The sequence below is a fragment of the Bufo gargarizans genome, chromosome 5 (genome assembly GCF_014858855.1).
Source record: "Bufo gargarizans isolate SCDJY-AF-19 chromosome 5, ASM1485885v1, whole genome shotgun sequence".
NCBI lineage: Eukaryota > Metazoa > Chordata > Amphibia > Anura > Bufonidae > Bufo > Bufo gargarizans.
The window spans coordinates 165,173,293-165,245,381 of record NC_058084.1 but is presented as its reverse complement, the minus strand read 5'-3'; the positions used below and the strand labels follow the sequence as shown (position 1 = coordinate 165,245,381).

Below are 72,089 nucleotides of genomic sequence, written 5' to 3'. Positions count from 1 at the left end.
ACTGCACAAAGGTTTTTCAGATCTGGCAAGTCCCAAAAAAATATCGATTGCTCCATCTGTGAAAACCAAAAAAGGCAAAATTGTCAAAACAAGGTCACATACAGCATTTATTTTCTTGATATAGCACATTACAGTACTCCCTGCATACAGGGCCGGTGCAAGGATTTTTGCCAACACAAGCGAAGCTACATTTTGGCACCCCCCCCCCCCCCCCACGCTTCTCCTCTCTGTGGTCCAGGTATCTTCTCTTGGCTTCAGACAATGGCTGGTTTTTAAGTACCATATTTTCTGCCCTCTAAGACACACCTAGGTTTTAGAGGAGGATAATAAGAAAAATATATTTTCCATTACACCTCAGGTCAGATCAGCAATCAGACCCCCAATGTTAATCAGACCTCAGCTCACAGCCCTAATCAGACCCCCAATGTTAATCAGACCTCAGATCAGAACTCCATGTCAGACATCATCCCCCAGCCATCAGCCCCTAATGTCAGCCATCAGACCCCCATGTCACATTTCTCCCCCTCCATGTCACATTTTTCCGCCCTCCCCCAGGGTGCGCCCTAAGGCGACCGCTTGGTCTGCCTTATGGTAGCACCGGCCCTGCCTGCATAATACATTTTTATTTAGCAAACTTTTATTGCACAATTAAAGGGAACCTGTCACCGGGATTTTGTGTATAGAGCTGAGGACATGGGTTGCTAGATGGCCGCTAGCACATCCGAAATACCCAGTCCCCATAGCTCTGTGTGCTTTTATTGTGTAAAAAACAAACTATTTGATACATATGCAAATTAACCTGCGATGAGTCCTGTCCCTGACTCTTCTCACATACAGGACTCATCTCAGAGTAATTTGCATATGTATCAAATAGTTTGTTTTTTTTAGACAATAAAAGCACACAGAGCTATGGGGACTGGATATTGTAGATGTGCTAGTGGCCATCTAGCAACCCATGTCCTCAGCTCTATACACACAATCCTGGTGACAGGTTCCCTTTAAGCTACTTTCTTTGACTTACCATCTCAAGGTTACTAAACTCCTGAAAAGTGTCATATGTAGAACAGAGGTTCCTCCTCTCACTTTTCCCAGGTATCAGTTAAGAAAGTTGGCTCACAGCAGAAAGTGTAACTCCTGATCAGCTTGTGACACACTGTAGGGACCTTGTTAACACTGCTTTAGGGCAAATGGAGTTGCAAATATGTATTTAACCAGTTGCTCCTAACTCCTTTAACTCCTTAATGAACAAGCCTGAAAAGGCCTCAATGACGAAACACTTTCTTGTGATTTAGAACATATGGAGTTTTCCGACATTTTTATACTGATGACCTATGCATAGGTCATGAGTATCTCATCTGTGGGGTTCAGACACCAAGGACCCCCGCCAAACAGCTGTTAGCAAAGGCTGTGAGCCCATTTTCTCCTCAAACAGCTAATCGACTGGGGTCCTGGATGTCGGACCCCTCTAATTCAGAAACTGATGATCTATCCTGTTGTAATGTTTTTCTTTTTAGACTACCAAAATAATTTTTATGTGACATGTTGAGCTTATTAATGTCTTTTAGTAACTTTTTTTCAGTTTTATTTGGAAGCTGCTTTAACCTGGAATATCATAAGCTGTGTACTAGCTAGAGATTTGAGTCTGCTCTTTTTTGAAAGTTTTTAAGCTGTGCTAGCTGTCATAAATCCAGAGATACAGCCTTTAAAAACTATATCAGGAGTAAGAGCTATATGGCCCAAATTCACACTGCTCAATACAATGACTGTCCTAAAATGTAATAAATAAGCAAATTCGACCTTATCTGAGTATGGTGATTTGATTTCCATGATAGACTTTTTTTTTTATTCATTCTCATCCACAGTGCTGCTGCTTTCTGCCTCTTGCAGTTCCACAAGGCACAAGAGAACGCCCACGGAAAGCTCTCACTTCCCCCAAGCCGTCTCTTCAACTTACAGGAGCAACTGCAGATAGTGTAGTATGTCAGGATTCAGCAAGAAATCTCACTTTATTGCACTTATAAAATAAAAGATTAAAACAGACCTATTAAAAAAAGTTCCATGTACTGCATGCCAAGAACTCATCTGACCCAGGGTTTCTCACTGATAACAGGAGAGAGTGCATGGGGAAAGTAATAACTTTTAACAAGCGGTCTCCTGCAACTTGAGGAACTGCAAGAGACAACAAGCAACAGAAGTGTGAAGCGAGGACAAATAAAAAAAAGTCTATCACTGAAATCGAAGCATCACACTTGGATATGGTCGCATTCACTTATTCACAGAATTTTTCAACAGTCATCCAGGGTTGTGGAGTCAGTAAGCCAAATATCTGACTCCAACATTTTATCACACTCCAATGTCAGCACTGACTTCTTCATAAATGGACAATAATTTAGTAATAACAAATTTACTGTAGTAAAATGGTGACATTGGGCTTTTTCTTACTATTATTAAGTTATCTGACAGAAACGTATCTGTCTGGGTTCCAGCGCTGCAGTCTCTGGCTTCGGTGCAACCACGCTGGATGACGCCCCCAGTGACACAACAGCGTCCTTAGCAAGAAGAGTCATGACCGATCAGGTTCTCATTCAGGGACTCGGTGCTCTATTTAAACCCCTTCCTGGTTTTATACCAGTACCATTGATAGTCTGTGACTTCCTAGTGGTGCTCCTGTTCTGTCTTTATGTTTGGATTGCTTATATTATTGACCTTGGTTTGCTTTTGACCCCTCTCTGCCTCGTGTTTTTGGTACTGTGTCTCTCGTCTGGTTCTGATCTTGGCTTGGCTATTTTACTACCCTCTGTCTCTCAATTTGATACTGTATTGTCCTCCTGATTCTGACCCATTCTTGTACGACTCTGTTTTTGTGTGTTTTTTGACTGTGTTTTGCCTGTCTTTTACCTTAGGCTACTTTCACACTCGCGTTTTGGGCTCTCACAAGCAGTCCAAAACGGATCAGTTTTGCCCTAATGCATTCTGAATGGAAAAGGATCCGCTCAGAATGCATTCGTTTGTCTTCAATCAGTCTCCATTCCGCTCTAGAGGCGGACACCAAAAGCGTTTTGCTGTCTGATTGACAAAACTTAGCCAAACGGATCCGTCCTGGCACACAATATAAGTCAATGGGGACGGATCAGTTTTCTCAGACACAATCTGGCACAATAGAAAACGGATCCGTCTCCCATTGACTTTCAATGGCGTTCATGACGGATCCGTCTTGGCTATGTTACAGATAATACAAACGTATCCATTCATGACGGATGCATGCGGTTGTATTATTTTAATGGATCAGCCCCAAAATGAGAGTGTGAAAGTAGCCTTAGAAGGATTGGGAATGTCCACCAGTTGAGGACTTGCCACCTAGGGCTTGAACTGCAAGCAGGCAGGGAAAGCAGGCAAGGTTCCAGTAAGGGCTCACTGTCCATGTCTTCCCTACCGACTCCTGTAACATTATCAGGCTACCTAGATAGAACTTAAATAATATTTATTGAAATACAATTTCTGAAATTCCTGTAAGTAAATATGCAATGCACTGTGCATTTATTAACACTTATATACTTAATAATGTTAAGAAATCCATGAATTTGTCCTCAGAAAAGCTAAATCTATGTCCTGGAAATGCAGAGAATCGTGTGCAAGTCTAAATGGGAATAAAAGAAACATTTAAAAAGTGTAGTTGTTATATTCAGTGCTTGCAATAAAAGGGCTGTCTAGAAATAAATAACTTTTCACATGCGCACACGGCCTCCCTCCAGTATGGAAGAAGTCATACTTACTTGCCATCTGCAGCACCGGATCTGTGCACTGCCTTCCAAATGTCTATCTTCCTGACCGCGGCGTGTTTACTTCCTCTCTGCCATGGGCATGATCTCCTCCACTGCAGCCAATGACTGGATTCAGTGGTGACATGGAGATACATGACCGCTGAAGCCAGTTATAGGCTGCAGTGGAGCAGATGATCATGCCAGGGACTGATTAAACAAGCTGCGGACTAGAACACTGACATATGGGAAATGGCACAGAGGAGAGGTTGAAACTAGAACATCCTGCTTATCACTGATTATAGTAAAAGGGACAGGGAAGAAAAAAAGAGAGGTGAGAACTGATTATCATGACTAGAACACCCTCCTTATCACGGATTATAGTATAAGGGATGGAGGAGTACACAGGAGATATGAGAGCTGATTACATCACTAGAACACCCTGCTTATCACTGATTATAGTATTAGGGACGGGGAGAACAAAGGACAGATAATAACAGATTTTCTATTACCAATAGAAGTGACATCTAATTATCATTACTAGAACACCCTGCTTATTACTGATAATAGTATAAGGGACAGGAGAGGTGATAACTGATTATCTATCACCACTAGAACACCTTTTTTTTATCACTGTTTATAGTCTAAGGGACAGACAAGTACACAAGAGAGATGAGAACTGATTTTCTATCACCACTATAACATTTTGCTTATCATTTTATCAATGATTATAGTATGAGGACAGGGGAGAACGCAGGAAAGGTGATAACTGATTAGCTATCAAAACTAGAACACTCTGCTTATTACTGTTTATAGTATAAGGGACATGGGGAAAACAATGGAAAGATGAGAACTGATTTTCTATCACCACTAAAACACTCTGCTTATAACTGATTATAGTATAAGGGAGAGGTGAGAACTAATTTTCTATCACTGCTAGGATACCCTACTTAATAATGATTATATTATAAGGGGCAGGGGAGAACGAATGAAAGGCGAGAACTGATTTTCTATCACCACTACAACACCCTGCTTATCACGGATTATAGTATAAGGGACAGGAGAGAACACAGGAGAGGTAAGAACTGATTCTCTCACCAGTAGAACACCTTGCTTATCACTGATTATAGTATAAGGGATGGGGAGAACACAGAAAGATAACAAATGACTTCTATCACCACTAGAACACCTTGCTTATCACTAATTATAGTATTAGGGACAGGGGAGAACACAGGAGAGGTAAGAACTGATTATCATCACTAGAACACCCTGCGTATCACTGATTTTAGTATAAGAGACAGTGAAGAACACAGGAGAGGTGAGAACTGATTTTCTGCCACCACTAGAACACCCTGTCTATCATTGATTATAGTATAAGGCCTCTTGCACACAACCGTATTTTCATTCTGTTTCCGTTCTGGTTTTTTTGCAGACCGTATCTGTAACCATTCATTTCAATGGATTACGGACAAGGATAGTACTGTTCTATTAGGGACCAGCTGTTCCGTTCCACAAAATACGGAATGCACACGGATAACATCCTTACTTTTTGCGGATCAGATTTTTGCGGACCGTGTGCAAGAAGCCTAAGGGACAGAAAAGTACACAGGAGAGATGAGAACTGATTTTAGGAAAATATTTTCCATCAGACCTCAGAGCAGACCCCCCCCCAAATCAGATCTCCATTCTTCATCAGACCTCAGATCAGACTCTCAATCTCCATCAGCCTCCAATCAGACCCCCTTAGCCTCAGATCAGACCCCTGTCAGACTTAGATTTGACCCCCAGTCAGCCGCAGATCAAACCCCCATCGGATGGTACAAAAAAAAAAATAAACTTACCTTGCTTGCTCTGGACAGCGCTGCAGATCCAGGACTCACTGCTCCCTGTATTGCTTCTTCTAGGTCCTGCTGTGTACTGTGACCTGACGGAGCACAGTGTCAGGTCATAATGCGCACCTACATGCACTACGTCCTGACGCTGTGTGTGGGCAAGACACAGTGCATAGCGGGACCTGGAAGAAGACCATGGAGGGTGATTACAGCCAGCACAGTGCCTCCCTCACCTCCCTGTGCCTTCCGCATGCTCATTAGCATTCGGACTATTAGGCCTCGTTCACACGTCAGTGTTCGGTCAGTGATTTCCATCAGTGATTTGTGAGCCAAAACCAGGTGCAGCTCTAAACACAGAACAGGAGCAGATCTTTCCCTTCTACCTCATGTCTGTGGAGGCTCCACTTCTGGTTTTGGCTCACAAATCACTGATGGAAATCACTGACCAAACACTGAAGTGTGAACGAGGCCTAAGACGAACGGAAACATTTCCACACTTTTGGGGAAGAAATTGCGTCTTATAGTCTAAAAAATACGCTAAATATGTTTCAGATACATATACTGTATTTAGGGTTAACATTTCTAATATGAAAGTTAATAAACTACACAGCATTAATAACAGATGATGTTCTTTTTAAGCTGGAGTCTGAGTTGTTACATTTCTAGTGACTCCAACCCCAGTCATCATATTGAACAGTGTGAATGTGGACCATATTGCTTTAGACCAGGGGTGCACAACCTGCGGGCTGCATGTGGTCTCTAGAGACATGGTTTGCGGCCCCGGTTTCTGCCAGGAGCGCAGCACTACGGAGCATTACAACTCCTGCTTCTACAGTCTAGCAGGAGCAGGATGGGTACCGGATGGAAATTACAGCGAGGGACAGAGGAGAAGGTAGAAGCAGTTTATTAGTGATTCTGCCTTCTCCTCAGATAAGTGGCATAATGCTCAATCAGCGCTATGCAGTTTGGAGGGCCTCTTGGGGGCAGAGCTGCAGGGTTAGTAGACCCTGATCAGCTCTGCCTGGTACAAAGCCACCACAGCAATCTCCTTTGGATGCCCCAGTTACAGTGGAAATAGGGCAAAAAAATATATATCATTGTCTCACAAAGGTCTTTTAGTAACCTGTTGGGGACAAATTATGTGGAAAAAATATATAAAAAAAAATAAGTTAAAACATGATAAAGTACAAAACTATAAGAAATATAATAAAATACAAATAGAAGAAAAGAAAGCTATTGTGTCGCAAAAATATATATAAAAAAAATAAATAAAAATAAACAAAATAAAATACAAATAAAAGAAAAAAGTGCAAAATAAAAGTGTTCACTATCCCTCAACAGTCTTCTTTATTACCTCTTGGGGACATGCTATGTGGCAAAAAAATTTTTTAAAACAATAATAGAAAATTATTAAAAAAATTTAAAGAAAAGAATTAAAATACAAATAAAAGAAAAAATAAGGATGGATGACGGATCTAGTAAAAATGCTGGTGTGAAAGTAGCCTTACTCTTTAAAGAATAAGGGATCATGCACACGGCTTTATGTATTTTGCAGTCTGCAAAAATTGGATCCACAAAAAATACAGATGATGTTCGTGTGCATTCCGTATTTTACGGAACAGCTGGCCCCTAATAGAACAGTACTATCCTTGTCTGTAAAGCAGACAATAATAGGACATGTGGAACGGACATACGGAAACGGAATGCACACGGAGTAACTTCCGTTTTCTTGAGGACCCACTAAAATGAACGGTTCCAACTTCCGCATGCGGTCCGCTCAAAAAAACTGAACTGTCACAGAAAGAAAATAGCCCTAAAGCCTCATTCACACGTCTGTGTCCGTGCTCAAATCTGTGAGAAGGTGTTCAGTGATGCATCCGTGAAGGATCCGTGTTGGGTCTGTGTGTCTATTTTTTGCTGTCCGTGTTTCACTGACACTAAACAGCTGGAAAATAATTTTCAAAGCACCTCTTCCTAATGATCTGTGAAACACGGATGGCATCCGTGGTTTTCACGGACCAATAGACTATAATGGGCGTGATGGATCAGTGAAAAAATATGCCTGCATCCGTGCTAAAAAAATTGACCCACGGACCATGCTAAAACACTGATGTGTGAATACCGTACACACATTAAAATTAATGGGGACGTGGGTTGTCCGTGGAGAACACGTACAGCACACGTCTGTGGAACACTGACGTGTGAATGAGGCTTAAGGCTTAGGCCTCTTTCAGACAGACGTTGCGGGAAAATGTGCGGGTGCGTTGCGGGAACACGCGCGATTGCAAAACATTATTATGCGTTTTGCACTCGCGTGAGAAAAATCGCGCATGTTTGGTACCCAAGCCCGAACTTCTTCACAGAAGTTCGGGCTTTGGATCGGTGTTCTGTAGATTGTATTATTTTCCCTTATAACATGGTTATAAGGGAAAATAATAGCATTCTGAATACAGAATGCATAGTAAAATAGCGCTGGAGGGGTTAAAAAATAAAAATAAAAATTTAACTCACCTTAATCCACTTGATCGCGAAGCTGGCATCTCCTTCTGTCTTGATCTTAGCTGTGTGCAGCAACAGGACCTGTGTTGACGTCACTCCGGTCATTACATGATCCATCATATGATCTTTTACCATGGTGATGGATCATGTGATGACCGGCGTGACGTCACCACAGGTCCTGTTGCTGCACACAGCTAAGATCAAGACAGAAGGAGATGCCGGGCTTCGCGATCAAGTGGATTAAGGTGAGTTCATTTTTTATTTTATTTTTTAACCCCTCCAGCGCTATTATACTATGCATTCTGTATTCAGAATGCTATTATTTTCCCTTATAACCATGTTATAAGGGTAAAAAATAATAATGATTGGGTCTCCATCCCGATCGTCTCCTAGCAACCGTGCGTGAAAATCGCACCGCATCCGCACTTGCTTGCGGATGCTTGCGCTTTTCACGCAACCCTATTCACTTCTATGAGGCCTGCGTTACGTGAAAAACGCTGAATATAGAGCATGCTGCGATTTTCACGCAACGTACAAGTGATGCGTGAAAATCCCCGCTCATGTGAAAAGCCCCATAGAAATGAATGGGTCGGTATTCAGTGCGGGTGCAATGCGTTTAACTCGCGCATCGCATCCGCGTGGAATACTAGCCCGTGTGAAAGGGGCCTTAGGGTACTTTCACACTAGCGTTATTCTTTTCCGGCATAGAGTTCCGTCAAAAGGGCTCTATGCTGTAAAATAACTGATAACTGTTCAGTTTGCATCAGTATGCCTTCCGTTCAGTCACTGTCAGGCGTTTCGGCCGGACATAATATCGCAGCATGCTGCTGTATTATGTCCGTCCAAAATGCTTGCTCAGTCGCCGGAAAGCCGGATCTGGCATTAATTCCCATTGGCTTGCATTAGTGCCGGATCCGGCATTGCAAAACAACTGAAGGACGCATGCACAGACCGGGAAAACTGTGAAAAAGGCTGCAAGACGGATCCGTCCATCCACATGACAAGCGGAGAGGCGGATCCGTTCTTGCAATGCATTTGTAGACGGATCTGCACCCGGATCCGTCACACTGATCGGCGGATCCGGCAGGCAGCTCCGACGACGGAACTGCCTGCCGGATCACACTAACGCTAGTGTGAAAGTACAGTTAGTTCACACTTCAGTTATTGGGTCCGTTATTTCCATCAGTTATTGTGAGCCAAAACCAGTAGTGAAGCCTTCTCAGAGATCAGGTGTAAGGAAAAGATCTGCACCTGTTCTGTGTTTTTGACCGGCATCTGGTTTTGACTCACAATCACTGATAGAAATAACTGACCAAGGGTCCATTCACACATCCGTGTGTGTTTTGCGGATCCACAAAACACGGACAGCGCCAATATGCATTCTGCATTTTGCGTACCGCACATTTACGGCACTAAGAGGACATGTTCTATTTTTTTCAGGATCGGAATTGCGGACCCGGAAGTGTATGGGTCCGCAATTCCGTTCCGCAAAATGCGGAATGGAATTGCGGATGTGTGAATGGAGCCTAAATGTGTGAACTCAGCCTAAGGCCGAATGCACGCGGCCGTGTTCCGCGGCCCGTGGTATGCCGGGCTGGATTCCTGTTCAGAGCAGGAGCGTGCGGCGTCATTGGTTGCTATGACGCCGTGCGCCTTATGCCGCCGCTGCACTACAGTAATACACTCGTATAGTGTATTACTGTAGTGCAGCGGCGACATGAAGCGCACGGCGTCATAGCAACCAAAGACACCATGCACTCTTGCTCTGAACAGGAATCCAGCCCGGCATACCACGGACCGCTCTCGGCAGCGGAACACGGTCGTGTGAATTCGGCCTAAGAAGCTATAGTTTGAAAAAAAAAAATGACTTTTAAAAAATGTTTTGTACAGTTTCCCCTAAATAAAATTAAAACATAAATTATAAAACCTCATGTGTCACGTAAAAAAAAGTTACAGCTGTAACCACCATGTTCGCTAAATCCCAGAAAAGTATCAGGTTTCAGGCCTGGTCAGTAAAGTGTTAACCAATAGGCGCTCTCCCCACTAATAAGGGAAAGTGCTTACTGGTTATTACATGACACCTGTAACTGGGGAGGCGGTAATATCCAGTGCGCGGCAGTGAAGGAACGTGCTATTTTAGGCCTCATGCACACGACCGTTGTGTGCATCCGTGGCCGTTGTGCCGTTTTCCGTATTTTTTCACGGACCCATTGTCTTTCAATGGGTCCGTGGAAAAATCGGAAAATGCACCGTTTGGCAGCCGCATCCGTGATCCGTGTTTCCTGGCCGTGAAAAAAATATGACCTGTCCTATTTTTTTCACGGCCAATGGTTCACGGACCCATTCAAGTCAATGGGTCCGTGAAAAATCACGGATGCACACAAGAATTGTCATCCGTGTCCGTTTTTTCCTATCATTTCAATGGCAAACTTGACTTAGATTTTTTTTCCATTTTTCATGTCCGTGGATCCTCCAAAAAACAAGGAAGACCCACGGACGAAAAAACGGTCACGGATCACGGACCTACGGACCCCGTTTTTGCGGACCTTAAAAAAAAACGGTCGTGTGCATGAGGCCTAATGAATAGGAGTCAGGATGGAAGGCAATGTTGTCACTTTTCTAGGTTCTTCCGGTAAAAATTATTTTCTAACAATTTCCTGCGCGGCATGGTCCCTGAAATACAATACTTAGGCCTCATGCACACGACCGCTGTGTGCATCCGTGGCCGTTGTGCCGTTTTCCGTTTTTTTTCACGGACCCATTGACTTTCAATGGGTCCGTGGAAAAATCGGAAAATGCACCGTTTGGCAGCCGCATCCGTGATCCGTGTTTCCTGGCCGTGAAAAAAATATGACCTGTCCTATTTTTTTCACGGCCAACGGTTCACGGACCCATTCAAGTCAATGGGTCCGTGAAAAATCACGGATGCACACAAGAATTGTCATCCGTGTCCGTGATCCGTGTCCGTTTTTTCCTATCATTTCAATGGCAAACTTGACTTAGATTTTTTTTTCATTTTTCATGTCCGTGGATCCTCCAAAAAACAAGGAAGACCCACGGACGAAAAAACGGTCACGGATCACGGACCTACGGACCCCGTTTTTGCGGACCTTAAAAAAAACGGTCGTGTGCTTGAGGCCTTAGGCTACTTTCACACTAGCATTCGGGGCTCCGCTTGTGAGTTCCATTTGAAGGCTCTCACAAGCGGCCCCGAATGCATCCGTACTGCCCTAATGCATTCTGAGTGGATGCGGATCCGCTCAGAATGCATCAGTCTGGCAGCGTTTGGCCTCCGTTCCGCTCAGCAGGCGGACACCTGAACGCTGCTTGCAGCGTTCGGGTGTCCGCCTGGCGGTGCGGAGGCAAACGGATCCGTCCAGACTTACAATGTAAGTCAATGGGGACGGATCCGTTTGAAGTTGACACAATATGGCTCAATTTTCAAACGGATGCGTCCCCCATTGACTTTCAAATGGGGGAGTCTGGACGGATCCGTCTGAGGCTACTTTCACACTTAGAATTTTTTCTAAAATATAATGCAGACGGATCCGTTCTGAACGGATCCCATCGTCTGCATTATATGAGCGGATCCGTCTGTGCAGACCCCAGACGGATCCACTCTGAACGCAAGTGTGAAAGTAGCCTTACCTGCTCCACGCCCACTAGTCTTTTACACAGCCCCCACTGTCTCCATCTTCCGATCCCTGTGATGTTTAAACCTGGCAATGCATGGGCCTAGTCACATTCACCGCTCCATGACTGGCTTCAGTGGTGATATGCTGCTTGAGGCCACATCACCACTGAAGTCAGTCAGGGCCCGGAAGATGGAGACAGGGGGGGGGGGGGCAGCGCAGAGGACCAAAGTGGCGGGGAGCAGGTAAGTGTAAGTTTTCTGTGTTTAAGGGCTCTGCTCATACTGCAGAAACACGTTAAAAATCATTTTTACCAGGAAATCCCTTCAAGCCCCTATAAGAGTCCATTCACACGTCCGTTGTTTCTTTCCTGATCTGTTCCGTTTTTTGCGGAACAGATTTGGACCAGTTCTGTACCCATTCATTTTCAATGGGTCCTGAAAAAAAATCAGACATTGTGCTGTCCGATTTTTTTTTTTTCAGGACCCATTGAAAATGAATGGCTACAGAACTGGTCCAGATCTGTTCCGCAAAAAACGGAACAGATCAGGAAAGAAACAACGGACGTGTGAATGGACCCTTACACTGCACGATATTCAGGACAATTACCAGGAACAAGTCTTAGGGACGCTCATGCATACGGCCGTTCCGTGCATTGGGGACCGCAATTTGCAGTCCCCAATGCACGGGCAACGTCCGTGCGGCGGCTGGGACGGATCAAAACCCATTCAACTTAAATAAGTCTGCGATCCGTCCGCAAGGCAAAAAAATAGAACATGTTCTATTTTTTTTGCGGTGCGGAGGCACGGAAACACCGTGGAAGCACTCCGTAGTGCTTCCGTGCCTCCGTTTCGCACATCAGCTCCGGATTGCGGACCCATTCAAGTGAATGGGACTGCATCCGTGATGCAGGGAGCACACGGCCATTGCCCGCATATTGCGGACCTGCTGTGTGCAGGCCAGGCAATGGCCGCGTGCATGAGGCCTAACTGTGTCGCCGATCAGCCTATAAGCCGGCCATCACTCGTTTGTCGGCTGATTTGCATATTTTATTACAATTATCAGCAGCACATCTCTCTGTGTAATCACGGATGGACTACCAATAATCAATAGAACTAAATGAGGGAGCAGTGACTGTGGTAGTGATCATTCCTCCCCAATCACTTTGCATTGGCTTGTGTAATAGGCTGATGCAAATAAACGCCAATTAACTTTTATTTATTTTTTTCCGGCCCCTTGAAATAAAGCGATGTGACAATGTGGCCCCCAGACCAAAAAAGGTTGGGGGCTGGTGCAAGAGTTCAGTTTGGGCCCCCCTTCCCTCAGTGCTTTGTGGCCGGGGCAGGGAAGTACATAGCCTTCATGCTGCCTGAGGCAAATATTGAAACGGCACACCTCCCATGCCAAATTCTTGACCTAACCCCTTCCCTCTGGCTAGAGGTATAACTTGACCAGAATGCACTTTCTAATTTCTATAAGCCTACATGCACACGAACGTATGTGTTTTGTGGTCCGCAAATTGCGGATCCGCCCAAAAAAAACGGATGACGTCCGTATGGCATCCTTTTTTTGGCGGATCTATGTTAACAATGCCTATCCTTGTCCGCAAAACGGACAAGAATAGGACATGTTCTAGTTTTTTTGCAGGGCTACAGAACGGAGCAACGGATGCGGACATCACACGGAGTGCTGTCCGCATCTTTTGCAGCCCCATTTAAGTGAATTGGTCCGCACCTGAGCCGCAAAAAATGCAGCTCAGATGCGGAACCAAACTACATTCGTGTGCATGTAGCCTAATATAGGTATCTTCTTATGTGGCACAAGGGTCTTTGAGTCCCCTCAGTCTCCTAAGGCTACTTTCACACTTGCGTTCGGAGCGGATCCGTCTGGTGTCTGCACAGACGGATCCGCTCCTATAATGCAAACAATGGTATCCGTTCAGAACGGATCCGTCTGCATTATATTTCAGAAAAAAATCTAAGTCTAAGAGTTAGTTACACGGATCCGTCCTGACTTTGCATTGAAAGTCAATAGGGGACGGATCCGTTTGAAAATTGCACCATATTGTGTCAATGTCAAACGGATCCGTCCCCATTGACTTACATTGTAAGTCTGGACGGATCCGTTTGGCTCCGCATGGCCAGGCGGACACCCGAACGCTGCAAGCTGCGTTCGGCTGTCTGCCTGCTGAGCGGTGTCAGACTGATGCATTCTGAGCGGATCCGCATCCACTCAATGCATTGGGGCTGTACGGATCTGTTTGGGGCCGCTTGTGAGAGCCTTCAAACGGAACCCCGAATGCATGTGTGAAAGTAGCCTTAGCCTGGTAGCGACTGTTACCTATGCAAACACTATAGCTATGCTCCTGGCTGGCTCCCATTGACTGATACAGTGTTCAATGGATTTTGATGTGATTTCAGGAGGAAGAGGTGCATATATATGTAGTAATTACTAGGACCTGTTTCTAGGGCTGCACCTAGCCTTTCTGCTGCCTGAGGCGAAAACAAAAATGCCCCCCCCCCTCCCTTCCATTTCTTAACATAACCACTTTGCTACTATGAAAGTGCTCATTGCCCATGGCCCCCCTCTTGCCCCTTCCTGAGGCGATGCCCTCACCTGGCCTCATTGGTGGGGCACCCCTGCCTGTTTCTAATGGCTGTAACTTGAAATTTATAGTGACTAGCACTACAAAACTAGAATTGACATGCCCCTAAAAAGATTGCTATTAGAGATGAGTGAATTTCATATTTTGAAATTCGTTCACACTTCATTTGTTGGTTTACCCTGGGTTCACACCTGAGCGTTTTACAGCGCGTTCAAACGCGCTGTAAAACGCTCAAGACATGAAATCCAATGCTTCCCTATGGGAATGGTTCACACCTGGGCGTTTTACAGCGCGTACGAACGCGCTGTAAAACGCCCGACGCTCAAACAAGTACTTGAGCTTCTTTGGGGCGTTTTGACGCGCGTTTGTGGCCATAGGACACTGCAGTCAATGACACAAACGCGCGTTTACTATTACAAAAAACGCGCATAAGAACGCGCGACAAAAACACGCGTAAAACGCGCGTTTGAGAGACGCTCAGGTGTGAACCCAGGGTAAAGGTGAATAGCGTTATTGATTCCGTTATCACGGACTATAACGCAATTCTATGACGGAACGCCTTTAGAGACATTCCGTTATTCATTCCGTCATAATAGAAGTCTATGGGCTGCAAAACGTCTGTTTCCGTTATGCAGGGGAGTCCTCTACTGCATAACAGAAACTGGAGGGAAATCCACTCATCTCTAATTACTATCTTTACAGGCTCTATGAATGCACTGCTAGCTAAATACTGGTTATCTCTGGTCACACAAATGTATGACAACTCAAGTATACCATTCACAGCGGCTTTGGTGTGTGTGACCATTAGCCCCCGACTGACCCTTACTCCCAATTCTATCACTACACTGCGACAATGAACTTCAGTCTGAACTCGGACGCCCCAAAAGGGAGGCGAGACCGGCTGACAGGAGGCAAAGCTGCCAGCAGTCACGTCACACGATATCGCCTCACCCCCTCACTCACACTGACTGAAACTTTCCCGCCCCAACGGCAACCAATTAGCAGTCCCGACACATTCTCCTCGTCCAATGGAGAGCTAGGAGCTTCGCCTGTCCTGATTGGGTGTTGTGGGACCTTGCTTGGACCAATGAGAGGACGCCTCAGGCTACGGGGGCAAGTAGCGGAGGTGCAGCCAGCAGTGAGGAGCAGTCAGGCTGTGTTCGCGGAGTGCGCTGCTGTGTCCTGTGGCATAATGGCCGACAAGAAAGACGTGAAGTACTACACCTTAGAGGAGATCCAGAAGCACAACAACAGCAAGAGCACCTGGATCATCCTCCATCATAAGGTGTATGATGTCACCAAGTTCCTGGAGGAGGTGAGTGGGCCGCGGGTGGAGAAGAGCTCTGGCTGACTAGGGAGCGTATCGCTTCCGTATTCCGGGGCTCCCTTCATATGGCCGTGGAGGGGCAGCTTTTTTTAGGGTCATAAATGATAGTTAATGTGCCGGCGCTGCTGCTGTTTGGACGGATCTCAATACCGGAAAATATTAACCCTAGTGTGAAAGTAGCCTTAGAAAGTGTCAAGATCAGTGTAGGAACGCCGTGCATAAATTTTTTGCCAGTTTCTGGTGTGTGGGTCGTAATGAATGTATTTAAAGCACCTGTTTCCTTCCATTTTAAAGGGAACCTGTCACCTCCCAAAACCACCCCAAGCCGCCAGCAGTGTGTTTCTGATGATGGCTTTCTTCCTGAAGGCAGATGCAGCAAAAGTACTGAAAATGTTCTTTAATCCCCTGCCCCCGGCGCACTTCTCCCCACATGCTTGAAGTGAAACGGGCAGCGGCCTCCTGGCTTCACGTCACCGTAACCACGCCCCCTTCCCTGCCCCTTCCCCGTGACTGACAGCCGATGGTTTGGCTGGCTTTGCCGAACTCTCTGCATAAGCGCCGTCAGTCACGGCGAAGGGGGCGTGGTTACCGTGACTTGAAGCAAGAAGGCCGCTGCCTCTGACTTCAAGCATGTGGGGAGAAGCGCGTCGGCAGGAGATAAAACAAAGTTTTCAGTACTTTTGCTGCATCTGCCTTCAAGAAGAAAGGCATCATCAGAAACACGCTGCTGGCTACACGCAGTGTTTTCTTTTAAGGTGACAGGTTCCCTTTAAGGAATCTGCCTCCCCGTTGGATAGGTCCACACAGTGTATGAACCTGCAGCGACTGTATGGCCATCCATAGGCCCCTGCCTATGGTTTATATTCCGAGGCTGGACTAGCCATGCTTTCACACCGCTGCAGAGTCATCACAAGGCTTAGGGGACGTTTACAAGACACGGACAGCCGCGCCAAAATTTTGCTTAAAACTGTCTGGTAGCCCTGTCCTTTCTGCCTCCTATAAATGTCTTTGCGGAGCCTCTGCTTAATGCCGCAGTAAAAGGGCATTGAGATGTATGGGAGGCAGAGAGGATGTGGTCACCGGGTGGTTTTGGTGAAATTTTGGTGTCGAAATTTCCCTTTAGGCTTAGAAACGTTAATTAACCAATGCATTAAAATGTAATGTTTATTAAAGACTTTATTATTTTAATTTTTTTTATATCCTCAGGACAGGCAATCAATGTCAGACCTGTGGTGGTCTGACACTTGCAACCCCACCAATCAGCCGTCCAGCAATAGCTTTTGTGCTGGAACTGCATAGTGGCCAGACTTGGTTACTGCAGCGCTGATCCAAGTGAATGGCAGCAGGACTGCAGTAACCAGCTCTGGCCACTAGGCACTGGATGGCGCTGTGTAGTTGCAGTGCCTGTTTTCGGAATCGGAGCTATTGGTGATAAACTAACTAATCGGAGGGAGTTTCGGGAGTGGGACCCCACGATCTAATATTGATGGCTCATCCATTGGAACCCAATGATCCGAAAATGACAGAATATCTTCTTAGGTTGCCATCACCTTATAAAAAGCTCTTATGCACTGCTCTTCCCGACCTCATGCATCCTCTAACCTGTAGCAGGCTTTTCATGGTTCCAAGAACACATTCACTTTGGGTGCACTAGTGTGTTGTTTTTTTTGTTTTTTTTTAAACATACATCTTGAGTACATTTAATCGTCTGTCAGCCACATTAAGTGGATCTGCGGTTTGTATCGTCTACTTTTTTTAGCTTGATAGACCGAGGAACGTGACTTTCTTCACCCGTTGCAACAAAACATGCAGCGTGCCACGCAAAGAGTGCCCCAGAATGTGGCCTATCCAGATCCTCTCCTTAAGAGATGGGTCCCCCCTATAAACCATTTACAACCCTCCGAGCCAGAAGGCACCTGCAAGGGTCGAGAACCAGTGCCCAGCCGAAGTCAAGAATGCACCCATCGTGTAGGTCTGGCTCTCCCCTGAAGGAGGAATCCAAGGGGTTTGAATGGAGGGTGAGGAACCTAATAGGCTTGAGTTTCTGTAGTCCGCGGTCCAGCTCACTGCTTGGCTCCAATGTCCTTTCTTGGCATGGTCCCAGCTTTAAACCGCTGGCCTACGAACTTCAGGGCTACCCCCCTTTAAAAACAATGGGAGGCAGACACCATGTGTGTGTGCCACAGAATTTTGGCTTGGTGTGTATGCCAAATTCCGATAGCAAAAAACACCATATGAACTGGCCGTAACTGACTCTCCCTCCCTGTTTTTAACTCATTGTTGGCCAGTGTGGCGTTCCCCCCCCCCCCCCTCCCCAATTAAAATGACTGACACCCCCCCCCCCCCCCCCCATCATTGGTGGCAGCGGAGAGTTCCGATCGGAGTCCCAGTTTAATCGCTGGGACTCCGATCGGTAACCATGGCAACCAGGACGCTACTGCAGTCCTGGTTGCCATGGTTAATTAGCAATATTAGAAGCATCATACTTACCTGCTGCACTGTCTGTGACCGGATGGGAGCTCCTCCTACTGGTAAGTGACAGGTCTGTGCGGCGCATTGCTTAATGATCTGTCACTTACCAGTAGTGCTGATAGACATTGGTGAGGCAAGGGACAGGATACATAACTGTCACCACTTTTAGGCTACTTTCACACTTGCGGCAGAGAGATCCGGCAAGCAGTTCCGTCGCCGGAACTGCCTACCGGATCAGGCAAAATGTATGCTAACTGATGGCATTAGTAAGACTGATCAGTCTTAAAAATGCATTGAAATGCCGGATCCGTCGTTCCGGTGTCATCCGGCAAAACGGATCCGGCATTTATTTTTTTCACCTTTTTTTTTCAGTCTGCGCATAACGGAACGACGGATCCGGCATTCCGATCCGGCGCTAATACATCCCTATGGGAAAAAATGCTGGATCCGGCGTTCAGGCACGTCTTCAGTTTTTTTCACCGGAGAGAAAACCGTAGCATGCTGCGGTTTTCTATTTTGCCTGATCAGTCAAAACGACTGAACTGAAGACATCCTGATGCATCCTGAACGGATTACTCTCCATTCAGAATGCATGGGGATAAAACTGATCAGTTCTTTTCCGGTATAGAGCCCCTGTGACGGAACTCTATGCCGGAAAAGAAAAATGCAAGTGTGAAAGTACCCTTAATCACGTTATTGCTGCAAAAATGAAGTTTGACTCCTGCGCCACCCGCCTTGTCAACTGCATTGGAAGTGTATCCGTGGTGGGCCCGCTAGCTGCAGTGCCATTCCGCTCTGCTGGGAGGGATGGCTGTAGCCAACCTGGAGACCGCGGCAGCCGTCACTCACAGCAGAGGGCAGGGGGCTGAGGAGAATTGAGCCCGAGGCACTGCAGCATGCCAGCCCAGAGGTATGTATTTATGTGCCCCATACCATTGACACAACTGCTGACAGAATCCCTTTAAATGTCCTTTATCCTAATTGCCAGAGAACATGATGGGCTCTGTTCACATCATGTTGGAGCACTCCATTTTCTGTATATAAATCTTGATCTATACCTCTAACTGGCTTTTATGTGACTTTACAAGGTGCTAGAAGTGTCATATCCATGCCCCCATAAGCAGACTTGTGTAGGTGGCGTGCCGATTAGATAACATGCTTTTGTACTTTGCTTTATTTCTATTCATAAAAGTAATGATGCCTGGTTTTATTCCTCTTGAAGACACACATTAAATTCTGGTTTAACATGACAACAATGTTCCTCTCCTGTGTATTGGACCAGGGTTCAATGTACTTCATGTTTTGAATTCATTGGACTATAACTTCAAAGTTTAATCTGATTTGACCGTGACTTGCACCAGTTCATGGTGTGCAAACATTGAATCCTGTACAAAGGTGATCTAGGCTTGTTCATCGTGACTCCACACCTAGGTGAGGCCAGGTTCTTGTGATAGGATTAGAGCGAGTTTCTCCTGTTCATAAACGGATACGCATGACTATTGTGTAATGTCCTTGGGACAGCAGATGTCAGGAGGCTCACTGTGTGTCAAGTCTCTTGTGGGAGAAACTGAAGGCTGGAACGTCCTGTAACCATTATTTCATGTCCCTAGGAGCTCTGGCTGCAGAGGTCTCAACATCTAGATCCTGGTCCTTACCTATTAACTTCTTAATGACTGTCCACAATCTTGGCGTCGCTGCAGTTGAGGGGGTAAACGGCTCATGGTGCGCTCTAACGCTTAGAAGCTTCTGTTAGTAACAGGATGGGTCCTTAGCCCCTTTACATAGCTGAGTTTGGAGGACAGCTCCTCTGCATGATCAAATGGGACTCCCCATGCGTTTGCATCACTGGGTTTCATGGTGACCTCATCGGAGACAGGAGGAGCGATCTGCAGTCATTCCTGAGTTCTTGTGACGGACCCCAGGGCTATCTGCTTAGTTAGCCAGCTGTTAGGGCACGCTAGTGCTGTTCTAACAGCCTGTGTCATACCGACAAGGAGCGTAATGTATTAGCATACGGTAGTGGTAATGACATTTAAAAAATAAAATATGTTAGTGATTAAAAAAAATGACACCACCCCAAAAATAGTAGTGAAATACGCTTAGTTATGCACACATTATATAAAATAAAAAATACACATGTAATTTAATTATCTGGTTATATCACATGAAACTTGAATTTTCCTGTATTTCCACAACAAACGAAAATTATATAAACTACAACAAAAAAAATTCTCCAGCATAAAACAAGGCCTCAAACAGCCACATCAGTGATAAAAAAATAAGTTGTGGCTTCTGAAATGCAGAGAAGAAAAAACAATGCTGTCAGTAAGGCCTTTTCAGGGGTTAATATTAGAGAGACTTTGTAAAAGGGGAATTGCGTTATGGATTCCGTTATCACGGACCATAACGCAATTCTTTGACTGAATGCCTTTAGAGGCATTCCGTTATTCATTCCGTCATAATAGAAGTCTATGGGCTGCAAAACGGATCTGTCCCGTTTCCGTTATGCAGAAGAGGACTAAAGGCATGCCGTCATAGAATTGCGTTATAGTCCATGGTAACTGAATCCATAACGCAATTAACCTTTTTACCAACAAATGAAGTGTGAACGAATTTCATAGCTAATATACTAAAATAGGTTCCCCGTTATTTGTTTTAAAAAGGCTGGATTCACACATCCATGTTTTGGACGTGTTATCTGTCCTTATTGCTTGTGTGTGTCACGTCCCAACTGAGGGTTTAACTGACCCGGACTCGCACCATCGTAGGAATACATATTGCTGTGAGCTCAGGTCCGTTAAAGCCACGGCTGGGTGATGATGCACACGAGTAATACGGACAGATAACATGTCTGGAACACAGATATGTGAATATGGCCTTAGAGTAAGGGTTTGGTCAGATTCTGTTAAAAATACCAGACACAATAGTGCAGCGTGCTGTACTACTATTTCCCATAAAGTGCTGAAACCCAACAAAAAAAACCCATTATTATCAGTTGGATGGGGGAGCAGGAGTTGCCTGATAATATAAGGCTACTTTCACACTAGCTTTAATATTTTCCGGTATTGAGAGCTGGTTTTGTCCCCATTCATTGTCAATGGGGACAAAACGTAACTAAACAGAACGGAATGCTCCAAAATGATTCCGTTGCGTTCTCGTACCACAGCATGCTGCAGTGTTTGTTTTATTTTTTTCCCCGTCATGAGATGCGGAGCAAGACAAATCCGTCATGACCCACAATGCAAGTCAATGGGGACTGGTCCGTTTTCTCTGACGCAATGGAAAACTGATCCGTCTCCCATTGACTTTCGATGGCGTTCGTGACAGATCCGTCTTGGCAATGTTAAAGATAATACAACTGGATTCATTCATAACGGATGCAGATGGTTGTATTATCAGTAACGGAAGCGTTTTTGCTGAACCCTGCCGGATCCAGGAAAATCGCTAGTGTGAAAGTATACTTGGGTCTGTTTAGATGGGAAGAGGACATCAGAGAAATCTGCTTCCTACGGCTAAATCAGTGGGGTCCATTGTGCGATGGATCTATCCCTGCCACACAGCTTTCATTTATAAAGGAAGCTATGACCCAGAAGCTGAGTGCCCATGTTCTGTCTATTAATCGGCCAGCTTGGCTAATCGGTGTAATAGGGTACCTGTCACCTCATTGAGGGCAGAGTAGTGACAGACCCTCAGATTTTAGCGCTGGACGAACCCCACAGTGCACGCCAGGGCTCCGAGGGAGATGAGCCTGATGAGGATCGCTGTGCCCGGCCTTCCCCTCCTGTGGATGGGTTCAGCCTGTCAATACTCGAAGGCTACCTGCACAATGCACACGGCTTCCCATGCAGAAAAACCGCAACACGGTACAGTACCAGCAAAGTGCAGTAGCGGGAGGGCTAAGGGTGGCTGCACACCGTGCGGATTTGTGTGCAGAAAATCCATATGAAATCTGCACCAAAACCGTGCACAAATCCGCACTATTGATGGTGTGCCGATTTTTAGATTTTTCGCAGATCGTGCCCTTCCATTGAAAAGGGTGAAATCTGTGCAAGAAAATTGCAAGAACAATTGACTTGCTACAAATTGCAAAATCCGAGCAGCAGGTCAGTTTCGGCTCCTAAGAATAAAGGAAAGTGTCTATGACACTGGTCTTATCTCGCACAGTTTGCTGACACTGTATTATGCAGCGGTTTTTCTACATGGAAAAGCGCACGTAAACCACATCGTGTGCAGCCACCCTAAAAGTCCTGCCTGCCAGCTCAGAAGTGACAGACCTCTGAAATCAGAGGATCAGTCACTACACACGGGATCAGCAACCCCATCTATGGTGGAACTACGACTTCCAGCATGCACACTTGCTTAGCTCAGAACTCCCAAAGATGTGGATGAAGCATAGTGGGAGTTGTAGTTTCTAGTGCTGAAGGATGCTGACGGTGAGACGACAGATTCCCTTTAATATATACGTGTTAAAATACGTAACATTTCAGAAGCCCTTGAAAACCTTTTGCTCTTTGACTCCTTTATCTGCAGTTCAAGGGTGTAGCGGGGACAGGGACGGGGCTGAAGGTTGCCTAATCTGCCTGTGTATTCTGAATTCTTTATTTTCTCTCTTGGCTTCAGCTTTGCTGAGTCACGCAGCTTGGCCACGCCGCACATATAATCCGTAGTGCCGTCTACAGAGCAGATATTTTCTAAGCTGCTCTTTACAAATGGAGAGGTTTTAAGATATTGGTTTCTGGAGTGTATTGATAAGAACAGGTTCTAGACTGAAGTGTTTCCATGTGATCCCCGCTGGTATTTGTGGTTATACATTCCATGCAGCACAGATTTTATTACAGGATTACCTCTTGTATTGTTGGGTAATAATTATACATCTTTATGCCAATTTATAGTATGTCCTTGGCACGATTACTCAAATACTGTTTATATCTAGAGGTTTTTGCATATTCTACCCCAAATAATCCTAGCTGATTGAGCAGCTGCCCCTTTAGCAGGGTACTCTGATAATCTAAAGGTGTCCATGCGCCTTCAGTAGCTGTCGGCTGAATGCTCCTGACTCCGAGTGTGTGTATGTATTTTCAGAGGGAGAGGAGAACGCTGTGGCCAGACACCTCCTGGCAGTGGAACAAAAGGATCGGGCAAAAATGTATTTCACCCAACCCTTTTCTCCTCTGACATCTGTCAGGGGGTAGCTCCCCATACACATTAGGGTCCATTCACACGACTGTATTTCTGGGTCCACATTAGGGGTGGGCGATATGCGATATAAATTTGTGCCACGATATGGATTTTGTGCATATCGCCGTACCGCGATATCACGGAGCGGCAGTTCCGATCGGAGTCCCAGCAGTGTAATGCTGGGGCTCCGACCGGTTACCATGGCAGCCAGGAGTGACGCTACTGAAGTCCTGGCTGCCATGATATGTCAGTGAGCAGCATTATACTCGCGTGCGCCGTGGCCGCCGGGTGCTCCGTCTCATAGGTCTGTGCGGCGCATTGCTAATGCTATAGGCATTAGCAATGCGCCGCACAGACAGAAGGAGCTCCCGGCGGCCACAGCACACGCGAGTATAATGCTGCTCACTGACATATCATGGCTGCCATGGTAACCGATCGGAGCCCCAGAATTACACTGCTGGGACTCCGATCGGAACTGCTGCTGCCACCAATGATGTGGAGGGGGGGTAGGGGGCCCCCTGCCACCAATGATGTCAATACTTGGGGGGGCGCACTTCCGCTGCCACCAATGATGTGGGGGGGAAGGGGGCCCCTGCCACCAATGAATAATACTGGGGAGGGAGGGGGGGGTTTGAGTTATCAGATGGGGGCTGATAAGAGGGAGAGGCTGGGGCACATGAGGCTGGCTGCCATGGTCAGCTCCCTGCTGCTGTGTGCACAACGCACAGGGCAGCAGGGAGAGTGTAAAGTCCTATTCACCCTAATAGAAATCTATTAGGGTGAATATGACAAGGGTTCTAGCCCTTAAGGGGGCTAATAGTTATTAAATAAAAAGTTGAACCCCCTCCCCCAAATATAGAAAACAATATATCGCACATGCTTAAAATTATATTGCAATATAGATTTTAGGCCATATCGCCCACCCCTAGTCTGCATCCATTCCGCAATTTTACAGACTGGGTGTACACCCATTGATTTCAATGGGCCACAAGAGAGAGAGCACATGTCCTATTCTTGTCTGCAATCGCAGGCAGGAATAGGCATTTCTGTCATAGGGCTGTCCATGAGCTTTCCGCAAAACGCAGAATGCACACGGCCAGTACCAGTGTTTTGCCAAAGATAGATTGGACTAATGTGTCTAGAGAAACATTCTACATTTTTCAAACCAGCACCCGGATCTGAATACTTTTGTAATTGCATGCAATAAAAAATGTATTGTAGCCACTGAGCTATTCAATAAAACAAATCTGTATCGTGCCACCTACTGTTTATTTTCCTGCGCCCCCTCATTGGTGACAGCGGCACAGGGGGGAGAGAGAGTGCTTCCTTCTCCCCTGTGCTGCTGAGAGCAACGCGCTCCATGTTCTGTGATACTAGACTACGCAATAACGAAGCCTAGTATCGAAAAAAGGCAAATCCCGGTATTGAGGTCAATACCAGACAAAGGTATCAATTAGGACGTGTGAATGGACCCTTATATACAGGGATTGCTGTTGTTCACTGATAACACCTTCCCCGTGCACGCTGTTCACAGGGGTGGCCTTAAACTAGAAAAAGCAGATATATAAATGACTTACTGAATCTCTTCCCATATACTGTATATCAACCTACTCGGCTTCCCTTCTCTGTAACATGACAGGTTCCGTTTAGAGAAGGCCTGTCGCCCCTCCTGACATGTCTGTCTTAACCGCTCCAGGACCGCCGTACGCAGGATTGCGTCCTGCCGGCGGCCCTGCTCTTCTGGGTGGACGCATATACGCGTCCTCCCGCGATACCCGAGATTTCCTGTGAACGCGCGCGCTCACAGGAACGGAAGGTAAGAGAGTGGATCTCCAGCCTGCCAGCGGCGATCGTTGCTGGCAGGCTGGAGATCATTTTTTTTTTTTTTTTTTTTTAACCCCTAACAGGTATATTAGACGCTGTTTTGATAACAGCGCTTAATATACCTGCTACCTGGTCCTCTGGTGGTCCCTTTTGTTAGGATCGACCACCAGAGGACACGGGTAGCTCCGTAAAGTCGCACCAAACACCACACTACACTACACTACACCCCCCCCCCCCCCACCCATGATCACCCCATATAAACTCCCTGATCACCCCCCTGTCAGGCTCCGTTCAGACGTCCGTATGATTTTTACGGATCCACGGATACATGGATCGGATCCGCAAAACACATACGGACGTCTGAATGGAGCCTTACAGGAGGGTGATCAATGACAAGCGGGTGATCACCCATATAGATTCCCTGATCACCCCCTGTCATTGATCACCCCCCTGTAAGGCTCCATTCAGACGTCCGTATGATTTTTACGGATACATGGATCGGATCCGCAAAACACATGCGGACGTCTGAATGGAGCCTTACAGGGGGGTGATCACCCATATACACTCCCTGATCACCCCCCTGTCATTGATCACCCCCCTGTAAGGCTCCATTCAGACGTCCGCATGTGTTTTGCGGATCCGATCCATGGATCCGTAAAAATCATTCGGACGTCTGAATGGAGCCTTACAAGGGGGTGATTAATGACAGGGGGGTGATCACCCATATACACTCCCTGATCACCCCCTGTCATTGATCGCCCCCCTGTAAGGCTCCATTCAGACGTCCGCATGTGTTTTGCGGATCCGATCCATGTATCCATGGATCCGTAAAAATCATACGGACGTCTGAATGGAGCCTTACCAGGGGGGTGATCAATGACAGGGGGTGATCAGGGAGTGTATATGGGTGATCCACCCCCCTGTCATTGATCACCCCCCTGTCATTGATCACCCCCCCTGTAAGGCTCCATTCAGACATTTTCTTGGCCCAAGTTAGCGGAAATATATTATTTTTTTTGTTTGTAAGAAAAAACAAAGTCTCATATTCCACTAACTTGTGTCAAAAAATAAAATCTCACATGAACTCACCATACCCCTCACGGAATCCAAATGCGTAACATTTTTAAACATTTATATTCCAGACTTCTTCTCACGCTTTAGGGACCCTAAAAAGCCAGGGCAGTATAAATACCCCACATGTGACCCCATTTCGGAAAGAAGACACCCCAAGGTATTCCGTGAGGGGCATATTGAGTCCATGAAAGATTGAAATTTTTGTCCTAAGTTAGCGGAAAGTGAGACTTTGTGAGAAAAAAATAAAATAAAATCAATTTCCGCTAACTTATGCGAAAAAAAAATAAAAAATTCTATGAACTCGCCAGGCCCCTCATTGAATACCTCGGGGTGTCTTCTTTCCAAAGTGGGGTCACATGTGGGGTATTTATACTGCCCTGGCTTTTTAGGGGCCCGAAAGTGTGAGAAGAAGTCTGGGATCCAAATGTCTAAAAATGCCCTCCTAAAAGGAATTTGGGCACCTTTGCGCATCTAGGCTGCAAAAAAGTGTCACACATCTGGTATCGCCGTACTCAGGAGAAGTTGGGGAATGTGTTTTGGGGTGTCATTTTACATATACCCATGCTGGGTGAGAAAAATATTTTGGTCAAATGCCAACTTTGTATAAAAAAAATTGGAAAAGTTGTCTTTTGCCAAGATTATTTCTCTCACCCAGCATGGGTATATGTAAAATGACACCCCAAAACACATTCCCCAACTTCTCCCGAGTACGGCGATACCAGATGTGTGACACTTTTTTGCAGCCAAGGTGGGCAAAGGGGCACATATTCCAAAGTGCACCTTTCGGATTTCGCAGGCCATTTTTTACACATTTTGATTGCAAGGTACTTCTCACACATTTGGGCCCCTAAATTGCCAGGGCAGTATAACTATGCCACAAGTGACCCCATTTTGGAAAGAAGACACCCCAAGGTATTCCGTGAGGGGCATGGCGAGTTCCTAGAATTTTTTTATTTTTTGTCGCAAGTTAGTGGAATATGAGACTTTGTAAGAAAAAAATAAAATTAAAATAAAAATCATCATTTTCCGCTAACTTGTGACAAAAAATAAAAAGTTCTATGAACTCACTATGCCCATCAGCGAATACCTTAGGGTGTCTACTTTCCGAAATGGGGTCATTTGTGGGATTTTTCTACTGTTTGGGCATTGTAGAACCTCAGGAAACATGACAGGTGCTCAGAAAGTCAGAGCTGCTTCAAAAAGCGGAAATTCACATTTTTGTACCTTAGTTTGTAAACGCTATAACTTTTACCCAAACAATTTTTTTTTTTGTCCAAACATTTTTTTTTTTTATCAAAGACATTTAGAACAATAAATTTGGCGAAACATTTATATATAGATGTCGTTGCAAAATTTTACAGCTGAAAGTGAAAAATGTCATTTTTTTTGCAAATTTTTTTTTAAATTTCGATTAATAACAAAAAAAGTAAAAATGTCAGCAGCAATAAAATACCACCAAATGAAAGCTCTATTAGTGAGAAGAAAAGGAGGTAAAATTCATTTGGGTGGTAAGTTGCATGACCGAGCGATAAACGGTGAAAGTAGTGTAGTGCCAAAGTGTAAAGTGGCCTGGTCATGAAGGGGGTTTTAGCTAGCGGGGTTGAAGTGGTTAATATGTGCTTGCATTCCCCATGTAATAACACGTCTGGAGCATCTAATTCTTATGACTCTAGATTCTTCTAATCCTATATTATTCCTGCTAAAAGTTAAAAGGAACCTGTCACCAACTTCTTTATACTAATCTCACGGAGGACAGCTTAAAATAGTGACAGAAATGCTGATGTCAGCGGTGTGTCAATCATGAGCTAAAAGTAAGTGGTTGCAGAGAATCGGCTTCATAATCATTACAGACTGGGCCTAGAAAAGAGTCATGGTTATTCCTAATCTCCTGCTCTCTCCCCCATCTGCTGATGATTGGCAGTTCTCTCCCAGAGAGAGAGGGAGAAAACTCGGTAGAAGAATGCAAATCATCAGCAGGAGAGCAGGAATTCATGACTCTTCTCAGGTGGCCGGGACTCTTTTCCAGGCCCAGTCTGCAATGATTGTGATGTTGGTTCTCGGCAACCACTTACTTTTAAATGACAGACCGCTGAAATCCTCTCGCCTAACTGTACTTTATTCCACCGTTAGTATGGGCAGTATAAAGTTGATGACAGGTTCCCTTTAAAAGCTGTAACTGCCATAACTTCTAACAGAAGATAGGGCTGGTGACCGTTATGGATTTAAACTGAGCACATGCGACCACCTCAGTGAGGTGGACAAGAAATAAGGAAAATAACAAACAGTGAATGGCACAAAACAGATTTGTTTTATTGAATAGCTCAGTGGCTACCATACATTTTTTTTTATTTATTTTTTTTGTATTGCATGCAATTACAAAAGTATTCAGATCCGGGTGCTGGTTTGAAAAATGTAGAATGGTTTTTCATTGCACAACCCCTTTAAAGGGCATCTTGTCTGCAGATTTGTACCTATGAGACTGGCTGACCTGTTGCAAGTACGCTCTGCAGGTGAAGGCATCTGTGTTGGTCCCCTGTTCCTGTGTGTACATTGCTGACAAATATGATGTTTTAATATATGCAAATGAGCCTCTAGGAGCAACGGGGGCGTTGCCATTATTCTTACAGACTCTCTGGTCTGTCTGCAACTGCCATGCCTTCTGCACTTTGACAGGGCTGGGCTGTAAAAAACATCATCGCGCTTGGCCTCGTCAATCAGTGTAGGGGGAGTTGGAGAGCCTCTCTGTCAGGGATGGCCAACCACAGGCTCTCCAACTGCCTATAGCTATCAGCCTACTGCAGGGCATGGTGGGAGTTGTAGTTTTACAACTGGAGAGCCACAGGTTGGCCATGCCTGCTCTAGGTGTAACGGCAACTCCCCCGTTGCTCCTAAAGGCTCATTTGCATACATTAAAATATCATTTTTCTCAGCAATGTTGGCACATATGAACAACACAGATGTCGTCAGCTATCAAGTGCATATGCACAGGTCAGGCAGTTTCATAGGTGCAAATCAGATTTAGATAGCCGTCAGCCAAAATGACTATTTGTCCTGACCCCTCCTGAACAGGTCGTAGTGTGCATGAGTTCTGGTAGAGGGGTGTTAGGCTCCATTCACACGTCCGTGGTGTGTTGCGGATCCGCAACACACCCGCCCGGCACCCCTATAGAAATGCCTATTCTTGTCCGCAGCTGCGGACAAGAATAGGACATGTTCTATCTTTTGCGGACCTGAAGATCGGGGCCACGCTATATGGATGCGGACAGCACACTGTGCTGTCCGCATCCATTCCGTCCCCATAAAAAATGAATGGGTCCGCACCTGTTCCGCAAAATTGCAGAACGGATGCGGATCCATTTGCTGACGTGTGAATGGAACCTTAGGCCTCTGACAGACACCTGAGGATCTTGTAGAAAGTGTGATCACGTGATGGCCTCTTATGCTTCTGGGATGATGAGTGACAATATTAATAGGTGACCTGCATAACCTCATTTTATGTGCAGATGCGAATAAGCCGCCAACCCCTTCTGTCCCGGACATAATTACTGAGAGCGGAGAAGAATAGCTGCACTGCATGTTGTCAAGCTGGTCAGGAACAAAGCACTTTATAATAGTAGGAAACGCATACTGTGCGCTGAATGGAGGCATTTGAGCAGAACAATATGAACGTTACATTTTCTTGGGGGGTCCCACCTTTTATATTTGAGGTCCGAGTCAGGCACTGCAGATGGCCGCAGGCTGAAGGCTGATGACTGTTTTCCTGGCTACAACGCCCCATTTCTTCAATATGACATGAAAAGAAAGTTAATTGTGATGTGTTGCTTTGCAGCATCCTGGCGGTGAAGAGGTTCTCCGAGAACAGGCCGGAGGGGATGCCACAGAGACATTCGAAGACATTGGACACTCTACAGATGCCAGAAACATGTCTAAAGAATTTGTAATAGGAGAACTTCATCCAGTGAGTGACCTTTATTATTATGAGGGCATTGTTTATGTGCAGCTTTAGGCTACTTTCACACTAGCGTTCGGGCGGATCCGTTCTGAACGGATCCGCTCATAATAATGCAGACGGAGGCTCCGTTCAGAACGGATCCATCTGCATTATTTTTAGCATAGAACAGCTAAGTGTGAAAATAGCCTAGTACGGATCCGTCCAGACTTTCAATGTAAAGTCAATGGGGGACGGATCCGCTTGAAGATTGAGCCACATTGTGGCATCTTCAAACGGATCCGTCCCCATTGACTTAGATTGAAAGTCTGGACGGATCCGCACGGCCAGGCGGACACCCGAACGCTGCAAGCAGCGTTCAGCTGTCCGCCTGTCCGTGCGGAGGCGAGCGGAGCGGAGGCTGAACGCCGCCAGACTGATGCAGTCTGAGCGGATCCGCCTCCATTCAGACTGCATCAGGGCTGGACGGCTGCGTTCGGGTCCGCTCGTGAGCTCCTTCAAACGGAGCTCACGAGCGGAAACCCGAACGCTAGTGTGAAAGTAGCCTTAGAAGATAATGGCCGAAGGACGATGAGATTCCCTCAACTAGTTAAAAAGCGATGTTCTTATTGGTGAGAGAGGAATTGTTGTAATCAAATATACATGGGCCTAAAGAGACAATGGACTACTGCTTGCTCTGAAATAACACATCTTGTATTGAGCACGTTGAATGAACATCCAAAGTACAGGGAGAAAAAGTGAGCCTTTAAATCATAATAAACCTGTAAATCACCAACACCAAACCTTTTCTGTAGGTGCAAATGAGATTTACTCAATGTTGAGGATGAATGTTGTACCATTCCTCCCTGCAAATGAGTTTGTCGGGCTACATGCACACGAACGTTATTTGTTTCCTTGTCACTTTTTTTGCGGATAGGATGCTGTCCGCATCAGTATGTCCGTTCCGTAGCCCCTGCAAAAAAATAAAATAAAATAGAACATGTCCTATTCTTGTTCGTTTTAGGCATTGTTACAATGGTCAGCAAAACACAGTCGTGTGCATGTAGCCTTAATCGGTATTTCTTGGATGCCTAGCTCCCTTCAGGTCATGTCACAACATCTTGATAGGTCAGGACTCTGAATTGGCCATTTTTTTTTCAACCATGCTTCAGTTGGTTTAGTTGTGTGCTTTGGCTCATTATGTTGTATTACTCAATGTCTCCTCAGGTTGAGGTTATGGACTGCTGTCCTGTTCTTACATTCACCTGTAAAAAGGTGCCCTGGCACTGAGGCATCAAAGTAGCTTCAAACCGTGATGCTCCCTCTACCATAACTCGCAATAGAGATGAGGCTTTGGTGTTGATGTACTGTATGAGAGAAATATCTCTCTAAAAGACAACTTTCCCCCCTTTTTTTTTTTTTTTTACAAAGTTGTCATTTGACAGATATATTTCTCTCACCCAGCATGGGTATATGTAAAAAGACACCCCAAAACACATTGCCCTACTTCTTCTGAGTACGGCGATGCCACATGTGACTTTTTTTGCAGCCAAGATGCGCAAAGGGGCCCAATTTCCAATGAGTACTTTCAGGATTTCGCAGGGCATTTTTACGCATTTGGATTCCAAATTACTTCTCGCGCTTTAGGGCCCCTATAAATACCCCACATGTGACCCCATTTTGGAAATAAGACACCCCAAGGTATTCTGTGAGGGGTATGGTTAGTTCATGTAAAATTAAAAATTTTTGTCACAAGTTGGTGGAATATGAGACTGTAATGAAAAGAATATAAAAAAATAAAAAAAATCATTTTCCGCTAACTTGTGCCAAAAAGTTCAATCTTTCATGGACTCAATATGCCCCTCAGCGAATACCTTGGTGTCTTCTTTCCAAAATGGAGTCATTTGTGGGGTGTTTGTACTGCCCTGGCAAACCCAATTTCTCCATTCACATCAATCGATGTGGATAAATAACTCATTGCCGGAATTTTTTATTTTTTTATATGCAAAGTGTTTGGCAAAGCATATGAACACCGCCCCTGAGCTCCTAAGCCTCGGCAAACGTACCTTTTTTACTGCAGAGGAGAAAAAAAAAAACTGTCTAACGCAATACATTTTTTTTTTTTTTTTTTTTTTTTTTTTTTACCTTTTTATAGGACAAACCTCTCCTTCCTCATGGGACAATGTGCAAATCGCCCAGAAATGTGGCGAAGTACATTATGCACTTTGTCCCAGGTGAAAGGAGAGGTTTGCAGCAGCTGTGAGTGAATGGGCCCTAAGAGCCCTGTGTGCCTGTCCTGTGTGACGCAATCCCTATACTAATAGTGTAACTTTAAAACGCTTTGACTTACCCAGGTCGTTCTGACATTGTTTTTTCGTCACATATTGTACTTCATAACACTGCTAAAATTGATTTTTTGGCATAAAAAAAATGCCTAATTTACCAAAAATTAGCACATTTCAAAGTTTCAGTTTCTCTACTTCACAAAAATTGTGATGACTTTACATTCCCCATATGTCTACTTCATGTTTGAATTATTTTGGGAATTTATATTTTATTTTTGGGGGATGTTACAAGGCTTAGAAGTTTAGAAGCAAATCTTGAAATTTTTCAGAAATTTACAAAAATCCAATTTTTAGGGACCACTACAGGTTTGAAGTCATAATAGAAACCACCCAAAAATGACCCCATTCTATAAACTATACCCCTCAAGGTATTCAAAACTGATTTTACAAACTTCGTTAACCCTTTAGGTGTTGCACAAGAGTTATTGGCAAATGGGGATGAAATTTGAGAATTTCATTTTTTTTTTTTTTTGCCAAATTTTCCATTTTAACCCATTTTTTCCACTAACTAAGCAAGGGTTAACAGCCAAACAAGACTGTATCTTTATTGCCCTGACTCTGCCGTTTACAGAAACACCCCATATGTGGCCGTAAACTACTGTACGGCCACACAGCGGGCCGTAGAGTGAAAGGTGCGCCGTTTGGTTTTTGGAAGGCAGATTTTGCTGGAGTGTTTGTTTGTTTTTTGACACCATGTCCCATTTGAAGCCCCCCTGATGCACCCCTAGAGTAGAAACTCCATAAAAGTGACCCACGTAAGAAACTACACCCCTCAAGGTATTCAAACCTGATTTTACAAACTTTGTTAACCCTTTAGGTGTTATTGGCAAATGGAGAAAAATTTGAGTTTAAATTTTTTGGCAAATTTTCCATTTTAATAAATTTTTTCCAGTAACAAGTCAAGGGTTTACAGCCAAACAACTCAATATTTATGGCTCTGATTCTTTAGTGTACAGAAACACCCCATATGTGGTCGTAAACCGCTGTACGGGCATACAGCAGGGTGCAGAAGGAAAGGAATGCGATATGGTTTTGGAAGGCAGATTTTGCTGGACCGTTTATATATTTATTTATTTTTTTTACACAATGTCCCATTTGAAGCCCCCCCCCTGATGCACCCCTAGAGTAGAAACTCCAAAAAATGTACCCCATTTTAGAAACTATGGGATAGGGTGGCAGTATTGTTGGTACTAGTTTAGGGTAGTGGTGATTTTTGGTTGCCCTATATTACACTTTTTGTGAGGCAAGGTAACAAGAAATCGCTGTTTTGGCACAGTTTTTTTATTTTTTGCTATTTTCAACATTCATCTGGTTAGATCATGTAATATTTTTATGGAGCAGATTGTCACGGTCGCGGCGATACCTAATATGTATGCAATTTTTTTATTCATTTAAGTTTTACACAATGATTTCATTTTTGAAACAAAAAAAATCAAGTTTTAGTGTCTCCATATTCTGAGAGCCATAATTTTTTCAGTTTTTGGTCGATTATCTTGGGTAGGGTATGATTTTTGTGGCACTATTTTGGGGTGCGTATGACTTTTTGATCGCTTGCTATTGCACGTTTTGTGAAGTAAGGTGACCCAAAAATTCTTTTTTTTTTTTTTTAACGGTATTCACCTGAGGGGTTAGGTCATGTGATATTTTTATAGAGCAGGTTATTACGGATGAGACTATACCGAATATATATACTTTTTTTTTTATTATGTAAGCTTTACACAATTATTTCATGTTTGAAACAAAAAAATCAAGTTTTAATGTTTCCATATTCTGAGACACATAGTTTTTTCAGTTTTTGGGCGATTATCTTGAGTAGGGTCTCATTTTTTTTGCGGAATGAGGGGACGGTTTGATTGGTACTATTTTGGCATACATACAACTTTTTTGATCACTTTTATTACCTTTTTTGGGAAGTAAGGTGGGCAAAATTTCAATTTCATCATAGTTTTTTTTTATTTTTATGGCGTTCACCGTTCGGGTAAAGTAACATAACCGTTTTATAGATCAGTTCGTTACGGACGCGGTGATATATAACATGTGTAGGGAATTTTATTTTTTTCATTTTTTAATCTATGCCTTTAGCACAGATCTGTTCAGCACCATGGACAGCAGGATGCCTGAGAAGGCGTCCTGTTGCCATGGGAACCTTCCCCGTCTGCCACAACTTCGCAGACGGAAGGGTAAGGACGGGGCTGTCTGGGGGCTCTCTCCATCGGGGGGCTGCAAAGGCACAGCAGCCCCCCGATGGGAGAGGGAGGGTGCCCCCTCTTACCGTTAACCTTTTCCATACGGCGGTCCGTACGGACCACAGTATGGAAAGGGTTAAACGGCTGACATCGCATCACCGATGTCAGCCATTTATACCAGGGTGTCAGCAATGTGCTGACACCCTGGTATACCCACTTGCCACCAACGATTATTCAAAGGGAGGCGGGCGGGGGATCGCAATCCCGCCTCCCGCACAGCCCGCAACCCTCCCCCTGCACCTCCCACCCGGATAAAATCACTCAGGGGTGCTGGGGGGGGGGGGGATATAAATTTATATTTTAGGAATACAAAAGTTTCTGATCCCCCACGGTCAGGGACCGCGGGGATCAGAAAGCGCAGTAAACCGCAGGTCTGAATTGACCTGTTTTCTGCGATCGCCAACATGGGGGGGGGGGGGGGGGGTCACGGGACCTCCCTGTGCATTTGCCCCAGGTGCCTGCTCAATGATTTAAGCAGGCACCAGGGGGTCGCGATCACAGCCAGCCGCACGGCAGTGTACCAGGACATAAGGGCATACCTGTACGCCCTATGTCCTGAAGTGGTTAAATATACAGACACCTTTGTTATACCAGCGTCTGGTCCTGCGGGAAATTAAATAAGGAGCCAACATCCGGTCATTGAAGTCCACCCCTCCCATGAGCGAATTATAGTCGTGGACACAGAGGGGCTTTTCAATGACTCCAGTTGCTCGTTCAGTTTGGGTTGTAGTCTCTGCGTGAATGGAGGAGAGCATGTAAACGTCACGCTTGTCTCTCCATTTCACCGTGAGCAGTTCTTCGTTACATAAGGCAGCTCTCTCTCCCCTTGCAAGACGGGTGGTAACGAGCCGTTGGGGGAAGCCCCGGGGACTAGGTCGCGCGGTGCCACAGCAGCCAATCTGTTCTAAAAACAAATGCCTGAAGAGGGGCACACTTTTGTAAAAATTGTCAACATAAAGATGGTACCCCTTGCCAAATAAGGGTGACACCAAGTCCCAGACTGTCTTCCCACTGCTCCCCAGTTAGTCAGGGCAACCGACCGGCTCCAGGGTCTGATCTTTGCCCTCATAGACTCTAAATTTGAGCGTATAGCCTGTGGCCCTTTCACAGAGCTTATACAATTTGACCCCATACCGGGTGCGCTTGCTTGGGATGTATTGTTTGAAGCCAAGGCGCCCGGTAAAATGTATAAGGGACTCGTCTACGTAGATGTTTTGCTCAGGGGTATACAAATCTGCAAATTTGGTGTTAAGGTGGTCTATGAGGGGCCGAATTTTGTGGAGCCGGTCAAAAGCTGGGTGGCCTCTGGGATGAGAGGTGCTGTTGTCACTAAAGTGCAGGAAACACAGGATGGTCTCAAATGGTGTCCTGGACATGGCAGCAGAGAACATGGGCATGTGATGAATTGGGTTTGTGGACCAATATGACCGCAATTCATGCTTTTTTGTCAGGCCCATGTTGAGGAGAAGGCCCAGAAAAGTTTTAAATTTGGAAACTTGGACGGGTTTCCACCGGAAAGACTGGGCATAAAAGCTTCCCGGTTTGGCGGCTATAAATTGAGTGGCATACCGGTTTGTTTCTGCCACGACTAAGTCTAAGAGCTCCGCAGTCAAGAACAGTTAAAAAAAAAACAGTGCCGATCCGATCTGAGCTGTCTCAAACCGAACTCCAGACTGGGCGGTGAAAGGGGGAACTACTGGTGCGGCTGAAGTTGGGGGGCTGCCAATCAGGGTTTGCCAGCACCTCAGGGACTCTAGGAGCTCTACGGGCCTGTCTGTGTGGTGGCTGCGACGGGGGAACTAATGCACGTGCCACCGTACCAGCTTCAACTGCCCTTCTTGTGCTCACCACTTCACCATGTTCTACGGCAGTGCTGGTACTAGGTCCAGGATGGGCTGCGCTGCTGGTGTATGCGGGCGTGGGTGCCTGATCGGGCAAACTCTGCGTTTTGGGTGGAGGGCGAACTAAGGTGACACTAATACTATTTATAGATCTGACTGATCAGTTCTGATCACTTACAGATACTATAAAAGTACCAATGCTGATTAGCGATACACTAATCAGCGAATCATTGACTGCGGTAGGCTTGGCACTAACCGACGCTAACTACCTAACAAAGGGGCCTAAACTAACCTAAAACCTAACCGTCAATGCTAGTGGAAAAAAAAGTGACAGTTTACACTGATCACTTTTTTTCCCTTTTCACTAGTGATTGACAGGGGTTATCATAGGGTTAATTGGGGTGATTGGGGGGGGGGGGGAGATCTGGGGCCAAGTGTAGTGTTTGGTGTACTCACGGTGATGTGTGCTCCTCTGCTGGGACAACCGACGAAACGGATCAGCAGAGGAGCACAAAAGCCATTTAACACCTTATAAATATAATGTGTTAACTGGCTTGTGATTCGATATTTTTTTATTTTTATTTTTTTATTTTATTTTTTTTTTGGTGGTCACCAACCTGCCAGCGCTGATCATTGGCTGGCAGGCTGGTGACGAACTTCTGATGTAACGATGACGTGCCGGCTTGTCCAGGAGGAACAACAGGGCCGCCGCCAGGATGCAATCCTGCGTGCGGCGGTCCTGAGGAGGTTAAAGAGAACCTGTCATCAACTTTATACTGCCCATACTAATGGCGGAATAAAGTACAGACAGGCGAGTGGATTTCAGCGGTCTGTCATTTAAAAGTAAGTGGTTGCTGACCACCAACATCACAATCATTGCAGTCTAAGCATGGAAAAGAGTCACAGCCACCTGAGAAGAGTCCTGGTTATTCATAAATTCCTGCTCTCCCTGCCCACCTGCTGATTGACAGTCTTCTACCTAGTTTCCCACCTTTCTCTCTAAGAGAACTGCCAATCATCAGCAGATGGGCGAGAGTGCAGGAGATTATGAAGAACTATGACTCTTCTCAGGTAGATGTGACTTTTTCAGGCCTGGGCTGCAATGATTATGATTCTGGTAGTCTGAGATACACCTCCTCTCTAACCACTGCTTCAGGCTGCAGGTGTCTTGCTTCCTCAGATTGCCTGCAGTGTATAAACATGTTTTACGCAGAAGTCGGTGCATGACAGGCATAAACACTAGTGGTTTAGTAGGAGAATTATAATTTTTAGATGATGCCACAAGTATACGAATAAGACTGAATTATTAGAGAGCCTTTAACCTGTTGCGGACATGGCATCATCAGAACCAGCACCCCCTTCACCTTCACCAAGGTATTTAGGGACAGGTTAGGTTAGGCAAGGATATTCAGGGAAAGGGTTTTTGATTGCATCACCCTAAATTGGGTGTCTGGGGTCCACAGCCCAGCTGTGTGACCTTAGACTCCTCCCCACAGGGGTGCTGCAGCTTGCCCAACTGCCCCCCACAACATTTTTTTGGGCACAAACATATATATATTTTTTTTTTGCGTACGCTGACTGAGGCCGGCACTCTTGTCGTCCGGCCACTGTTAGCGCATCGCACACCCCACTGCTGATCAACTCGGTTGATCAGCGAGTTTGAATTATTATTTATGCCTTTAAAAAAAATAAAAGAAAATAATGTATTTATTTTGTCTGTTATGTTTAGGGTAAGTCCGCGAACACCCGTGCCCCCACACACACGAACACCAAATAGTCCTTAGTCCGAGAGCCCCAGTGAGGACGAGTATGACCCCGCTTTCCTTTTGTCATCCGCGTCATCATCTAACGATGATGAGCCCCCAAGACGGTGGAGACAGCGCCATGCTAGGGACCCTGTGTCCCACACAAGTACAAGCAGCTCTGGGGCTTGTACTAGTTTTCCGACCCAGCCCCCTACCGGTGAACTTGCATGGTGTACCCCCAGAGCATCTTGAGCCCGCGATTCCTGACTTTGTAGGCCAACCAGGAATCTAGATTTCCACAGGGGGCTTCACTGAATACGACTACTTTAGTCTTTTTTTCAGTGACCACTTTGTAAATCTGATGGTGGAGCAAAAAAAATCTGTACGCCCAACAGTTCGTTGCTCAACACCCGGGCTCCTTTTTGGCTAGGCCCAGTGGCTGGACTCCGGTCAGTGCAGCCGAGATGGGGAAGTTTTGGGGCCTCGTGCTGCACATGGGCCTAGTCAAGAAACTTGGTGTCAGGCATTACTGGAGTGGGGACGTCCTCTACCAGACCCCACTTTACAGTACGGCCATGACACGCTCCCGGTTTGAGGCCATCCGGAAATGCCTACAAATTCAGGCCGGTCATTGATCACTTTGGGGCCAAATTTGTGCAGGCCTAGGTACCTGGAAGGTAGGTCGCGGTTGGAGTCTCTCATTGCTTTCAAGGGGAGACTCATTTTCCACCAGTATGTTCCCTCTAAGCGGGCGAGGTATGGCGTGAAGCTGTACAAACTTTGTGAGAGTACCTCAGGGTACACTTGCAAGTTTCGTGTGTACGAGGGGCGTGATTCCCGTATTCAACCCCCAGAATGTCCCCCCACTCTGGGTGTTAACGGGAAAACTTGTGTGGTACCTTATGCACCCACTGCTAGATAAGGGTTACCACCTGTACGTAGATAATTTTATACTAGTATCCCCTTGTTCCAGTCCCTCGCCGCCAGATCCACGGCCACTTGTGGGACAGTGCGGAAAAATAAACACGGCCTCCTTACCCACCCCCTCCTGGTACCTATCCCCAGGGGTGAGACCCGTGCCCTTACCAGTGGAAACCTGTTGCTGGTCAGGTATAAGGACAAGAGGGATGTCTTTGTACTGTCCACAATCCACGGTAATGGCATCACCCCTGTCCCTGTGCGAGGTACCGCGGCAACGGTCCTCAAGCCCAATTGTATCGTCGACTAGAATCGGTATATGGGAGGAGTTGATCTCTCTGATCAAGTCCTCAAGCCATATAATGCCATGCGCAAAACCCGGGCATGGTATTATATGGTCTACTTGGTGCAGTTTGCCATGTACAACTCTTTTGTGATGTCCCGGAGCGCTGGCAACACAGGGAAATTCCTTCAGTTCTATGAGGCAGTCCTCCAGGACCTGATCTTTTCTGACCGGGAAAGAGCAGGCCGGAGTACCTCAGGAACTGGAGGCGCCCGGATCGTCCTTGGCCAACACTTTCCAGGTGTGGTCCCCCATACTGGAAAGAAGGGACGGACCCAAAAAAAGGTGCAGAGTGTGTCACAGGAGGGGGATACGGAAGGACACCACTACTCGGTGTGACACGTGCCCCGATCATCCGGGCCTCTTATTGGTTGCTTCAGAGAGTATTACACTTCCATGGAGTACTAAATTTATATTCCCCTTCCCCAATTTAGTCACTGACCATCGGATAAACTATAGTTCTCAGACATGAGACACTAAAACAATATATTTTTTTTTTTATATTTAGTAAAACTAAAATAAAGTACACATATTGGGTATGGCCACGTCCGTAAGAATCTGCTCTATAAAAATACCCCATGACCTAACCCCTCAGATGAACACGATAATTTTTTTTTAAAATAAAAACTGTGCCAAAACAGCAATTTTTTGGCAAATTTTCCATTTTAAACAGTTTTATTTCCAGTAACAAAGCAATTACCCTGATTCTGCAGTTTATAGAAACACCCCATATGTGGTCGTAGACTGCTGTACGACCAAACGGCAGGGTGCAGAAGGAAAGGAACACCGATTTTTATGGCCTTTTTTTGACACCATGTCCCATTTGAAGAACCTTTGATGCACCCCTAGAGTAGACACTCCATAATAGTGACCCCATCTAAGAAACTACACCCTCAATGTATTCAAAACTGATTTTACTAACTTTATTAACCCTTTAGGTCAGGCATGGCCAACCTGTGTCTCTCCAGCTGTTGTAAAACTACAATTCCCACCATGCCCTGCTGTAGGCTGATAGCTGTTGGCAGTCCGGGCATGCTGGGAGTTGTGGTTTTGACAACATCTGGAGAGCCTCAGGTTGGCCATCCCTGCTTTAGGTGTTCCTGTGATTTATGGCAAATGGAGATTAAATTTCAGAATTTCTATTTTTGGTAACCTTGCCTCACAAAAATGTAATATAGAGCACCCAAAAATCATATGTACCCTAAAAATGGTCCCAACAAAACTGCCACCTTATCCCGTAGTTTCGAAAATGGGGTCACTTTTTTATGGAGTTTCTACTCTAGGGGTGCATCAGGGTGGCTTCAAATGGGACATGGTGTAAATAAACCAGCCCAGCAAAATCTACCTTCCAAAAACCACACGGCGCACCTTTTGCCTCTACGCCCTACTGTGTGCCCGTACAGTAGTTTACAGCCACATATGGGGTGTTTCTGCAAACTACAGAATCGGGGCAATAAATATTGTTTTGTTTGGCTGTTAACCCTTGCTTTGTTACTGGAAAAAATGGATTAAAGTGGAAAATTAGCCCAAAAATTTAAATTCTTAAATTTCATCTCCATTTGCCAATAACTCTTGTGGAACACCTAAAGGGTTAACAGCATTTGTAAAATCAGTTTTGAATACCTTGAGGGGTGTAGTCTCTAGAATGGGGTCCTTTTTGGGTGGTTTCTATTATGTAAGCCTCACAAAGTGACTTCAGACCTGAACTGGTCCTTTAAAAATTGGGTTTTTGAAAATCTTCAACAATCTACCAGGCGTCGCTTTGTCACCCACCTCCAGGGTATCTCCCAGCCTTGTGGCCCCTCAGCCTTGCCCAGCTGAGACCACACAGACAGAGCCTCCAGGCCTCTTGTCCACAGGTAACACACTCCCCCCTTGCTGACACCCTGGGAGGTGCTTTATGCCAGCCTGATTACTTCCAGCTTGTCTCACCTGTGGTGGAATAGGGGTGTGGACCGCACTATCTACCCCTTCCTTGCCTCTACCCTGTGTGAGACCTGTCACTGTCTCGCACAAGATACAAATTTGTATGTTGCAGGGCCATAGTCAGACGGACTATTGAGCCCCAATCCCCCACAAGAGACACTGGATTGGAGACAGTGGGAGTACTGAAAAAAGCCTTGTAGCGTCCCCAAAAAATAAAATGTAATTCCCAAAATGATCCAAACATGAAGTAGACATATGGGGAATGTAAAATAATAACTATTTTTGGAGGTATTACTATCTATTATAAAAGTAGAGAAATTGAAACTTGGAAATTTCCAAATTTTGGGTAAATTTTGTATTTTTTTTTATAAATAAAAATTTTATTTTTTGGACTCCATTTTACCAGTGTCATAAAGTACAATATGTGACGAAAAAACAATCTCCGAATGGCCTGGATAAGTCAAAGCGTTTTAAAGTTATCACTACATAAAGTGACACTGGTCAAAAAATGGCCTGGTCCTTAAGGTGAAACTGAGCCCGGTCCTTAAAGGGAACCTGTCACCAGTTTTATGGTGTCCTAACTAAGGGCAACATAAATAAGTGACTGACTGATTCGCTTAGCAAAATGCTGGGTCACTTTCTTTAATTGACCCAGTCAATCTGCCAACATCTTGTATTGAAAAGCTCCAGCTGATAATGATGAGTCCTGAATATTCATGAGCTCCTGACTCCCCGCCCACCGGCTGCAGAATGACAGTTATTTTCCATAGGAATCAGCAGCAGGTGGGCAGGGGAGTGGCTATAGCTCTGAATTAAATATACGCTGGACTCGATGACATCACGCTGGACTCAAATCGGCTCATTAGCATGCGGCATCTTTGTGTGTATATTATAAGGTAACCATCTGTCACACCAGTAAGTGAATACATCTAAGGTACTTTTTAGTAGTTAATGATTATACTCTAATTATATACAATCAAATATCCACATGACAGGTTCCCTTTAAGGAGGTAAAGCAGGGATGCTCAACCTGCAGCCCTCCAGTTGTTGTAAAACTACAACTCCCACCATGCTGTAGGCTATTTGGGCATGCTGCAAGTTGTAGTTTTGCAACAGTTGGGCATTTCTGCTTTAAAGGGGACCTTTCATGGGTCCAGACATTATAAACTAAGTATCAGGATATGTAGGGCATAGTGCAGGGATCTAACTACACTTACAATTTTTTTTTTTTTTCTGGGCGCCGCTCCGTTCGCCCGCTGTGGCCCCCGTTGTATTCTCACGCATGGTATGCTAATTTTAGGGAGGAGGAGGCGACTGCCCTCTTTCTCAATGGGCCTCTCCTTCTCCCTGGCTGTAGCGCTGTCCAATCGCAGCAGAGAGTGTCACAGCCAGGGAGAAGGAAATGCCCATTGAGAAACAGGGCAGTCTCCTACTCCCTGTACCGATGCTAAAATTAGCATAACAGGCGGGAGAATACAATGGGGGCCATAGCGGGTGAGCGGAGCGGCGCGCCCAGAAAAAATAGTAAGTGCAGTTAGACCCCTGCACTATGCCCTACATATCCTGATGCTAGGGTTGTTTCGGGTTTTGAATTTTCGATACCCAATCAATACTTTTGTCTGGTATCGACCTCGATACCGGGATTTGCCTTTTTACGATACTAGGCTTCTCTATTGCGCAGTCTAGTATCGGAGAACATGGAGCTCTCTGCTCTCAGCGCGCTCAGTGCTCTCAGCAGCACAGGGGAGAAGGAAGCGCACTCTCCCTCCCCTCTGCCACGTTTAAGGCTACTTTCACACTGGCGTTTCTGGGTCCGCTTGTGAGATCCGTTTCAGGGCTCTCATAAGCAGCCCAAAACGGATCAGTTTTGCGCAAAAGCATTCTGAATAAATAAGGATCCGTTCAGAATGCATCAGTTTGGCTCCTTTGCGCGTTTTGGTGTCCACCTGACGATGCAGAGCCAAACAGATCCGTCCTGACTTGCATTGAAAGTCAATGGGGACCGGATCCGTTTTCACTGACACAATATGGTGCAATTGAAAACTGATCCGTCCCCCATTGACTTTCAATGCAAGTCAGGACAGATCAATTTGGCTCTGCATCGTTAGCCGGACACCAAAATGCGGAATGGAGGCGCAACAGAGCCAAACTGATGCATTCTGACTGATTTAAAGCATATTTTTAAAAAAAGAAAAGCATTTAGCTAAGGGGCAGGGTGCGTAAACTGCTGATAACATGAGAACTAGTCATTTCTGTCTGATAAAATATATTACAATGTTTCTTGTACTATTGATTTTATGCAAAGTTATGTGAAAAGTTAATGACCTTTTTAATTTCTGTTAAGCGTGTTCCTGACACAAATCCATTGTAGATTACTTTAAAATTGTGTGTACGACTTGGGGGTATTGCCTGCAGTAAGTGTAATGCCTGCTGCAGACTAGCTGTGTGAATGTCCATTACCATTCTCCAGGATTTACATATTGATGACCAATCCTCAGGCTAGATCATCAATGTGAAAGCGGCAGGAGTCCAACTCCCTGGACCCCCGCTGATCAACTGTTTGAGGTTGCATAACTTCCATGAGGCCTCCCTACGGCTTGCCAAACACAGCATCGCCCGTTGTAATAGGCTTGTAATTGCTTACTGCTTAAAAATAAATGTTAGCATGCACTCGACCGTGATCTGTATTTTGCGGGCTGCAAAACATGGCTGTGTGCATGGGCTCTTAGGCTGTGTCTGTGGCCTCCAGCTGCCATGGTACCACATCCTCAGGGAGCCTTTGGTGACGGGGAACCCTGTCCCTCTAACTGCCTAGATGCTGTGGTCACTATTGACCACGGCATTTGGGAAATTAAGCGGCCAGTATTGGGAGTTCTCTCCCTTGGCCGCTGTTACCGCGGCGGCCCAGCTTCAGTCAGTACTGGAGCCCTGTATCAGCACAGCATGTGAGGCCTGTAGGGATTAATGGTGTGGGCAGCATGTACTGAACAAATTTCACTGGTTGTGCGAACACAGCGCTCCAGACCAAAGGGTCTCGCGTGTAGAAATACGCGTAAGACTTTTTCTGAGTAAAATTGCCTCTTGTAAAGGAGAAGTTGCGACCTCATTTGTAACCGTATTTGTAACTAAAAAAAGGCCAAATAAGAATCTCTGGGGGTGCCAAGTGGTTGCCATAGTAGTCACTGGCCTAGCAGGTACCCTTTTTAATGTTTTGTCAGGACTTATGTGAAGTCCCTGTGTATTGACATTTGATGCTTGCTGAGTGAATCATATTGTATATGTAATATATTTATATTTTTTTCTTTTTTTTTTTTTTTCTTCACAGGACGACATATGTAAAATCAAGAAACCAGGGGTGAGTTTTACTTTTTAGCAGTCTGCACTTGTGAAATGGATGCTGGAGCGGAAACCAGGTGTTGCCATGTGATGGGATCGGATTTGTATACTGACCTGGTGTAATAGACTATAGGAGCAATTCTTACAGGGATCATCCAGCTAGAACCTCTCCACTTGTGTGTCAGTGGGCTGCAGTGTGCAGAATATCCATGCCCATTATTGTAGAACCTAGGTACTTGAGGGTTCTGATATGTTCGCCTCTGGGATAGGGGTCTGACTCCCAGGACCCCTGCTGATCAACTGTTTGAGGAGGCCAAGCACAGCACTATATATATTGCATTGCATTGCAGTGCGGCCTAATTCACTTTAATGGGGCTGAGGTGCACCTAGGCCGTGTAAAATCGCATCAACCAGCCACATGGCCTAGGCGCCGCTCAGCCCCATGCAACCTGCAGTCACGGAGCGCCACAGCCTCTTTGTACAGCTAAGTGGCAGGGTTCCCGGGAGCCGGGCCTTGGCTGATCTCAAATTGATGACCTATCCTGAGGGTATAGTCCCATAGAATCCTTTTAAGGATAGGGTGCTCTAGATGTTAAAGGGGTATTCCCATCTTATGACATTACTTTATATCACTAGGATATGCTATCACTACATGCTCATGGGGGGTCCAACCTCTAATAGCCCCCCACGTTCCCAATGGTGGGTCTTTTCTTATCTATATATAGGTGACAAAAGGTAATTTGTAAATCTGCCTGTGATGATGGTGAGATGACTGCTGAAAAGTGGAAAATAGGACATTTTCTGAGCACATATTGCCTTTTAAGTCTTTCTTGGGCTCCTCAGCCACCCGCTGTGCAAGGAACTTAAAGGGGGCACGTCTCCAGACCAGCTACCAGCTCTATGGTCCCTTAATTCTCAATATTGTAGGGTTATTAGAGGCTGAAACCTTTATAATCGTACAGGGATGGCATGTCCTAGTGATACGGCATCACTTTTACTATTACAACAAACCTTTTTATGGGGGACTCTGGCTTATAGAAGAAAACCACTGAGGTCGTTGCAGTTTTGTTTTAATACATAATCTCCTAGTTTTGTCAGTTGTTAATTATTCAATATTGATTTGTTTTTTTTCTTTTGTTTTAGGACACTTTTATTACCACTTCAGATTCTGATTCCAGGTATTTACACAGTTTTAACATATGATTTGTATATTAGGTTAAATCTTTATTAGGCGTCTCGAGCTATTAGTCTTTTTCTCACTGGTTGCTCCTTTGCCTGTAATTTATTTCCAAAGAAAAGGTTAAACACCTCTTGTTACAGTGTAATGAGGATTCAGATTATAGGTTAATACGTAAAACAGCCTGAGCTGATTATCGATCATATCTGTGAATACATGTTCCAATGTCAGTAGCCAAAAAAAGGGAAAACTTGTTATAATTAACTTCATGGACTCTGGTATGATGCCCAGGGAGAACACGTAGATTATTCTAGGGGGGAAAAGCTTTGCAATTTAGTATTATTTTTCTGTAATGGAATCCGCTCTTCATGCACTGATTCCTAGTGAGCTTGTACTTTATAAAAAGCTGACAGACTTAGGCTACTTTCACACTGGCGTTTGGTGCTGCTCAGTCATGGATCTGCACAAACGCTTCTGTTCAGATAATACAACCGCATGCATCAGTTCAGAACACATCTGTTTGTATTATCTGTAACATAGCCAAAACAGATCCTTCTTGAACACCATTGAAAGTCAATAGGGACGGATCCATTTTCTTATTGTCAGTGAAAATGAATCTGTTTGCCTCTGCATCGTCAGGCGGACACCAAAACGCTGCAAGCAGTGTTTTGGTGTCCGCCTCCAGAGCGGAATGGAGACTGATTGGAGGCAAACTGATGCATTCTGAGCGGATCATTTTCCATTCAGAATCCATTAGGGCAAAACTGATCCGTTTTGGACCGCTTGTGAGAGCCCTGAAACGGATCTCACAAACGGACACCAAAATGCCAGTGTGAAAGTAGTCTAAGCAAGCAGAACTGTGGTGTAAAGCATGGGTGATGGATAAAGTAACAAAAACAGTAGGTGGGTTTGAGACTCATGATAGAAAATGGGTAGTAATAAGGAGGGCAGAGGATGCAAACTTATTTTCCCTTCTAATTTAATTGGTTTAAATTAATTTAATAATTGGTAAAAATCCATATAGTAGGGTCATTTTAACCACTTCAGCCCCGCTAGGTGAAACCCCCTTCATGACCAGGCCACTTTTTACACTTCTGCACTACACTACTTTCACCGTTTATCGCTCGGTCATGCAACTTACCACCCAAATGAATTTTACCTCCTTTTCTTCTCACTAATAGAGCTTTCATTTGGTGGTATTTCATTGCTGCTGACATTTTTACTTTTTTTGTTATTAATCAAAATGTAACGATTTTTTTGCAAAAAAATGACATTTTTCACTTTCAGCTGTAAAATTTTGCAAAAAAAACGACATCCATATATACATTTTTCGCAAAATTTATAGTTCTACATGTCTTTGATAAAAAAAAAGTTTGGGCAAAAAAAAATGGTTTGGGTAAAAGTTATAGCGTTTACAAACTATGGTACAAAAATGTGAATTTCCGCTTTTTGAAGCAGCTCTGACTTTCTGAGCACCTGTCATGTTTCCTGAGGTTCTACAATGCCCAAACAGTAGAAAAACCCCACAAATGACCCCATTTCGGAAAGTAGGCACCCTAAGGTTTTCGCTGATGGGCATAGTGAGTTCATAGAACTTTTTATTTTTTGTCACAAGTTAGCGGAAAATGATTTTTTTTTTTTTTTTTCTTACAAAGTCTCATATTCCACTAACTTGCGACAAAAAATAAAAAATTCTAGGAACTCGCCGTGCCCCTCACAGAATACCTTGGGGTGTCTTCTTTCCAAAATGGGGTCACTTGTGGGGTAGTTATACTGCCCTGGCAATTTAGGGGCCCAAATGTGTGAGAAGAACTTTGCAATCAAAATGTGTAAAAAATGGCCTGCGCAATCCAAAAAGTGCTCTTTGGAATGTGTGCCCCTTTGCCCACCTTGGTTGCAAAAAAGTGTCACACATCTGGTATTGCTGTACTCAGGAGAAGTTGGGGAATGTGTTTTGGGGTGTCATTTTACATATACCCATGCTGGGTGAGAGAAATATCTTGGCAAAAGACAACTTTTCCAATTTTTTGCTACAGATGTCCGCATGTGTTTTGCGGATCCGATCCATGGATCCGTAAAAATCATGTGAACGTCTGAATGGAGCCTTACCAGGGGGGTGATCAATGACAGGGGGTGATCAGGGAATCTATATGGGTGATCACCCGCCTGTCATTGATCACCCCCCTGTAAGGCTCCATTCAGACGTCCGTATGTGTTTTGCGGATCCGATCCATGTATCTGTGGATCTGTAAAAATCATACGGACGTCTGAACGGAGCCTGACAGGGGGGGGGGGGGTGATCAGGGAGTTTATATGGGGTGATCAGGGGTTTATAAGGGGTTAATAAGTGACGGGGGGGGGGGGGGGGGCTGTAGTGTAGTGTGGTGTTTGGTGCGACTTTACTGACCTACCTGTGTCCTCTGGTGGTCGATCCTAACAAAAGGGACCACCAGAAGACCAGGTAGCAGGTATATTAGACGCTGTTATCAAAACAGCGTCTAATATACCTGTTAGGGGTTAAAAAAAATCACATCTCCAGCCTGCCAGCGAGCGATCGCCGCTGGCAGGCTGGAGATCCACTCGCTTACCTTCTGTTCCTGTGAGCGAGCGCGCCTGCGTGCGCGCGTTCACAGGAAATCTCGGGTATCACGAGATGACGCGCCGATGCGTCCAGGAGGAGTAAATCAACCACCTCCCGGACGCATCGGCGCGTTAGGCGGTCGGGAGGTGGTTAAGTGATTTGAGCACCCACATGATTCAGATGGAGTGTGGTTTTTTTTTTTTTTTTTTTTTTTTTATAATCCAATATAACAAACATCTCTGGGGATGGCTTCGGCACATCTCATCGATCAGCAGTCCTCACACATGGTTCCAGCATCTGGCTTCCACTCAGATCCTGACCCTTCTAGTACTCACAGCAACTACACTACCACACCCAACCTCTTCACTTTGTATTCTCATCATTCCCTCACCCATAGGCAGGTAGGAGTGGGAACAACTACCAGTCCCCAACCATCCAGCATCTCCTGAAGGGTCAATGATCAGAAGGTGATCATGCCTCTCCTAACACATTCCAGGGGGATCTGTCTGGACAGTCTATAAAATATTTATTCAGTGAAGCCCCCCAGCAAAACAAAAAGGTTTACAGCCCCTTCCCCCGGAATGTTTGTAGGATACATGACTCCAGTAGATAGGTTTGTAGGTCCATGGTTAATAAGAGGAAGATGGCTGTGCTGCTGGCAAACAGTGATTCTGTATGCGGATGACCAATGGCATTAGCAATTGCTCCTCACCATACTGTGGAGGAGATCGCTGCATGTAAAATGTAGTTTTCTCCTCCTTCTGAGGAGCAAGCCATTATCGGAAAGAAGCACTTCCTTCCCAACAATTGTCTACTCAATTGAGCAGTGTAAAGGGGCCCTTAGTTTTTTCTACAGCGCAGAATGTGTTGGCACTCTTCCACTCCAATCATAGTCTGTCTGTTGGACGGCAAATGTGCCAATACACACTTTTTTTTTTTTTTTTTTTTTTTTTTTTTTTTTTTTTTGCATTGTGTAATTATGAAACACCCAGATTTGTGTAGTTTGTTCCTTTTAAGAATAACTTTCCCATTCTGTATTTATTTTTAGCAAATGCATAAAGTTTAATTATCCTATACATAACTTTAAGTGGACGAGAGCGGCTTTGGTGGATTGCGCTATAATTTCTAAATTGTATAGCATTTTTCGAACAATCCAGGCAGCTTAGACCCAGTATGGTAAATTTCACTTTTATGATTTTGCTTCATACATGAAACTTGCTTAACTGGTTTAGGGCCCTATAAAATGGGTTATCCTATAATAAACAGTGCTCATGGTAACTGTTGCCTTTCCCTTCTAGTTTGTGGAGCAATTGGATCATCCCAGCAATATCGGCTATTATTGTTGCCTTGATGTATCGCTTCTACATGTCAGAAGAGTAAATGCCGCCCAAGGAATTTCCTGAACAGTTTCTGGTCAAGACCCAAAAACGGAGCATCAGTCTACGATGGCCAATTATTATGATTTTGATCTAAGTCTGTGTTCATATCATGTCAGTCTTCAAGTCCCCACAGAAATGTTGTATTCAGTTTTTAACTGGATCCCTACAATCTGAGCCATATATTCCAATGTGGATGGACTTGTTAAAGGAAGTGGAAACTGCTTAATTTGTGTACACAATGGTTTTGCTTCAGCCTGTTCAAAATCTTTCTATGTTTCAGATGTTTGGTCTTCACTACATTTAATAGATGGAATACTCTTTAGTGATGAATGATAAATCTGATCACACTATTGTAAGTCTCATACCCATTTTGTGTTTACTGCACTTATTAAAAAACTTCCTATGAATTTAAAGCATTAGGTATCAGAAATTGTACTAAGATGTGTCCTTCAGCGTCCACCCCTTCCTCAGTGTATTCTGCAGGCTATGAGACTTGGCTAGCAGCCAGTTGACTTTCTGGGTGTTCACCATTTGAGTATTCATACTGTAGCTGGTCACTAGAAGTTGTCTGCTATAATAATACATTGCAGAATGATGTTTAGTCCCCCCTACTGCTCAGGTAGCATGGATGATGGGAAGACTACACAAGGTATGCTCCTTACAGATGTGAACATGCAGGGAAAGTACATCAAAGTGTAGCTACAGTTACCAGTGTTATTGCAGTAGGGTATCACCAATAAGAATTATGTATGGTGTGAAATTTGTCAGACCTCTGTTCTGCATAGTGCCTTGTACACAAAGCGACTGACAAGTCAGCTCGTTGATGTCTGTCCTTGCGAGCACTCACTACACCTTGTGTATTTTGGATTAAATTGGCATTTTTTTGTCATGTTCTTTAAAACCATTGTTATTGATTGTCAGAAGAATTCTTCACCTCCCCTGACTATTCCATCTTGTAATAGTAAAATAAAAGAAGATGGTAAATGTGTTTCCTTTTCTAGAATTATTTTGTTCTTATTTTAGACTAGTGTGTATGCTTCTTGTTTTGCTAAAAAAAAAATGTTGCAGATTGTGATGCAATTTGATTATTTATTTTTTTTATTTTTTTTCATTCCTTTTTTTTATGACAGGTCTTTGTCTGTAAACTGCTTCCACCATGCAGGTAGACGAAGAAACCATTAATGTTACTGGTTATCATTCTGCATGCGTTGAATTACTCATCATTAGTTCATTTAGACATACGTTAAAGTAAATGTCCACTTTAGAACCCTATTTTTTTTAATTTAATGGTTTAGGCTACTTTCACACTAACGTTCTGCTGTCCGCTTGTGAGCTCCGTTTGAAGGAGCTCACGAGCGGAGCAGAACGCTTCCGTCCAGCCCTGATGCAGTCTGAATGGAGCGGATCCGCTCAGACTGCATCAGTCTGGCGACATTCAGCCTCCGCTCCGCTCGCCTCCGCACGGCCAGGTGGACAGCTGAACGCTGCTTGCAGCGTTCAGCTGTCCGCCTGGCCGTGCGGAGGCGTGCGGATCCGTCCAGACTTACAATGTAAGTCAATGGGAACGGATCCGCTTGAAGATGACACCATATGGCTCAATCTTCAAGCGGATCCGTCCCCCATTGACTTTACATTGAAAGTCTGAACGGATCCGCTCAGGCTACTTTCGCACTTACAAATTTTTCTAAGTTATTAATGCAGACAGATCCGTACTGAACGGAGCCTCCGTCTGCATTAATATGATCGGATCCGTTCAGAACGGATCCGATCAAACGCAAGTGTGAAAGTAGCCTTAGTTTCATAATATATCCTATTAGATGTCATTGCCACTTTTGTCATATCGAGCTTCAGGTGTACTGTATAGACAAAGCGATAGATTTACTAGGAACAGGGAATATACTTTTTATTAGGCTACTTTCACACTAGCATTAAAGAATCAGGCAGGCAGTTCTGTTGCCAGGACTGCCTGCTGGATCTGGAAATCCGAATATAAATGGTTATTTGTTTCCGGATGCAGATCCATCTGACAAATGCATTGCAATACCGGTTCAGTCTCTCCGGTGTCATCCGGAAAACAGATCCGGTATTTATCTTTATCATTTTTAAAGGTCTGCGAATGCGCAGATCGGGAAACCGGATCAGTTTTTCTGGAACACTTTTTTTTATATCGGATCCGGCATTAATACATTTCAATTAATGTTAATGCTAGATCCGGCAAGTGTTCTGGAATTTTGGCCGGAGAAAATACCGTAAAAGGGACTGAACTGAAGACATCCTGATGCATGCTGAACGGATTGCTTTCCATTCAGAATGCATTGGGATAAAACGGAAGCGTTTTTTCCGGTATTGAGCACCTATGATGGAACTCAATACCGAAAAACTTTAACGCTAGTGTGAAAGTACCCTTAGATTTTTCTTTGTACTAGAAAATATGGTGTAAAGAGACTTCTTGGCAAAGGTCTAACTTAGCATTGCTAAGGAGAGTCTGTCTTCAGCATTCTAGTGAGCGCTGAAGACCTCTCTGTGTAACATACATAAGCTTTCCAGACGTCTCTTGTCACTACCCAAAGTCTGCCTCTGACTGTTTTTACATGCAGAAGTCTTCAGCGCTCAGAAGACTGAAGACGGGCTTTGCAAAGATGACTCTTTACACTCTTTTCTGCAACAAGCAGCATCTTTCCCTAATAAAGTATATTACAGAAATGTTTAACATTCCTGTCCTTACACTATATTAAAACTAAACTGAAACAACAGTTAAACTTTAAATAATTATAGGGCTGTTGGGTTTCGGGTGCTGATCCTTTTGTTCCCGGGAGATAAAATGCTGACTGTATCTGGCAGCAGAATTTTCCCTATTCACACCATGTGCACACTCCGTTGTGCAGGCATATGTATAGGAGAGCGAGCTTCCCAACAGATAACTCATGGGTATGGCCAGCCTTAGGAAGTCTAAAGTTGGACGTAACTTACCACAATGTCTGAAAAATCTAGTGCACAGCTGCACACTTTTCTGACTCTACACCAACTATTGGTGGCTTAACCACTACAGGACCGCCGCACGCAGGATCGCGTCCTGGCGGCGGCCCTGTTATTCCTCCCGGACGCGCCGGCGCTTCTTCTCAAGAGACGCGAGATTTCGGGCAGAGCCGGCCCGCGCACACGCATTGCGGGCCGGCAAAAGTTAAAGGAGTATTTTGTCGCCAGCCAATGATCATCGCTGGCAGGCTGGTGATTTTCAAAAAAACTAATCGGAAGCCATTTAACACCTTATATTTATAAATATAAGGTGTTAAATGGCTTCTGTGCTCCTCTGAGGGTCCTTTTCGTCGGTTGGTCCCAGCAGAGGAGCACACATCAGTGAGTACACCAAACAGTACACTTAGCCCCCAGATCACCCCAATTAACCCCTTGATCGCCCCTGTCAATCATCTAGTGAAAAGGAAAAAAGTAATCAGTGTAAACTGTCACTTTTTTTTTTTTTTTTTTTCCCACTAGTATTGACGGTTAGGTTTTAGGATAGTTTAGGCCCCTTTGTTAGGTAGTTAGCGCCCAGCCCACCGCACCGCAGTCACTGATTCGCTGATTAGCGTATCACCCGCCCACGCCGCAGTGACAAATTGTATTTTTTATTTTATTTATTTTTTGATCACTTTACAAGCGCTGCGGCGATTTTAAAAAAAATTAGTTTTGATTTTTTTTTTTTTTATCAATCGCAGCGGCCTCCGGTACTTCGCTAGCCTCCCATTTGTAAGACAGGCTTGCTTTTTTTTTTATCTCGGGTAGTCTCGGGGAATACCCCCTAAATTTAGTTGTCCAAATGGCAAGTAAGGGGTATTCTTCTTCTGAAGAGGCCTACACGCTTCTGACCTAGTCGGATGAAGAATGGGAACCCTCATCTGACGAATCAAGCGCGTCAGAATACGAACCTATAGAAAGCAGTGGCAGTCTGACCCTAAGTTCGGACGATGAGGTTGAGGTCCCTGATACCACCAGGCGTACCTGGCCCCGTGTTGCTAGACCACAGGTTGCACAGGATCCGCTTCAAGGGCAGCAGAGCGGGGCTGGCGTTGTTGGATTACGTGGCATACACCAGCAGCGCAGCCCATCCTGGACCTAGTACCAGTTGGGCTGTACAACATGGTGAAGTGGCGAGCACCAGATGGGCAGTTGAAGCTGGTACGTGCATTAGTTACCCCGTCGCAGCCACCGCACAGACAGGCCCGTAGAGCCCCTGAGGTGCTGGCAAACCCTGATTGGCAGCCCCCAACTTCAGCCACACCAGTAGTTCTCCCCCCCCCCCCCCCTTTCACCGGATCAACACTGGTTTTTTTTTAGCTGTTCTTGACTGCGGAGCTGTTGGACTTAGTCGTGGCAGAAACAAATCGATATGCCACTCAATTTATAGCTGCCATCCCGGGAAGCTTTCATGCCCCGTCCAAGTTTCCGAAATTAAAACTTTTCTGGGCCTTCTCAACATGGGCCTAACAAAAAAGCATGAATTGCGGTCATATTGGTCCACAAACCCAATTCGTCACATGCCTATGTTCTCTGCTGCCATGTCCAGGACACTATTTGAGACCATCCTGCACTTAAGTGACAATAGCACCTCTCATCCCAGAGGCCACCCAGCTTTTGACCGGCTCCACAAAATTCGGCCCCTCATAGACTACTTTAACACCAAATTTGCAGATTTGTATACCCCTGAGCAAAACATCTGCGTAGATGAGTCCCTTATACATTTTATCGGGCGCCTTGGCTTCAAACAATACATCCCAAGCAAGCACGCCCGGTATGGGGTCAAATTGTATAAGCTCTGTAAAAGGGCCACAGGCTATACCCACAAATTTCAGATCTATGAGGGTAAAGATCAGACCCTGGAGCCGGTCAGTTGCCCTGACTACCTCGGGAGCAGTGGGAAGACAGTCTGGGACTTGGTGTCACCCTTATTTGGCAAGGGGTACCATCTTTATGTGGACAATTTCTACACAAGTGTGCCCCCTCTTCAGGCATTTGTTCCTAGAACAGATTAGGGTCGCGCTGTGCCACAGCAGCCAGTCGTCGGGGCTTCCCCCAACGGCTCATTACCACCCGTCTTGCAAGGGGGGAGTGGGCTGACCAAGAACTGCTTGCGGTGAAATGGAGATACAAGCGTGACGTTTACATGCTCTCCTCCATTCACGCAGACACGACAATACAAATCGAAATGAGCAACCAGTGTCATTGAAAAGCCCCTCTGTCTCCACGACTATAATTCGCTCATGGGAGGGGTGGACTTCAATGACCAGATGTTGGTTCCTTATTTAGTTTCCCGACGCACCAGACGTTGGTATAAGAAGGTGTCTGTATATTTGATTCCATTGGCTGTATATAATAGTTTTGTTCTCTACAGTAAGGCTGGGAGAACAGGGTCCTTCCTCAAATTTCAGGAAGAGATCATCGAGAATCTCCTGTATCTAGGAGGTTCCGTGGCCCCATCCACCAGTGTAGTGAGCCGTCTACACGAGCAACATTTCCCCAATGTCGTTGCTGGTACCTCAACCCAACCGTCACCCCGAAAAAGATGTTGTGTCTGTAGCAGGAGTGGAATAAGGCGTGACACCCGCTATTTCTGTCCTGACTGCCTTGACCACCCTGCCCTATGCTTAGGGGAGTGTTTCCGGAAGTACCACACACAGGTACACTATTAGCATAGGGATTGCATCTCACGGGACAGGCACACAGGGCTCTTAGGGCCCATTCACACAGAGCTGCTGCAAACCTCTCCTTTTACCTGGGACAAAGTGCATAATGTACTTCGCCACATCTCTGGGCGCTTTGCACATTGTCCCATGGGGAAGGAGAGGTTTGTCCTATAAAGGTAAAAAAGAAAATCACCGGTAAGCAAAAAAGTTAACGTTCTGTTCAAAAAGTTAAATAAAGTTTATATGTTCCGTTGAAATGTTGTTTTTTGCGTTGCGGCCTTCCAGGTGGACCAACTGATCGACTAGCTGCAGCACTGATGTGCATTCTGACAGAAGCATTGTGCTGCTGTCAGATTACACAAAAGTCGATGTATGCTGCGCTGCAAGACTAGATTTCTCCTCTGCAGTAAAAGATACATTTGCAGAGGAGGGGGCAGCGGTGTTCATATGCTTTGGCAAACACTTTGTATATAAAAAATAATAATCGATTGATGTGAATGGAGAAATCGGGTTTGCCAGGGCATACGAGCTAAGTGGGTATGGATGTTGGGCGGAGCTCCTATGTCCTGGCAGACGCCTTTCCCCTCCTTTTTTTTTGGGCAGAGATTTTTTCATCCACATTGATCGATGCGAATGAAGAAATCTGTGCTGTTCATTTTTTTTTCTTCAGCCTAGGCTGAATGGAAAAAAAAAATCTCATTACCTGTATGCTCAATATAAGGAGAATAGCAGAAACTCCTAATGCGTGAGAAGTAGTTTGAAATCAAAATGTGTAAAAAATGCCCTGTGAAATCCTAAAGGTGCTCTTTGGAATGTGGGCCCCTTTGCCCACCTAAGCTGAAAAGGGGCCCACATTTTTTTTTCAGCCTAGGTGGGCAAAGGGGCCCACATTCCAAAGAGCACGCATTTTTTACACATTTTGATTTCAAACTACTTCTCTTGCATTAGGGCCCCTAAAATGTCAGGGCAGTATAACTACCCCACAAGTGACCCTATTTTGGAAAGAAGACACCCCAAGGTATTCCGTGAGGGGCATGGCGAGTTCCTAGAACTTATTTTTTTTGTCACAAGTTAGCGGAAAATGATTTTATTTAATTTTTTTTCTCCTTACAAATTCTCATATTCCACTAACTTGTGACAAAAAAAATAAAAACTTCCATGAACTCACTATGCCCATCACAAAATACCTTGGGGTGTCTTCTTTCCAAAATGGGGTCACTTGTAGGCTAGTTATACTGCCCTGGCATTTTAGGGGCCTAATGCGTGAGAAGTAGTTTGAAATCAAAATGTGTAAAAAAAAAAAAAATGCCCTGTGAAATCCTAAAGGTGCTCTTTGGAATGTGGGCCCCTTTGCCCACCTAGGCTGCAAAAAAGTGTCACACATCTGGTATCGCCGTACTCAGGAGAAGTTGGGCAATGTGTTTTGGGGTGTCATTTTACATATACCCATGCTGGGTGAGATAAATATCTTGGTCAAATGCCAACTTTGTATTAAAAAAAAAAATGGGAAAAGTCTTTTGCCGAGATATTAAGTTGCATGACATGGATGGTAAGTTGCATGACCGAGCAATAAACGGTGAAAGTAGTGTAGTGCAGAATTGTAAAAAGTGGTCTGGTCGTTAAGGGTGTTTAAGCTAGGGGGGCTGAGGTGGTTAAATGCTTGCTGCAATCCGGCCATTGGCTGCTGAGACAGAGAGCGTGTATGTGTTTCCACATAGGAAAGGGAGACACACCCATGCAAGCTTCAGCAGCAGTGCAAGTTTCCAGCAGCAAGGAAACACTGGCATGAATCACATGTAGCCGAGTTAAGTTAGTGGCTGCCCGTGTTTTTCAGCTGGGCGGCAGGAGGGTAAAGAGGGAGCCCCGTGCCTGCTGATGGGGGCAGCGGCGCCGACACGGGCCGCTGGGCTGACACTGCCCTCTGCTGCTCACAAAGCCTAGCCAACACGTGGAACGTCGCGCAACAGCCGGTGAGCTGGCAATTTCAAGCGCTGCTGCAGCGTTGACAGGATGGTCGAAATGTGCACACACGCGGCACAGCTTCACCAGTAGCTCAGGCAAATTGGGGTAGGTTTTGAGAAACCACTGAACCACAAGGTTGAACACGTGGGCTAGGCATGGGATGTGTCTGAGTTTGCCAAGCTCCAAAGCCGCCACCAAGTTACCAATTATCAGACACAACCATGTCTGGTTGTAGGTTCAGTGGAGCTTAGTCTGGTCTCTTATCCCCTTTCACAGCTCTGCGGCAGTGTGCTGTTTGTCCCCTAAGCATATCAGCTTCAGCACATCCTGTTGCCACTTCCCCACTGCAGTGCTACACTGCTTCCAGCTACTGACTGGTGCTGCACGTAGATAATTCAGAGGTGGAGGAGGAGAAATGGGGTTTGGAGCTACTAAGGTGCTGGTGGAAACCCTAATCGACGTAGGGCCCGCAATCCTTGGTGTCGGTAGCACCTGTGCTATCCCAGGGTACAACTCGCTCCCAGCCTCCACAACATTCACCCAGTGTGCCATCAGGGAAATGTAGCATCCCTGGCCGAATGCACTTATCCATGTGTCCTTGGTTAAGTGGACCTTCCCAGTAACTGCATTGGTCAGGGCACATGTTGGTGTAAGGCGGGCACGGCACACCTTGAAAAAAAGTAGCAGCTGGGGACTGCGTAACGCGGGACAGCCGCCGACATCAGGCTGCGGAATGCCTCAGTGTCCACAAGCCTAAATGGCAACATTTCCAGGGCAAGTAATTTGAAAAGCTGCACATTTTGTGCTATGGCCTTTGATGGGTATTTTTTCGCTTGTGTTCAAAGGCCTGGGGTAAGGATATTTGGACTCTGCGATGGGACACGGAAGTGGATGTGGTCGCTGATGGTGCTTGCGAAGGTCCAGGTGCAGGGCGGGAGGCATCCGGACCTGCGCCTTCGACAGGGGATTGGCCACCACGTAACATAGGGGAAGAGGAGGCAGTGGTGTGACCGGCAGACACAGATTGTGGACCCAGGCATTCATCCCACTTATTACGGTGCTTGGATGCCATGTGGCGGATAATGCTGGTGGTGGTGAGGTTGCTAGTGTTCACTCCCCGGCTCATTTTCGTATGGCAAGGGTATTGCAAACTACTATTCTTTTTTCGTCCGCACTTTCCTCAAAAAAGCGCCATACTGCAGAACTTCTAACCCTTGGCAAGGGAGATATCTGCAAGGGGGTGCTCCATGGAACAGTTGCGGGCCTGTTTGGTGTGGCCCGCCTTCTACCTTTTGCCACCCCACTGCCTCTTCCAGCTTGTTGTGGTGCTGCAGATCCCTCCCCCTCTGTACTGTTGTCCTCGCTTGGCTTTCCTCCTTCCCAGGTTGGGTCAGTGACCTCATCGTCCACCACCTCCTGTTCCACTTCCTCACTCTGATCATCCTCCTGATTTGTTGACCTAACCACAACCTCAGTGATTGACTACCGTGTCTCATCTCCTTCATCAACCTCTTGAGACAGTAATTGCGGTTGACTCATTGGCAACTGTGTCTCATCATCATCCACCTCATTAAACACTAATTGCCATTCCCCACCATCATGTTCTTGTGACTGTGGATGCTCAAGAGGTTGGGAATCAGGGCACAAGATCTAATGTCCCTCTTCAAGCTTTGGCGAGAGGGCCAAATCAAGTTATAGCGATGAATATCCGAGTGTGGAATCACTTGTTTGGATATTTTAGGGATGCGCACACTTTAACCCCTTCTACCCCGGGCCAGTTTTCGCTCTTCTGCCCAGGCCATTTTTTGCAAATCTGACGTGTCACTTTATGTGGTAATAGCGTTGGAACACTATTACCTATCCAAGCCATTCTGAGACTCGTGACACATTGTAATTTATGATAGTCATAAATTTGAGAACATTTTTAAAAAATCCCAAATTTTCTAATTTTAATTTCTCTACTTTTAGAATAGATAGTGGTATTTCATATAATAGTTGTTGCTTTAAATTTTCTATATGTCTACTTTATGTTTGGATCATTTTAAAAATTACATTTTATTTTTTGAGGACGTTAGAAGACGTTTAGAAGCAAATCTTGAAATTTTTCAGAAAATTTCCAAAACCCACTTTTAAAGGACCAGTTCAGGTCTGAAATCACTTTGTGGGGCTTACATAATAGAAACTACCCAATTTTAGAAACGAGACCCTCAACTTATTCAAAACAGATTTTACAAACTTTGTTAACCCTTTAGGTGTTCCACAAGAATTAATGGAAAATGGAGATAAAATTTCAGAATTTCAGTTTTTGGGCAGATCTTACATTTTAATCAATTTTTTCCAGTAGCAAAGCAAGGGTTAACAGCCAAACAAAACTTATTATTCATTACCCTGCTGTATAGCCACACGGCAGGGCGCCGAAGGAAAGGAACATCATATGGTTTTTGGAAAGCAGATTTAGCTGAACTGGTTTTTAAATGCCATGTCCCATTTGAAGCCCCCCTGATGCACCCCTACAGTAGAAACTCAAAAAAGTTACCACATTTTGCAAACTACGGGATAAGGTGCCAGTTTTATTGGTACTATTTTGGGGTACATATGATTTTTAATCGCTCTATATTAAGTTTTTTGTGAGGCAAAGTAACCAAAAATTTTTTAACAACATTCATCTGACAGGTTAGATCAAGCGCTATTTTTATAAAGCAGGTTGTTATGGGCGCAATGTTATCAAATATGTCTACTTTCTATGTTTGTTTGTTTCAGTTATACATAATAAACAATTTTTGAAAAAAAAATGTTTTTTGTATCTCCATTTTCTGAACGCCCTTTTTTTATTTTTCTGCCGATCATCTTGTGAAGGGGCTTGTTTTTTGCAGGAAGAGTTAACGTTTTTATTGGTACCATTTTTGGGTGCATATGATTGGCTGTTTTGGCTCAGTTTTTATTTATTTTTACAGCATTTACCTGATGGATTAGATCATGTGACTTTTTTATAGTGCAGATCGTTATGGACGTGGAAATACCTAATATGTTTTACACAATAATAGCATTTTTTAAACCAAAATAATGATGTTTTAGTGTATCCATAGTCTGAGAGCCATAGCTTTTTTATTTTTTTGACCGATTGTCTCATTTTTTGTGGGATGAGGTGTCGGTTTGATTGGTACTATTTTGGGGGTATATGCCTTTTTGATCACTTGGTGTTGCAATTTTTGTGATGTAAGGTGACAAAAATGGCTTTTGTTTACACAGTTTTTTTTTTTTTTACGGTGGGTAAGGTAATGTGATATTTTTATAGAGCAGGTTGTTACGGATGTGGCGATACCTAATATGTCTACAATTTTTATTTATTTCACTTTAAAACAATAATAGCAGTTTTGTAGCAAAAAAAAATCATATTTTAGTGTCTCCATTGTCTGAGTGATAGCTTTTTTTTTATTTTTTGACCGATTGACTTAGGTTATCATTTTTTTCGGGATGAGGTGACGGTTTGATTGGTACTATTTTGGGGGCATACGTCTTTTTGATCACTTGTTGCAATTTTTGTCATGTAAGGTGACAAAAATGCCTTTTTTTACACATTTTTTTTATGGTGTTCATCTGAGGGGTTAGGTCATGTGATACTTTTATATAGCTGGTTGTTATGGACATGACGATACCTAATATGTATATTTCTATTTATGTATTTCACTTTATCACAATAATAGCAGTTTTGAAACAAAAGAAGTGATGTTTTAGTGTCTCCGTGTTCTGAGAGCTATAGTTGTTTTTTGTTTTTGTTTTTTTGGGCGATTGTCTTAGGGGCTTATTTCTTGCAGGATAAGGTGACGGTTTTATTGATACCATTTTGGGACATACTGTACTCCTTTTTGATTGATTGGTGTTGCACTTTTTGTGATGTAAGGTGACAAAAATGGCTTTTTTTACACCGTTTTTATTTTTTGATGTTGTTTATCGGACAGGGTGGATCATGTGATATATTTATATAGCCGGTCATTACGGACACGGCGATACCTAATGTGTGGGTTTTTTTCTTCCAATTTTTTTTTATAAAATAAGGGGAAAGGGACATTTTTTTTCTGTATTGTAATGCATTGCCTGTTCGTGTACTACAGTGAGTAGTACACTAACAGGTTGCCTAGGAGACCCAGCCTGAGGCTGGATCTCCTGGGCACCCGTGGAAGGCAGGTCCTCTGCACGTCATCGTGCTGCCTTCTGGCACATTGAGTCCCCGCCACAGCAGCGCGGGGTCTCGATGCGCTCCCTCACTCGCTTCCTTACCCGACACAAACCCCTTCTATGTCGTGGTCAGCGCAGATCGCGGCATAGAAGGGTTTAATCTTCCGGTATCGGCTTTTACAGAGATGCCGGTGGGTACAGCAGGGGCCCGGCTACCAGGGACTGCTGGACCCCTGCACATGACCCTTATCAGCCAATAGAAGCTTGCAGGTCCTTAGTGTCCACATACACACAGTTTTAAACCAGGTTTCCAAAACAACTGAGCCATTTTTCTCACCACCTCCTCAGGCAGAGAGTTCCATAGTCTCACTGCTCTTACCGTAAAGAATCCTCTTCTATGTTTGTGTACAAACCTTCTTTCCTCCAGACGCAGAGGATGTCCCCTCGTCACAGTCACAGGCCTGGGAATGACTAGATGATGGGATAGATCTCTGTACTGTCCCCTGATATATTTATACATATTAATTAGATCTCCTCTCAGTCACAGTTAAGGGGACGGTCACAGTTAAGGGGACGGTTCACTATGGAGGTCAGTGTTAAGGGGCAGATTGCTGTAGAGGCCACTGTTAAGGGGGCAGGGTATTGTGGAAGTCAAATTTTAAGGGAACGGAGCTCTGTAGAGGTCACTGTTAACCCCTTAAGGACACAGGGCGTACAGGTACGCCCTTGTGCCCTGGTACTTAAGGACACAGGGCGTACATGTACGCCCTGTGCATTTTCGATCACTGCCGTGCGGCTGGCAGTGATCGGAACCCGGTGCCTGCTCAAATCATTGAGCAGGCACCTAGGCTAAATGCGCGGGGGGGTCCCGTGACCCCCCCATGTCGGCGATCGCGGCAAACCGCAGGTCAATTCAGACCTGCGGTTTGCTGCGATTTCTGCAGTTTCTGATCCCCGCGGTCCCTGACCGCGGGGATCAGAAACTTTAGTATTCCTAAAGTGCATCTGTATCCCCCCCCCCCCCCTGCACCCCTTAGTGATTTTTGCCCGGTGGGAGGTGCAGGGGGAGGGTTGCGGGAGGCGGGCGGTGCGGTAGGCGGGATCGCGATCCCCCGCCCGCCTCCCATTGCGTAATCGTTGGCGTCTAGTGGGTATACCAGGGTGCCAGCACATTGCTGGCACCCTGGTATAAACGGCTGACATCGGTGATGCGATGTCAGCCGTTTAACCCTTTCCATACAGCGGTCCGTACGGACCGCTGTATGGAAAAGGTTAACAGTAAGAGGGAGCTCCCTCCCTCTCCCATCGGGGGCTGCTGTGCCTTTGCAGCCCCTCCGAATGGAGAGGGAGAGAGCCCCCAGAGAGCCCCCCGAAGCCCCGTCCTTACCCTTCCCCGTCTGCGCAGTTCTGGCCACTACTGAGCAGACGGGGAAGGTTCCCATGGCAACAGGACGCCTGCTCAGGCGTCCTGCTGTCCATGGTGCTGAACAGATCTGTGCTGAAAGGCATAGATCTGTTCAGACAAAGTGTAAAATACAGTATAGTACTATATATTGTACTGTACTGTATTATGCAGACATCAGACCCACTGGATCTTCAAGAACCAAGTGGGTCTGGGTCAAAAAAAAAGTGAAAAAAGTGAAAAATAAAGTAAAAATCAAAAAACACATTTATCACTGATTAAAAATGAAAAAAATAAAATTCCCTACACATGTTTGGTATCGCCGCGTCCGTAACGACCTGATCTATAAAACGGTAATGTTACTTTACCCGAACGGTGAACGCCATAAAAATAAAAAATTAAAAACTATGATGAAATTGGAATTTTGCCCACCTTACTTCCCAAAAAAGGTAATAAAAGTGATCAAAAAAGTCGCATCTATGCCAAAATTGTAACAATCAAACCGTTATCTCATCCCGCAAAAATCATACCCTACCCAAGATAATCGCCCAAAAACTGAAAAAGTTATGGCTCTTACACTATGGAAACACTAAAACATGATTTCTTTTGTTTCAAAAATGAAATCATTGTGTAAAACTTACATAAATAAAAAAAGTATACATATTAGGTATCGCCGCGTCCGTATTCACCGGCTCTATAAAAATATCACATGACCTAACCCCTCAGATGACCACCGTAAAAAAATAAAAATAAAAACGGTGTAAAAAAAGCCATTTTTTGTCATCTTCCATCACAAAAAGTGTAATAGCAAGCAATCAAAAAGTCATGTGCACCCCAAAATAGTGCCAATCAAACCGTCATCTCATCCCACAAAAAATGAGACCCTACTTAAGATAATCGCCCAAAAATTTAAAAAAACTATGGCTCTTAGACTATGGAGACACTAAAACATTTTTTTTGCTTTAAAAATGAAATTATTGTGTAAAACGTACATAAATAAAAAAATTGTATATATATTGGGTATCACCGCGTCCGTGACAACCTGCTCTATAAAATTACCACATGATCTAACCTGTCAGATGAATGGTGTAAATAACAAAAAAAAAAAAAACGGTGCCAAAAAAGCAATTTCTTGTTACCTTGCCGCACAAAAAGTGTAATATAGAGCAACCAAAAATCATATGTACCCTAAACTTGTACCAACAAAACTGCCACCCTATCCCGTAGTTTCTAAAATGGGGTCACTTTTTTGGAGTTTCTACTCTAGGGGTGCATCAGGGGGGCTTCAAATGGGACATGGTGTCAAAAAAACCAGTCCAGCAAAATCTGCCTTCCAAAAACCGTATGGCATTCCTTTCCTTCTGCGCCCTGCCGTGTGCCCGTACAGCGGTTTACGACCACATATGAGGTGTTTCTGTAAACTACAGAATCAGGGCCAGAAATAATGAGTTTTGTTTGGCTGTTAACCCTTGCTTTGTAACTGGAAAAAAATTAATAAAATGGAAAATCTGCCAAAAAAGTGAAATTTTGAAATTGTATCTCTATTTTCTATTAAATCTTGTGCAACACCTAAAGGGTTAACAAAGTTTGTAAAATCTGTTTTGAATACCTTGAGGGGTGTAATTTCTTAGATGGGGTCACTTTTATGGAGTTTCTACTCTAGGGGTGCATCAGGGGGCTTCAAATGGGACATGGTGTCAAAAAAACTGTCCAGCAAAACATGCCTTCCAAAAACCAAACGGCGCACCTTTCACTCTACGCCCCGCTGTGTGGCCGTACAGTAGTTTACGGCCACATATGGCGTGTTTCTGTAAACGGCAGAGTCAGGGCAATAAAGATACAGTCTTGTTTGGCTGTTAACCCTTGCTTTGTTAGTGGAAAAAATGGGTTAAAATGGAAAATCTGCCAAAAAAATGAAATTCTCAAATTTCATCCCCATTTGCCAATAACTCTTGTGCAACACCTAAAGGGTTAACAAAGTTTGTAAAATCAGTTTTGAATACCTTGAGGGGTGTAGTTTCTTAGACGGGGTCACTTTTATGGAGTTTCTACTCTAGGGGTGCATCAGGGGGCTTCAAATGGGACATGGTGTCAAAAAACCAGTCCAGCAAAATCTGGCTTCCAAAAACCATACGGCGCACCTTTCACTCTACGCCCCGCTGTGTGGCCGTACAGTAGTTTACGGCCACATATGGGGTGTTTCTGTAAACGGCAGAGTCAGGGCAATAAAGATACAGTCTTGTTTGGCTGTTAACCCTTGCTTTGTTAGTGGAAAAAATGGGTTAAAATGGAAAATTAGGCAATAAAATGAAATTCTCAAATTTCATCCCCATTTGCCAATAACTCTTGTGCAACACCTAAAGGGTTAACAAAGTTTGTAAAATCAGTTTTGAATACCTTGAGGGGTGTAGTTTATAGAATGGGGTCATTTTTGGGTGGTTTCTATTATGTAAGCCTCGCAAAGTGACTTCAGAGCTGTAGTGGTCCCTAAAAATTGGGTTTTTGTAAATTTCTGAAAAATTTCAAGATTTGCTTCTAAACTTCTAAGCCTTGTAACATCCCCAAAAAATAAAATATCATTCCCAAAATAATTCAAACATGAAGTAGACATATGGGGAATGTTAAGTCATCACAATTTTTGGGGGTATTACTATGTATTACAGAAGTAGAGAAACTGAAACTTTGAAATTTGCTAATTTTTCCCAATTTTTGGTAAATTTGACTTTTTTTTATGCAAAAAAAAATATTTTTTTTAACTTTATTTTACCAGTGTCATGAAGTACAATATGTGACGAAAAAACAATCTCAGAATGGCCTGGATAAGTCAAAGCGTTTTAAAGTTATCAGCACTTAAAGTGACACTGGTCAGATTTTCAAAAAATGGCCTGGTTCTAAGGTGTAAAAAGGCTGTGTCCCTAAGGGGTTAAGGGGGCGGGATATTGTGGAAATCACTGTTAAGGAGACGAGGTACTGTGAGGTCACTGTTAAAGGAGCGGGGTACTGTGGCAGTCAGTGTTAAAGGGGCAGTCGCTGTGGAGGTCTCTGTTAAGAGGGCCAGGAATGCTGGAGGACACGGTTAAGAGGGTTATAACCTATGGTCAGTGTTAAGGGGAGAGTGCTGTAAAGGTCACTGTTAATGGGCAGGCCCCTGTGGAGGTCACTGTCAAGGGGGTGGAGTGCTGTGGAACTCACTGTTAAAGAGGCAGGCTGCTGTGAAAGTCAAAGTTGTGGGCTGCTGTGGAGGTCCCATTTTAAGGAGACTTTGCACTGTGGGGGGGGGGGGGGTTATTGTTAAGGAATGGAGGGCTGTGGAGGTCACGGTTAAGGGGGTGGGGTACTGTAGATGTCACTGTTATAGTGGATACTGTCGATATCTTTTAATGACACACACAAACATTAAATAAAATAGATGAAATATGCCTGTGCGAAGCAGGGTCCTTCAGCTAATATATATATATATATATATATATATATATATATATATATATACACACTGCCTGTCAAAAACAAAAAGTCGCCACCTGGATTTAACTAAGCAAATAGTTATGAGTCTCCTATTGGATAATTACTGCATGGACGATTATCTTTTAGCTGGCAATAAGTTATTTAACCCCAACTGGTGCAATGAGTTGCTTCTCATTTCTTAAACAACCATGTCGAAAGACACATCTCATGGTCGTGGAATAGATGTTAGTCTGTTTGACAAGGGTAAAATTGGCATGCATCAAGGAGAGAAAACATCTAAGGAGATTGCAGAAACTACTAAAATTGGGTTAAGAACTGTCCAACCCATTATTAAAAACTGGAAGGATAGTGGGAACCCATCGTATTCAAGAAAAAAATGCGATCACTTAAACGTTTGGTGAAATCAAATAGAAGAAAAACATCAGTAGAACTTAGGGCTATGTTTAATAGTGAAAGTAAGAGCATTTCCACACGCACAATGGAAGGGAACTCAAGGGATTGGGACTGGACAGCTGTGTTGCCGTAAGAAATCTACTAATCAGTGAGGCAAACCAGAAAAAAAGGCTTCAATTTAATATGGAGCATAAAGATTGGACTCTGGAGTAATGGAAGAAGGTCATGTGGGCTGATGAGTCCAGATTTACCCTGTTCCAGAGTGATGGGCAGATCAGGGTAAGAAGAGAGGCAGATGAAGTGATGCACCCATCATGCCTAGTGCCTACTGTACAAGCCTGTGGGGGCAGTGCTACGATCTTGGGTTGCTGCAGTTGGTCAGGTCTAGGTTCAGCAACAGTATGTGCTCAAGAATGAGGTCAGCTGACTACCTGAACATACTGAGTGACCAGGTTATTCCATCAATGGATGTTTTCTTCCCTGATGGCACGGGAATATTCTAAGATGACAATGTCAGGATTCACCTGGCTCAAATAGTGAAAGAGTGGTTCAGGGAGCATGAGACATCATTTTCACACATGGATTGGCCACCACAGAGTCCAGACCTTAACCCCATTGAGAATCTTTGGGGTGTACTGGAGAAGACTTTGCGCAGCAGTCAGACTACCATCATCAATGCAAGATCTTGGTGAAAATTAATGCAACACTGGATGGAAATAAATCTTGTGACATTACAGAAGCTTATCGAAACAATGCCACAGCGAATGCGTGCCGTAATCAAAGCTAAAGGCTTTTTTTTGGACAGGAGTGTGTATATATATATGTACAGTATATATATAGAGAGAGAGAGAGAGAGAGATAGAGTTGTGCCGCATACATATATAATGTCCCCAGGTTGTGTCCCTATACATGTACTGTATATAGACACAAAGAGATATATATATATATATATATATATATACATAACCAAAAAACGGAACAGCACGTCCAGAGACAAATCGCAGGTGGAAGCTACCCAGCAATAATACAGCAAACAAATAAAGTAGCAGCACACCACTGAATGCACTAAGACTGAGTGAACAGGTGAATGTGTGAACAGGGTCAAATACATGATGCCAATACTTACTGATAAGCAGTGAAGAAGCTCTTAGCGCATATTATTGATCAAAAATATGTCGGGCCCACCTACCAGACGACAAGCTAGCTTCTTATCAGGTGGGACCTACTCTAACACAGAGGGTCCAGCTCCATTGTTACTCTGATTAAAAACACCATGGGGTGGGGGATGGGCTATATATATATATATATAGATATATATATATATACACACACTCACAAAAAGTTGGCGATATTTGGCTTTCGGGTGAAATTTATGGAAAACCTAAAAAGTTCACGCTACAGTGTCATTATAGCATGACAGTAGGGCATTTAAGTAGAAGGATGCAATGGTGATTTCCTCATCTGAAACTATTTATTGAAGCAAAAGCCAACAACAGTGGTTGGTATACCGTCAACAAAAATGTCATGTAGCCTTGAGCATCAATCGCAGCTTGACATTTCATGCTGTTCACAAGTTGCCTTATTGTCTGCTGAGTAGAACCGACAATAAATTCTCAACCAATGAGAAAAACATATGTGAGAATAAACTCAATATATCCGAAAAACAACAAAACACATATGCATGAATAGTATATTTTATTAGGTTGTCACATAAAGGACAACAACATGGACAATAATAGGTAAAAATTGATGAACAAATAGTAGTAATGTAGTGGCACTGTGGACCAGCGCATCACCAAGGTACCAGATAATAAGTCTATCCCCTAAGCGTACGTCAGCTCTCAGTCCGAGTAAGCCTAATGGCAAATATCTGCGATAAATCATCTCATAACCGGACCATAGAGTGGCGTAAGCTTATTTAATAATATAAATGCCACCATGCTGGCCTCATTATAAGCGTGAATGGGTGCAGTGTGTGGATGAAATTATTCACACCCAGTAGCTTAATCAATTACAACATGCACCCAACACCCAAATATGCAGCCAGCACGAAAACATACATAAATGTAGCAATTGTAACAAAGTATGGGGGGAACCAACCTGGAAACCTGAGTGAGCGCACCCCTGACGCGTGTTTCGCACAGCTTCCTCAAAAGGGGCGTGTCCATTCGGCCAACACGTCTGGACTTTAAATACTATCACAGTTGAGAGAATGCGCCCTAAACCTATCGCAGCATGCCAAACTAATTAACAATACTCTGTCACCTGCGCCCATACTGGACTACCACCTATCAGAGCTCCGACGTCACTACCGCCCAGAGGTTTCAATCCCCTCTACGCTCGATCTAGCAGCGCGACGTCACTTCCGCCCATACTCTAGGTAGAAGGCATTACGTCACTACCGCCCATATTCCAGCAACACTTCCGCCCATACTCATTAACAGTGTCAGCATCGCAATATCGTCATCAGGGGTAAGCTCAACCCAAGGTCCGTCATCTCAATGAGGAATCAATGAGGAAATATTAGACAAACACAAGGCTCATCATTTATTTCACTACTTAGCCAATACGATATCTATGTAATATCTGTACATGAAATATAGCATAGGGGATTTCATACAAAAGGTGAGATTATAATCAATGTGGGTAGTGTATGGGCAGGGGGGCAGACCGATATGTCACCGACCCAACCAAATCATTGAAACAAAAATAAAAAACGATGATTAATAATAAGTGAAACAATTAAATACATCCATCATACACCTAATATACATAATGAATGCTAAAAAGTTTTAGACAGGGTTTTTGTAGTATATCATAATTGACATTAATAACATGATTGGCAAATGCATACAAATATTAAAATGACAATAATAATAATGGTATTGTAACACCATGGTCAGAACCAAATAGCCCACCTGTAAAACATGCCATATATGTATATACGCATGTATATAGTATATACGGGTATCCTGACCATCCTTACAAAAATACAATTTGTCAATAAATACAATACATAAATATCTAAGTGTGTAACATCCATACTTTTATAATGTCACATATAAATTATTGTCACACAATATACACAGATACCCTAAATAAAGTGCTAAAGTGACAAAGTCAATTTCACATCATGTATCCAGGGTATTGACCACCCCATACAGTATGGCCATTATCTTTATACGGATCCTCCCAGGCGACACCCCAATGTTGACAGGAATCGGACACACATCTCTCAATCTGTAACACATAAAATCACATCAGTGCATCCCGAATATGACACAGAATAAATCAGGACCTGTTAAAATACAAGGATTACAAAAAGACCATTAAAATATCAAAGCAGTTAAAACCAAAAAAGTCCTGGGCATTGGACCAGGAGCAGATGAAACGCAGAACGCCTGTAGGTCTGAACCAAGAGCACAGAGGAGCACACCAACAGAGCATGATTATTATATCTAGAAGGGAATCCCTAAGGAACGAGGGGGGGGGGGGGGGGGGTTTGCACCGTCTTACAGAAATGGCGCAAAGCTATTCCCCTCATTTAGCCCAAATGGTGCAACTGTATTTAACAGGAATATCCATTTTGTTTCTTTTTGGGCTAATATTTTCTTCCAATCTCCTCCTCTTGGGGAGATCAGTACACGATCCACACCCCTAATTCTGAGTAGGGTACTATCCGAGTTATGTTTTTCTTTAAAATGTTGTGGCAAGGTCTTTAATTGTATGACATCTTGTTCTTCTCTTGATGCTTCGATGGCCAGAACATGTTCCCTGACCCTTCTTCTTAATTGTCGTGACGTCAGTCCAACATAAATGAGGTTGCATGGGCATATAGCCCAATACACAACCCCAATTGTTGAGCATGTAATGGTGTGTGTGATCTTATACACTTTATCCCCTGCCGCATTATGGAAATGGATTGCTCTGTCCATGTTAGTGCAGGCAACGCATTTCCCACATTCTTTACTCCCCCATGGTGGCCCTTTACTACCAAACAGCCCCCCTTCCTTTTGGACATAAAAACTGCGGACCAGTTGGTCACGCAGATTCTTAGCCCTCCGGAACTTTGTTGAGGCATATGGGGGTATCACCTCCTGTAGCTGGGGATCAGAGGTCAGTATGTTCCAATATTTACTTAATGCCATATTTACCTCTTTCCACTTACTGGTAAATCCTGTAATAAACCTGATCTGTTGTGAATCTTGTCAAGTGCGTTTCCTATGAAGTAAGTCACTTCTCTTTGAAAGTCGTGCTCGCTTGTAGGCCGTCTCTATGCACCGATTTCCATATCCTCTCTCTTCAAACCTTCTTTTTAGGTCCTCCGCCTGTACCTCAAACAGACTGTCAGATGAGCAAATCCTGCGCGCACGCAGGAATTGCCCCACCGGTATGCTCTTTATCAGGTTACCTGGGTGTGACGAGCCTGCGTGTAACAATGCATTCACTGAGGTTCCCTTGCGGTATAGGTTGGTACCCAAATGTCCATTGGCATCCACCTGGAAGATCACATCTAAGAACTCTATATCCGTACGGGCCACCTTAAATGTGAGTTTAATATTCTTAGAGTTGTTATTCAATACCCGGATATAGTTCACAAATTCCTCCTCCGTCCCCTGCCAGATGATCAGTATATCATCGATATACCTACCCCAGTATTGGACCTTACTGGACTCTGGCAGGGGACTGGATTGGAGGATGTCCCTCTCCCACAGCCCCAGGAACAAATTTGCATATGAGGGTGCACATGCCGCCCCCATTGCAGTGCCCTGGAGCTGTAGGTAGAAGGACCCCCCAAAAAGGAAGAAATTATGGGTAAGGACATAATTGAGAAGGATTAAAATAAAATCACACTTCTCCTTACCCATAGTTGTGGTCCTCAAAAAGAATTGCGTGGCTTCCAACCCGTCATGATGTTTAATTGAGGTATTAGAGAGACTCCACGTCACATGTAGCGATCAACATGTCAGGTTCCAAATGTATGCCCTCCATTTTTCTTAAGATGAGTATGGGCGGAAGTGTTGCTGGAATATGGGCGGTAGTC

At 44.5% G+C, this 72,089-nt stretch overlaps 1 protein-coding gene across 1 annotated transcript; it reads left to right on the top strand.

The window, feature by feature from the left end:
• The first annotated feature begins 15,432 nt into the window (after window positions 1-15,432).
• On the top strand, window positions 15,433-50,954 carry LOC122938074 (cytochrome b5). The gene is made up of 5 exons (XM_044293357.1): window positions 15,433-15,641; window positions 30,031-30,159; window positions 44,819-44,848; window positions 45,973-46,007; window positions 49,886-50,954. Exons 1-5 carry the CDS (start codon window positions 15,519-15,521, stop codon window positions 49,965-49,967), a joined length of 399 nt encoding a protein of 132 aa, XP_044149292.1. The 5' UTR covers window positions 15,433-15,518; the 3' UTR covers window positions 49,968-50,954.
• Window positions 50,955-72,089: the final 21,135 nt, after the last annotated feature.

What these genes read in the sequence shown, in the direction of transcription:
- LOC122938074 (XM_044293357.1), top strand. Translation starts at nt 15,519, where the DNA reads ATGGCCGACAAGAAAGACGTGAAGTACTACACCTTAGAGGAGATCCAG. An exon ending in GTAAAATCAAGAAACCAGGG is followed by an intron (nt 44,849 to 45,972) that starts GTGAGTTTTACT and finishes CTTTTGTTTTAG; the next exon opens with GACACTTTTATTACCACTTC. An exon ending in ACTTCAGATTCTGATTCCAG is followed by an intron (nt 46,008 to 49,885) that starts GTATTTACACAG and finishes TTTCCCTTCTAG; the next exon opens with TTTGTGGAGCAATTGGATCA.